The sequence below is a fragment of the Taudactylus pleione genome, unplaced genomic scaffold, assembly GCF_031769625.1.
Source record: "Taudactylus pleione unplaced genomic scaffold, aTauple2 ptg000226l, whole genome shotgun sequence".
Lineage (NCBI taxonomy): Eukaryota > Metazoa > Chordata > Amphibia > Anura > Myobatrachidae > Taudactylus > Taudactylus pleione.
The window spans coordinates 2,626,537-2,698,625 of record NW_028284628.1 but is presented as its reverse complement, the minus strand read 5'-3'; the positions used below and the strand labels follow the sequence as shown (position 1 = coordinate 2,698,625).

The 72,089-nt window shown below is 44.2% G+C and overlaps 7 non-coding genes across 7 annotated transcripts; 5 read left to right on the top strand and 2 right to left on the bottom strand.

Annotated features, from left to right (window-relative positions):
- Positions 1–102: 102 nt before the first annotated feature.
- Positions 103–243, top strand: LOC148517189 (U4 spliceosomal RNA). The gene has a single exon (XR_015879323.1). It is a non-coding gene; the product is annotated as a U4 spliceosomal RNA (small nuclear RNA).
- A 9,190-nt stretch (positions 244–9,433) lies between these two features.
- Positions 9,434–9,574, top strand: LOC148517188 (U4 spliceosomal RNA). Its single transcript, XR_015879322.1, has one exon. It is a non-coding gene; the product is annotated as a U4 spliceosomal RNA (small nuclear RNA).
- Positions 9,575–30,018: 20,444 nt separating this feature from the next.
- On the top strand, positions 30,019–30,159 carry LOC148517187 (U4 spliceosomal RNA). The gene has a single exon (XR_015879319.1). It is a non-coding gene; the product is annotated as a U4 spliceosomal RNA (small nuclear RNA).
- Positions 30,160–35,432: 5,273 nt separating this feature from the next.
- Positions 35,433–35,573, top strand: LOC148517186 (U4 spliceosomal RNA). Its single transcript, XR_015879318.1, has one exon. It is a non-coding gene; the product is annotated as a U4 spliceosomal RNA (small nuclear RNA).
- Positions 35,574–52,654: 17,081 nt separating this feature from the next.
- Positions 52,655–52,727, bottom strand: TRNAK-UUU (transfer RNA lysine (anticodon UUU)). The gene has a single exon. It is a non-coding gene; the product is annotated as a tRNA-Lys (tRNA).
- Positions 52,728–55,108: 2,381 nt separating this feature from the next.
- LOC148517184 (U4 spliceosomal RNA) lies at positions 55,109–55,249 on the top strand. The gene has a single exon (XR_015879325.1). It is a non-coding gene; the product is annotated as a U4 spliceosomal RNA (small nuclear RNA).
- Positions 55,250–59,364: 4,115 nt separating this feature from the next.
- TRNAK-UUU (transfer RNA lysine (anticodon UUU)) lies at positions 59,365–59,437 on the bottom strand. Its single transcript has one exon. It is a non-coding gene; the product is annotated as a tRNA-Lys (tRNA).
- Between the last annotated feature and the right edge of the window lie 12,652 nt (positions 59,438–72,089).

The following is a 72,089-nucleotide window of genomic DNA, read 5'->3' as shown; positions in this document are numbered from 1 at the left end:
ACTCCCACAATCCTCTGCTCCTCATGTACGAATGATGATGTGTCTCCACAACCTGAGCCAGCATCCCATGTAAGGTGATCCTTGCTTGACGAGATCCTAGTTAGCTTTGCGCAGTGGCAGTATCATAGCCAATGAGGTTTATCTGAGGCGTGATTATTGCTTATTGAAAACTTTTCCCAATACCCCGCCATGATGACTTGAAATATAGTCAGCAACGGCAATTTTTGACAGTCTCCCTGGAGACTGAAAAATGTGTTTAATAATAGAATATGAGATAGGGATGAACATCGGAAGACCACCATCAAATGATGGTTGGGCTTCTGTCATTGAAACTTTAGATGCAATAGTAACTAACCATCGCATTAAAAGGGTTAGATGGAAAAATCTATTCGTATGACTTGCACATGCGCAAAATGACTTGAAATATAGTCAGCATCGGCAATTTTTGACAGTCACCCTGGACAACGTAATAAATAACTTGAAGGCTGATGCCATTAAATTCAGTAATGTACAGAGGGCCTGATTCAGAGCCGGACGCTATTTGCGGACTGTTCTGAATAGGGGCCGGATATTTAAATTGAGCGCTCGCTCTTTGCGGTCTGTTGACGCCTCTATGTCTGAACGAGCGAACGAAACACGTGCTCGCTATTTTGTAAAGACACCCCCTGGCCGCTCGCATCATACGTCATCTCCGCTATTTACTAGATTAATCGAGTACATCGAAAGGCGTATGAACTGCTCGCTATTCTTGTGGTAGCATTTTCCTACCGCAATCATGCGAGCAGTTCAGGCTAAAAGACAACCAAGTGACGTGGTCGATGACGCTGCTTTGATAATTATGCACACCCTTAAAACGCCTGTTTTGACCGTTTGGCACGCCTGTGTTCGGATCTCCACTCCCCGTTTTCAAGCACCTTCCCCTGTTACCACCCACAAACGCCTCATCCTGTCAATCAAATTAGCAGGCATTCGCTATTTTGCGAGCACACGATTTCCGACCACACTGACTGGTTGGCACATGCGTATTACAACCCATACGCATGCGCAGATGTGCGAACATCACTCGGGGCGAACGAGCGGCCGCTTACGAGCGGCTCTGAATCAGACCCAGAGGGCCTGATTCAGCAACAATGCAAATGCAGCAGGAGGTGTATGACACTCCCTGCTGCATTTGCGATCCCAGCACTGCAACGGAGGTCTCAGGCTGGGATCACCATCGTGACCATCGGTGGTCGATTGTCGCGATGATAGACAGCGCCGGGCGGCCGGACAGCTGAGTAAGCCTCAGCTTACTCAGGCTGGCTGCTTGCGAGCCCAGAAGACTACGTACGTCCACGCAGTCTCTGGGCTGACCACTCCCAGAAAACGGGGCGGACAAGCCCCGTTTCCGGGAACGCTGGCCGCCCCTTAAATCCCTCTGCCTGTCCATCAGGCAGAGGCTGAATGCTTGCATGCGATTGAGCAGGACTCATTCTGCACACTCGCAGAATAGGTTCTGGACACGCGCAGATTCCCGATAATCGGGAATCTTGCGTGCACTGCTGAATCAAGCCCAGAATGTCTAGTTTTTAACAGTTCTGCTGTACTGATAAAAAGTTGTATTGTAGATGTAGGGATGGTTTTCAGTGCGCCCTCCCGTGATGGTAGATGGTATTAAACTATGCAATGCCGTGCCATTCTTGGTTTTTACCACTGAAAGTTTATGCATGCGCAGAGGAGAGAATGAACAGGACAGGTAAATTTCCTCTGCGCATGTGTGGCGGTGGCTGGCGCTGCTGCTTCACGTTCGTTCTCTGATAAGCTGGTGTCCTCTCATCGCACTAGCACAGCTGAGAGGAGAGACAGACTGACTGACACTCATCGACCCCTCCCAGAGGCTGACCACAAGCCTACAGAGGTGGGGCAAGGTGCAAGTAGCTTCCTTGCCCTCCTATGATGATAGAGTGGGCGAGGCTAATAACTGACAGCTGAGCCTGTCAATTCAGTTAGAGGGCGGGCCATCCAATTCCATCCATCCTGGCACACTCATTGCTGTATGTGAGGGAGCCAGGGGCGGAGCTGAGCTGCTGACTGACAGCTGATCTCAGCCTGTGAAGTCAGTGAGGCGGGCCAGCCCATTCCCGGCACACCCACATTGACTGACTGTGTAGCATTGTATGTGTGTAATCCGCTGGAATCAGAGCGGCGCAGGGTTGCTAGCTGACAGCCTAGTAGTAGCTCTGCGCTGCAGTACAGCTGCAGCAGAGCAGTCAGGGCCTGATTCAGAGCTGAACGCTGTGACCAGAGCGCTCACTCTGAATCAGTGTCCTCCTACCTGAAAATGGAGCGGCCTCCTGGCCGCTCGCATAGCTGTGGGTGACCACCCACAGCATATGCGAGCGGCCAAAAAGATGGTCGCGATGGTCTTTGACCATCGCGGCCATCAGGCTTGCGACGAGACCCTGCGGTAGGGTCTCGCTGCCGCAAGCCCAGGAGTGATTTTGGCTCTATCAGAGCCAAAATCACTCCCACTGACATCACTAGTCACTAGTGATGTCAGTGGGGCCGGCTTCAGACGGTAGGCGTTCCCATGGGAACGCCTCCGTCTGGCAGCCACGCCCCCGGCACGCCCACCAAAGGGGGCGTGCTGTCAATCAACATCGACAGCACGCCCCCTTTGGTGCGAGACCCGGAGCGCCGGAGAGCCCGTCGCTATCCGGGTCTCACGCATGCGCACGGCGGAGCTCCCTCCATCGTGCGCATGCGCAGTGGGGCAACATCGACCCGCTTGCCAGCGTCCTTTGCTCGCGAGCGGGTCTGAATGACCCCCTCAGTCTGCAGTGCAAGCGTGAAAAGAAAATCAGGCCCATGGCTACCATCGATGGTGGAAACATCTGCATCTCCACTATCGATGGTTTCTAATCATTGTTGGATGGTGGCCATCCCTATGTAGAAGTTTGTTTTGGTAGACACCAGTGTATAAGAGGTAGTGATGCACAATTGTAGCTTCTTAATCAATGACCTGATTTGATATGGGATCCGCACTTACAGATCGAATAAGGGCAATAATTGTGAGAAATATTTGTGCTATTGCTTTTTATTGTAGATACAAAGCTTTGCAAGTATCTGACCTGTCAGGATTTTTATCAAAATGATTCCGCAAAGTTGGTGCCATTTTTTTTTCTCCACACAAGTGATGTCTATCAATGGCTCTGCCATTGATTGTCGATGGTTCTAAACTATTGGACAGAAAACCATTGATGGTTTGAGTTTTGCACAAGCGCAGCAGGAGCCCACACAAAATGCATTTGTGTTTCACCATCGGGCTCGGCCATCTATATTATACCGAGTGGCTGGCTATCAATGGCTGCTGCTCTGTCTTAAGGTGCATACACACACACCGATTTTTTAACGATTATCGATAACTATATCGTTTATCGTTCAATCGTTGAAAAAAACGTTCTCTTTCTGAGTTAAAACGATGAACGATTATCGTTCATGCGCGTTCAGTTTGTAGTTTGTAGTTCAGTCAGTCAGACTGACCAACTCAACGATTTTCAGTAAGGGAATATGCAAAAATCGTTTGTAGTTCAAAAAAATCGTTAATTACATTTAGTAAATGAACGATTTTAGTAAACGATTTTCGATCATTTTTTCCTTGAAAAAATTTACGAAAATCGTTTACTAAAATCGTTAATTTACTAAATCTTTGTGTGTGTGTATGCAGCTTTATTCTCTGAGAGAGCCTATCAGAAGACACCAGGAAGTTCTTGCTCTTTCAGCTCTCCGAAAATCTCATCTCGCTGCTAGGAAAACCTCCAACGAGTTGAGGAGAGAAGTGGGAAAAGCAGCTTACTCTGGCTGGGAAAGTTCATGATGGCAGGACGGATTCACGCAATATATTATGCTCGCCGTGAATCAATATCAGACCGTGAGTTAGATCAATCTAAGTTTTGACTGTCTAAATAATGAACCCAACCATTCTCGCCCTTTTGGCTAAGCCCAGGTGTAGATACCTATGGGCCTAATTCAGATGTGGATGCAAGTGCGATAGCAGCTGTCACCTCTCACAATTGCGAAAATATGCTAATGACTCACTCGCAGTCCTGTGCTTAGAGACACCTACTGAAAGCATCTCACATCCGCCGAACACGCACAAAACCCGAAACATTGACCGCAGATCAGACGGCCATCAGCCTCCAGACACAGAGGGCCTGATTTCTGACCAGCTCGCGAGCGCTGAGCGCTCGCAAGCGGGTCGATGGTGCCCAAGTGTGCATGCGCACGACGGAGGCGGCTCCATTGTGCGCATGCGCGAGACCCGAATAACGATGGCCAAGCCATCATTATGGGTCTCGCACCAAAGGGGGCGTGCTGTCGATGGTGATTGACAGCACGCCACCTTTGGTGGGCGTGCCGAGGGCGTGGCTGCCCAGACTGAGGCGTTCCCATGAGAACACCTACCGTCTGGGTCCAGCCCCACTGACATCACTAGTGATGTCAGTGGGAGTGCTTTTGGCTCTGATAGAGCCAAAAGCACTCCTGGGCTTGCGGCAGCGAGACCCTACCGCAGGGTCTCGTCGCAAGCCCGATGGTCGCGATGGTCTTGATCATCGCGACCATCTTTTTGGCCGCTCGCATAAGCTGTGGGTGGTCACCCACAGCTATGCGAACGGCCAGGAGGCCGCTCCAATATTAGGTAGGACGGCCCTGATTCAGAGCGAGCGCTCTTGTCAGAGCGTCCGGCTCTGAATCAGGCCCAGAGTCTCCAGACCCAGAGACAGCTCTCCTGCTGCGAGCAACAGCGCAGTTGCCTGAAAAGTCACTGGTGATGGACCACACCTCTGCACTGAGGGCCTAATTCAGCAGCGTACGCCAATGCAATTATGCACGCAGATCGAGTTATTGTTTACTATCTTGCCTGCGTATAAACTGCACTGCGCGTGCAAAGTGAATGACAGGTTGTCAGAGTTTGGGGGTGGTGACAAGGGGGTGGTCATAAAAAGGCAGGCGTGTCCATTTCAACGCCCTTTCATGGGCGTGCATAATTTAGCCACTGTGATTGCATACGCTGCATGAGAGCGCTCTGCGTGCAAGGAGACTTGCAATGTTTGCAACTGTTTAGATTTGTAAATGCAGCGGGCCAATGTGCGTCGATGGTACTGTTTACACAGAACAGCGACACTGGACGGATATGAGAAAGCAGTAGTAGGCTTCTTTATGTTATTTTCGCAGCTACGTTCTGTACAAAATCGCTGCTGCGATCGCATTTGCTAGTGCACTGTGGAACGCAGATTCCTGATGTTTGGGAATTTGCGCAAGACCCATTCTGCGAGTGTGTAGAATGGGTCCTGCTAACTCTCTTGCAGACTGTCAGGGATTGGCAGTCTGCTGCCATTTGTGGGTGGGGAGGGGGCGGCGATGCCCTCCATTTCCAGAAACAGAGGAGTGTCGTCGCTGTTGCGGGGGAAGGAAGAAGCCAGGATCTCCATCTGCTGAAGGATATTTCCTGGCCTCTTCCTCAAAACTGCGGCGGCCGGCTGCGGGACCCCATGGGTCACAGCAGCCGGTCGATGGCACGCAGATTATCCGATGCTGCGTTGGACAACGCAGCTCGGATAAGTAATGCACAGGGGGTGTGATGTCTCCTGCTGCATTACCATATCTGCAAGGATCGCAATTGCAAAGCTGCCTGCTTGCACTACACACTACAGTATATGCCTGCGTGCACTACACACTACAGTATATGCCTGCGCGCACTACAGACTACAGTATATGCCTGCGTGCCCTACACACTACAGTATATGCCTGCGTGCAGCTTTGCAATTACGATCCTTGCAGAATCAGGTCCTGAATACGGCACTTTGCACTTAATTTTTTTCAGGTAGCACCAGTTTTCTTTTGCACTAGCCTTATGGCTGGGGCAAGGATATTTTTTTTATATTCCTGGCTGAAAAGCTGGGGCTTATTAATTTATTTCATTTGCACTTTTTTTTGGCACTTCACAACACCTTTTTATGGGTGTGTGTTTTTTTCACGTTTGGTGGGCTTTGGGGTGTCATCTGAGGCTCTCTCCTTCTGGGGAGAGCTGAAGTATCAATTCCACAGCGTGAAGCTTCATCCAATCCTGGGAAGCCATGCTGTGTAGGGAAACCCGTAGACGATGTTTGCGTACATTTCCTATGTTAGAAGATCAGCACACGCACAGGATCTGTACTGCACATGTGCCAGTCTTCTACTGCAAGATCTTTCACAGTTCCCCAAATCCGCAGCCTGATTGACCTGCTGCAGTCGTTTGGGGGCAGGGAGTGGGTGGAGCCAGCCTGCGTTCCCGGATACTGGGGGGTGTCGTCTCCGTTTTCTCTGAATGCCAGGGCCAGGTTCGGTCTGCGTCTTCCAACGCAGACTTCCTGACGTGTCTGAGCAGTTCCATTGCCCATTTTATGTAAGCTTAATCTTTCTCAGATGGGCGAATACTGCGGCCATCGCGACCGGTGGTCATCTGATGCTGAGTCTTCTGATGCGGCACTTGGATTGCAGATGCTGGCAGGAGGTGTCTTTTTACTACAGATGCCTCCTGCTGCATTGCCATATGTTAGTATTGCGGCTCTGCCCAAATGCGCGGGAGCGATGTTAACTGCATCCATCTCTGAATCAGGCACAATGAGCCGGAATCACGAGCTAGAGCAATTGTATTTGTTTTCATGAGTTTAAAAAAAAACCCAGCAAATTAGAGACCTCTTTTCTGAAGACTACAACACGCCAAGTCTACTAATCTTATATATAAAATTCATTGGTCTGTTTGTTTGCTTATTTGTTTGTCTGTCTGGTCATGCATTCGGACATCCCTGCTCCAATTGGGATGAAATCAACGTGAGGTGGTCCAGTTGGATCCTGGCAGTTTTAGGGGTGTTAGGGTCCCGTTCGGTGTACGCTGGGCAGAACTTTGACCCGGGGAACCTGTTCTGGGCCTTCCACTGGATGGATCTGGATCTAAAAACTTCACAGAGGGGTGGCAATTGGTTGGGATGGTCGTACCTCACAGCGGAGTGCACTGGGATTTTGACTCAGGCCTTCCGCTGGATGGATTTAGATGACATTACGTAATTTGGATGAAAACTTCACACAGTGGTAATTTTGGATCCCAAAAGACATACGAGGTGGTTAGGGTCCCCAGTCGGATCTCCTGTTGGTGTACGTTGGGCAGAACTTTGACCCGGGGAGCCTGTTCTCAGCCTTCCAGTGGATGGATTTGGATGAAAACTTCACAGACTGGTAACTTGGATCCCAGAAGATATACTAGGGGGTTGAGGTCCCAGTTGGACCTCCCGTTGATTTACGCTGGGCAGAACTTTGACTCGGGGAGCCTGTTCTGGGCCTTGCACTGGATGGATTTGGCAACATCACATAATAAAACTTAATAACTTTAAGATTTAAACCAGGGCAACACCAGCTACTTCAGCTAGTGTTGTATAAACATGTTATTGGCGGTCCAACCAGCTGCCTTACAGATAGTCCAACATGGCAGAATCACTATATGCTGAAGTTTCTTAATTATTATCTTTCGTTACTCTCAGGATCTAGAGAATGCGATTGCAAACATGGGGCCTGATTCTTTACCGATCACAACTGCGATTACGCACGCAATCGGACGATTGTTGCGTTCTGCTCATGCGTATGCATTGCAGTGCGCGAAGACTCCACTGCGATCAGGACTGCGATCGCAGTGACTACATAGACCCATCGCAGATTGATTGACAGGAAATGGATGTCCCAGCGCTTTCTTAAACTTAACATGTCTAAGACTGAGCTGATCATCTTCCCACCCTCCCACATAACCTAACTTCCCACAATTTCATTATCTATTGATGGCACAACTATCTCCTCTAGCCCCAAAGTGCACTGTCTTGGAGTTATCCTAGACTCCTCCCTCTCCTTTAAACCACATATTAAGCACCTCAGGCAGTCCTGCCATTTCCACCTAAAAAATATCTCCAGGATTAGACCTTTCCTCACCCAGGACATCACTAAAACTCTCAACCACTCACTGGTCATCTCCAGATTGGACTACTGTAACCTTCTCCTAGCTGGCCTCCCAGTATCTCACCTCTCTCCACTACAGTCGGTTCTCAATGCTGATGCTCACCTCATCTTCCTCTCCAGACGTTCTACATCTGCTTCCCCTCTCCTACAAGCCCTACACTGGCTCCCCTTCCCCTTCAGATGCCAATTCAAGGTTCTTACACCCGCCTACAAAGCCCTCACCAAATCCTCTCCCACATACATTTCTGACCTTCTCTCCCTTCACACTCCCGTCTGCCCGCTTCGCTCAACAAATGCATGCCGCCTCTCCTGCCAACTGATTACTTCCTGCCACTCCCGCATCCAAGATTTTGCCCGTGCTGCTCACGACCTTTGGAACTCTCTCCCTCTCCCTATCAGACTCTCCACCTCTCTACAAATCTTCAAACGGGCTCTCAAGACCCACTACTTCATCAAGGCCTTCCAGCTATCATCCTAGCCCACTTCATGCTCATTCATTCTTATTCCCCTTCTGTGTCACGCCTGTCTTTCTGCCCCTCCCCTTTAGAATGTAAGCTCTCTCAAGCAGGGACCTCTTCCCTCATGTGCTTCTCCTTACACTTTCTTCTACTCCTTAGGTGCTCTTATGGGGCGTAACACTTAACTGCCAACTCCCTGCTGCTTATTGTGAGTGCTTTAATCGCTATTGCAGCAATGTATATAAGTCGTGTCCTTGTCCTGCACTGTAATGTACTGTAAGTTACTTGTTTCTTGTTAACTTACTAGTTTAATGTACTGTGTAAGGCGCTGCGGAACACTTGTGACACCATATAAATAAAGGATAATAATAAAGTGACCGTTTGGGGGTGGTGACAGGGGTGTTTGGCGAAGCGCAGGCGTTCCGATGCGTTTGAACGCCGTTGCAGGGGTGTGAATAAATTAGCCACTGCAATGCCATACGCAGCTTGGGCTTGCACTGCATGCGATGAGGTAAGCCATTCCTGTGTAAGGTCAGACCTTATGCAAGAGTGCGTAAGTTTCCGATTGTACTCGATGTTACGGATAGTTTTGCAGTCTTGCTAAGTATTACGGATGTGTATAAGGTAAAGGGGGCGTTCTTATGTTAGGCTGTGTATGGCATTGCGATTGTAATCATTAGTATATGTTCGCAATGAGACTGCGTGCTTAATCGCTATTGCCCACAAAGTAGAGAGAACACCCGTCTACCCTAGGCTAAATGTTATCACAAAATCCCCCTGCTGGGCTACTTTGTCTCAGTCACCCTCATGAATGGCCTGAGGTGGTAAATGCCATGAAAGGAAATGCAAATCACTCCCACAATCCTCTGCTCCACAAGACACTAGTGGCTGTGTCTCCACAACCAGAGCCAGCATCCTACGTAAGGTGATCCTTGCTTGACTAGGCACTAGTTAGCTTTGCGCAGTGGCAGTATCATAGCCAATGAGGTTTATCTGAGGCGTGATTATTGCTTATTGAAAACTTTTCCCAATACCCCGCCATGATGACTTGAAATATAGTCAGCACTGGCAATTTTTGACAGTCTCTCTGGAGACTGAAAAATGAGTTTAATAATAATAGAATATGAAATAGGGGTAAACAGTGGAAACACACCATCAAATGATGGCTGGCCTTCTGTTATTGAAACTTTTGATGGAATGGTAACTAACCATCGCATCAAAAGAATTACATGGAAAAAACTATTCATATTACATGCGCAAAATACCCTGATTGCCCATGTGTAATACACCTGCAGCGCGACTGGCCGGGGACGGGACTGATTTGCGAATGCACAATTTCCATCAGAGCAAGGCAAAAGTTGGTATAGTTGGACTGTCTGTCACTCACTGTAACTTGAGGTGAGGCAGGAGTGGGCGGAGTCAGATGGACTGGTGTGGTGTCTCACTCACTGGGACTTGAGGCGGGGCAGGAGTGGGCAGAGTCAGATGGACTGGTGTGGTGTCTGTCACTCACTGGGACTTGAGGTGGGGCAGGAGTGGGCGGAGTCAGATGGACTGGTGTGGTGTCTGTCACTCACTGGGACTGACACGAAGCAGGACAGAGAGAACAATAACAACACAGTAACACAGTGCCCGCTGGCACCTCCGCCAGAGTGACAGACAGATTTACTGCAGCACTGCTGACGGACTGTGACTGTGAGAGAGTGTGACACTGTGTGAAGCCACAGACGGACTCAATGAGGACGCATCAGATAGTGACAGACAGCCACAACTGTCACTACTTCTGCATAAATGAATCACAGCTATAAGTTTTAGCAGCAAAGTTAGTCATTATATTAAGACTGCAGGGGCGAGGGCTGCGTTCTGATTGGCTCTATGACAGTGAGAACCAAGCAGAGCTACCGATGTGCTCAGAGAGGAGTCACCAGAGCAGTCGTGTCTGAGACTCACAGAGACAGCCTCCAATGGACCCAAGATGTCCCTGATGCAGTGAGTAGCAGCCAGGAAGTAGCCAACGAAGGCACAGCTCTCATTATTGAAAAAAAACGTAAACCATCGGAACACCATGAAATCATTACAATTTGATGGTGCTAAACATTGAAAACAACACCATCGAATGGTAAAAACACTGCCATCAAAAGAAAAATATTGATGGTATGTAAACATCAACAATCGATGTCAATCCCTAATATGAAATAGCAATGTTAATTGAAGAATTTACTATCAATAATGCCATTGGGGTTTAACATTGATGTAGGGATGGCCATCGGTGTGGTTACCATCGATGGTGATATAGGAAGTGGCCATCTATGGTTACCAACATCGATGGTTTCACCAACTGATGGTCAATTCCTGTTCTTTGACTGGCTCATGGGTCAATCAGAACCTGGGGCTGGGGCTTTGCAGTGTTGGACACGGAGCTACACTTTGTGTCCCGGCAACTTGTAAAAAAAAAAACACATTCGGTTATGCTGTGCCATCGTGAAGGTAAACCATCTGGTTCTCCCTCATCGATGGAAAAAGCATTTGACATTGGACATAGACTATTGATGATTATGAATCATCGATGGACGATGGCCATTCCTACCTTTGATGACGTGAACCTTTCAAGGGTAGGGATGGACATCAAAAGCCCAGCATGGAATGGTTGCCGGGCTTCTGCCAACAACTAGTCATCGCATTGCAACAATTCAATAGCATAACCAGTGGTTGAAGTGGAAATTTTAAAGTGGGGGTATGGAAATATCAGGGGGGGGCTTTATTTAGGCAGTCCCAAATACTTAGCCCTCCTGATATTTCCATACCCCCACTTCTTCCCCTCACAGTACACACACATCTCAAAAGACAGCACAGCACACCCCACCTCACAGCACACCAGCACAAAAACGCTTCACACCTCACCTCAACGTACTGCACTCTGCTCAGCATTTTTAATTAAGTACTGGCCGCGAACCAATGGCAACTTGTGGACCTGCAGCTCAGCCAATTAGAGGTAGCCACGTGGCCGCCCCTGATTGGCTGCCGGTCCGCGAGCTGTGATTGGCTCATGGCCAGAGCCAAATTGAATAGCCTGCCAGCTGCCCTGATTGGGCGCCGGTCTGCAAGCATTGGCTCGCAGCCAGAGCCAAACTGTTGACTGGGACAGTGACTGTCCCAACACCGGTCAGGTGCCGAAGTGAAGTGCCGGTATGACATACCATTTCATACCGGCACACGTCGAGCAATGGTCATACTTGCTCGTAAAAAGGTGCAGAGCCTTGCGGCTCACCCATCCACGTCACTCCTCTGTCCATGTCCCCCAGGCTTCCACAACACTGTGAATAGATGGCGTGCACATGGCATCTATTCTGCTGCTCACCCGCTTTTCTGCGCCCACAGCCAGCCATCCCATGGACATCGGAAAGCTACTTAAATCAAATCAGAACCCTAACCAAGGGTTATCCTTGCTGTGGGACATGACAGTTTACCAATCACCCCAATACTCTACCCTGATTACTTGAAATATAATCAGCATTTTTGACAGTCTGGAGACTGAATAATTTATTTAATAATTAATTAAGGTATTGATAACGCGATATATTCTGGATTACTTACAAACCTTACTTATTATAAAAGATAATGAAATAATTCACACAAATACAGATTCTAAAATAAATTACAATGCTTTTACTTAAAGACAGCTTAATTATACATGTATTTTTCCAGTGCAGACTCACAACAAAAACATAGAATATATCAGCAGCAGTAGGGACTACTTGTAAAATAAATTTGTGACACCCAGTGCAGGATACCAGTCAGCCAATTTCATACATATGTATCAGCACCCCCGACTCTCGACCTGTGCCCTCTCCACGTTCTCCGACTGCCCCCCCCTCCCTCTCTCTCTGCTGAGTTTTACACTATCATTTTGGCTATACCTCCAGTTAACCCAATGGGGAATATTAATTTATTTAATATTCGTACGTGATAGGCCTTAATTGGTTATGGGTGTCTAATCCATAATATTGACACTATTCGGTGTTGTCTTTCTGTTCCCATGTAGGATTCTAACATAATTGCTCATCTAGCCTCCACCTCTGACTATTGCAGACAAATGCTATCTTGATTTAACTCTTTTTGTTATAAAAACTGAGACTTGCTTTCTGCCATACTGCACACACTAAAACTGACACATTTTAAACCCATAATTCTTATTGCTAAAATAATGGATATAGCAATTCAATCCATACATATCTCTGCAGTCAATCACACCTGTAAAGACATAAACACTAATCTCTATATACTTATTAATACATAATTTAATATACCTTTAGCTAAAATATGAAACAAGATGGCTGCTTCATCAGACACACACTTGTTAACTTTAGAGAGGAGGGGAAGGCCTTATCCTCTCTAGGCCTGAGGCCATTCGACAAATACGTCCTTCTGCAACTCACGCAATTATACAAATATAATCTAAATCATTTCTATATACTCTAAATTGCAGTGTAAGAAAAGAAAGTAACATAAGCATGCATATATTTGTGAATTGCTGAAGGAATATGAACATCCCCATATTCCTGCGTTATCAGCTCCATCCTCTGAACATTCTGAACATAACTCAGAAGAAAGTTCATATCTCTCATAAATTGCATCTTCTGATTTCTTCTTAATGCATTGGAAAATCTTCTTGAAGCATTCCACTAATTTATAGAAAATCAACAACATTATCATGACAAAAAATATTAACCTTCCCAATGTGTATAAAATATCGCTTAACCAATTTCCAACCCATGCGAACCAGGTACTGGGGTTCAACCAGGTGAACCAGCTGTTGCGAACCACACCCTCACATTTATTTGTTTAGCAAATTCATTTTGATTAAATTTCCCAAATAATTTAATTCATCCTTTCTTTTATTATTTCTTCAACATCAGAAGAATTTGTGATATATGTACAACACTTTAACCCATATACTGTTTGTAATGTGACACTATCCTGAAGTTGCAGCTGTAAGGTAGTGTGTGCTGCATTTAATTCAGTGTTTTATTGCTTGAAGCTCTCTTACCACAATGTCTTTGAAATTGTTTATTAATTCTCTTAATTCCTGTATCATTCTTTAATCTATAGTTATTCCTCATGTACCAAATGTTATTATGTTACCAAAAGCCAAACCAACTTTATAACACTTGGTCTTCCCTCATAAGAAAACCACTGATGATGCCAATTAACTTAGATTTGTAGGAGACTATTGCAGAGAATGTCAAGAAATCAAGCAAATTTTAAAACACATTGGCCAATTCTCCTCCAGGACCCAGATCTGAAACAACATCTTGGCACCCAAATCTCCATGAGCTGGAGATGAGCGAAAAATGTAAAAGATCAACTAGTTCACAGTCATTTCATAAACACTCCAAAGAGAGGACCCAAGCTGACAGGGACATATCCATGTGGAGAGTGCAAAGCATGTAGCTATATAAAAAAAACAACGTAGTAAGAGATAGGTTTGGTTGGGATATATCCATAAGAAGCTTCATGAATTGTAAAGCAATATAAGTTATTTATTGCTTGGAGTGTACTTGCGGGAGTAGATACGTTGGCATGACTACCAGAACCCTGAAAACAAGGGTTCTAGAACATGTGAGCAATATTAAAAATGCTAAAATGGATCTTGTAAAGATGAAGAAACTCACCTCAGTGGCGAGACACTTCTTGCACAACCATAATGGAGAATTGAACCATCTTAAAGCCTTTGGTCTTGAAAGGATAAACCTAGGTATTAGAGACCTTAACAATATACTATTGAAAGAGAAACACAATGGATTTTCAGATTGGGAACCCTGACACCACAGGGTCTTAATGAATATAATAGTTACAGTGCATTTTTGCAATAAAATATTTTACAGTCGGCTCAGCATCATGAATTTGTTTAATGATTTAGCATATGTATATATTATTAATTTATTTAAAAATATTGTTATGTCACTATCTTTTATATTTTTTGTCACATGTTAATAAGATTAATTTTAGTCTATTTAGCGATACATATATATAAAAATATAATATAAGTTTCTATAATATTTATCAAGGTTATAATGGAGGTCTTATTATAACCTATTAATATATACTATGAAATTGTTACATTCAACTTTACACTATTACATTTTCACTCAGGAACTTATTCCCATATTCATTCACAAAGCCATACAATATACCACTTCTAGCACTTCACTATAAAATTCTAAAATATATATTTTATAAATTTATAATTCACTATTATTTATAGTAACACTTGTCATTTCAGATATTTCATATTACAATTTTGATATAATATCACCATAGTTCACATTATTATTTTCACGTTCTATCATTTCACTTTCAGTGACCTATTTCATTTAATTTTATTTCTTTTTTTTAGATTTATTATACAATATTTAATATATATTGTTTAAGGGCGATACATATTTTCAGTATATGCAGATACTATTTATTAATATTTGTATGTATACTCGTCACTATTATAATTATATATATATATATATATAATTTGTAAATCTATTTGTAAGTTTCACTAATGAGAAATTTAATTAATTTTTTATTAATAATATTTATTTAGCATACAAATACTTTTTTATGCTTTGATTGATAATTTATATATAATAAAAATTATTTATAATAATGTATGGTAATTTTATAATAATTCTTTATGTATTTTTATATACTGTATATGATTTATTTAATCACAGCAGTTTAGTAATTAATGTAACCATTAAACAATTCTTTGTTTCATTATTCTCCTCACTGAAATAATAGAAATGGCTCTCCCTTTCAATCCGCTGTGCAATCCTCTCACAATGATATATGACACATTGTCACTAATGAAATCCACAAAATACTACTGATTGTTTTCAATCAAACACATGTTTCTCTAATTCGGGTCAGCCCTACTACTTATTCAGACTAAATACTATTGATCAGACTATATGCCACTCCGACGCAATGGCTGTCTCTGATTGGTTCCCGCTACTAGAAAGAGCAGGAGAACCAGGAAGCAGCACTTGCAGCTGATCTCCGTGATCAAGCTACATAGGCGAAACACGCGTCGGACACGAGTGCCCCATGACTGCGCAGTACGGGACACCCGAACACCAGGTTCAGTTGCACTGCCCATAAACTATTTACCCCATATATGGAGCGGTTACCATCCACAGAGACACTTTGTTTCTTTGTGATAGCAAGACATGTTATACTCGCTTATCTGTGGTCAGAAAAAATAGCATATATTTTTCATTTGTACAACCACATTTATGTTGTTATCAATAACTTCACAGCAATAAAATCATTGTTTTAGAACATCTGACCTGTATACTATATTGCTGGAATGTTACAAAATGATGTTTAATCTTTGTAATACAGTTTCCTTTTTCCACAATTTTTAATTGCCTCAAATAGAGGAATATAATATTATACTATTTACTTCACAAACGGAGCGGGTACCACTGACAGGGAATGTTATTTCCTACAAAAGCAAGACATGATACATGCATATATCAATTAATGTCCTGATCATTTTTTCTGTATATTATAATAATGTTATGAGATGTTTAAGTTGTGGAGTACAGTTTTCTTGTTCTACAGCAATTAATTGCCCCTAATAGAGGAATTCAGTATTGCACTGGCATGGACAATCAATGATTACCACTTTTAAATATATCTATAGAGTGGTCATATAATCTTTATTCATTACCTGTATTTATAATTTCTCGGTGGTCTCATACCAACCCTTTAACCCTCTCTTATATTGTCCTATACCATCTGGCAAGACGATATATAGCAGAAATTTGGGCTGATGAAGAAAACCACTGCTTAAAGTTGTGTTTTCTAAGGGATTACTGCGCACAGCAGATCTCTCACTCCCCCTCCTCTGTGTGTGTGTGTGTGTGTATATATATATATATATATATATATATATATATATATATATATATATATATATATATATATATATATATATATATATATATGAAGGAGCAGCAGAGCCTGTGATCAGAATCTTTATCCCAGACTTTTCTTTACACCCCCCTTGAGACCCGATTGTTCTAATATTCTTATTTCCTAGTGATTCTCATACCAACCTGAGCGAATCCTCTCATTGTTTGTCCAATACTTGTGGCAAGACAACCAAAAGCAGAGATTGGGGTTGACGAAGTGGATCACTGTTGACTTCTTTTCAAGGGGTGATTGCGCTAGCAGATCTCACATTCCCTCTCCTCCACATTGTATGAGAGGGAACAGCAGAGTTTAGCTGCATATCTGGATACACCCAACTTTCATTTCTTTATCTCAGGGTTTTTTTTGATGTAGATCAATCATTGACGGTGGTCATCTTATGTCCTATTTAGGGACCAACTATTGACATATTATTCCGTACCTGGTGTTTTTACATTTAGACTTTTTAACCTTTATATTAGTGATGTATTTATGTAACTTTTGTAATACTTCGCCTTAATATGACCACGTAACTAAAGTGATTTCACTTTGTCTTCAACAATCCAAATAAAGGTTAAGTTTTAGTCAGACAATAATGGGTGGTAATCTGCTACTTTGAGTGCTCTCTTTATAGAGTCTTCTGTGGCTGGCTTAGACCTCCCACATTTTCTTTTACAATGTTCAAATTACTCTGAGAAGCACCTCCACAATTCAACATATACCCTGAGGGGTACAATTGATTATATAGTGGATACAATAGCAACTCTTTCTATCCCATATAATTAATCACTTTATTATAAGGTGAATTGAAACCTGTGTGGTGACACTCCCCATTTCCCACTTTCCTTCCCTGAGGATGGTCTGCTCCAGTACACAACCTGTGTGTAGTAATCAGGCTGAGGATGGTCTGCTCCAGTACACAACCAGTGTGTAGTGATCATGCTGAGGGACACCAGCCCTGTCACACAACCTGTGTGTAGTAATTGTGCACAGAATTCATGCTAAGGGCTGCCAGCCCTGTCACACATACTGTGTGTAGTATATACATGGTTTCCCCTGACATGTAGTCTTTCCATAGATGATAGTATGTGCTCATGGGTGACTGCAGGCAGCTCTGGTATGTCACACAAACAGTACAGCAATAGTGTGTACTGACTCATAGGAGCATCCTACTTCCTACCAGTGTGCCACAGTGTAAGGAGCATCCCTGGAGAAGAGGCAGAATGACTCACCCCTCCCATACATGTTGTTACATAACATGGCACTAACTCCACATCACCTAACTCAGCCGTCACATATCACACCATACAGTGCGGCCCGGAACGTTACGTCTACAGCAGTGGTCGAAGTGGAAATTTTGAAGTGTGGGTATGGAAATATCAGTGGGGCTTTACTTAGGCAGGCCAAAATCCTGAGCCCCCCTGATATTTCCATACCCACACTTCAAAAATTCCACTTAGACCACTTCTGTAGACATAACATTTGGACAGAGACTTGGCCTAATGCCTAGGATCACTTACCAGGAGCACGGGCTCTTTGCCCGCTTACCAGTCACCACTAGCCTGACAACTGACCCACGGGCCCAGTATCCAATAATACTGGTGGTCTAGGGAGGGTTAAATAAGTTAAGGTGGCCAAAGCCGCCTACCATGGTGCTTGGAGAGTCTCTCTGGTTCCCAGCTTCTTGCATCATGGCCAGCGGTGCCTACGCTTCTTCTGTGGCTGGCTCTTCCTTCTTTTCTTCAGGAGGTCTTCTTTCCTCCCTCTCTGCTCCTCTCCCATCATATCAGCATACATTTCCTCATTTCAGCACTCACCTCTCCTCGCACCTCACCTCCCTGCAGAACTCACCTCTTCCCACATCTAACTGCAGCACTCACTTCTCCTTACAGCGGCACTCCTCTCCTCACACCTACCTCCCGTCACTGCAGCACTCACCTCTCCTCACACCTACCTCCCCTCACTGCAGCATTCACCTCTTCTCACACCTACCTCCCCTCACTGCAGCACTCACCTCTTCTCACACCTACCTCCCCTCACTGCAGCACTCACCTCTTCTCACACCTACCTCCCCTCACTGCAGCATTCACCTCTTCTCACACCTACCACCCCTCACTGTAGCACTCACCTCTTCTCACACCTACCTCCCTTCACTGCAGCACTCACCTCTCCTCACACCTACCTCCCCTCACTGCAGCACTCACCTCTTCTCACACCTACCTCCCCTCACTGCAGCACTCACCTCTCTTCACACCTACCTCCCCTCACTGCAGCATTCACCTCTTCTCACACCTACCTCCCCTCACTGCAGCACTCACCTCTCATCACACCTACCTCCCCTCACTGCAGCATTCACCTCTTCTCACACCTACCACCCCTCACTGTAGCACTCACCTCTTCTCACACCTACCTCCCCTCACTGCAGCACTCACTTCTTCTCACACGACCACTCACCTCCCCTCACACCACTCACGTTACTGTAGCACTCACCTCTCCTTATCCTCCCTCACTGTAGCACTAACCCCCCTTCACCACCTGTACGCACAGACAGCCACCTCACCTGTACACACTCACACAGCTCCTTCACCACCTGTACGCACACAGCCCCTTCACCACCTGTACGCACACACAGCCCCTTCACTACCTGTACGCGCACACACAGCCCCTTCACCACCTGTCGCACACACAGCCCCTTCACCACCTGTACGCACACACAGCCCCTTCACCACCTGTACGCACACACAACCCCTTCACCACCTGTACGCACACACAGCCCCTTCACCACCTGTACGCACACACAGCCCCTTCACCATCTGTACACACACACAGCCCCTTCACCATCTGTACACAGTAGCCCCTTCGTCGGTATGTATACACACATAGTCCTGCCCCTCATCACTCATTCAGCATGACAGCATGGGGCATGCTGAGCAACGCTCCCCTCCCATCTGGGTCCCCGCAGATTCGGAGTATATGGTGCCGGCTGCGCGTACCGATCTTTTTTAAAAAAAGCTCTGGGAGACTGGGACAGTATGAGATAGTTGCAGCGCCAGCTGCAAAAGTGCCCGCACGTGACTCGACTGAGCCTGATGAGTCATGCTGGTCCCATGGCCAGCCAGCCGACAGCACTGCAGCAGCCACTACGCTGTGTTTCCAGTGCCCGGCTTCCACTTAGTCCAACGCCGCCGCCCACCGGAATCCGAGACTGCGTGGGCAGGGATGGCGTGTGACGTCACACATCCGCCCAGCCCAGCACCACTGCCCTATCTTGGAGCACCGTGGTGGGAGTGTCCAAAAGCACTGCGCGGCCACTGTGTGGGTGGGTGGGCATCCCGGCACACAGTGACAGGCAGCACAGCCAGACAGTGACAGCCAGGGTAAAATGGATGCAGAAAATCGGTGCGCTCCCTGCAGGTGGCGCCCTTGTGCGGCCGCTCAGGTGGAACATGCCTAGAGCCGGCCCTGCAAGGAACATTACAATGGGCACCCTTTTCATCCACGCTTTCTTCTTGTCACATTCTGCAGTACGATGACTGTATGTTTTATTGTACCCTTACATTCCTTCTGTCATTACACAGTTTATTAATGCACTCATGCTTTCTTCATTATTAGGTTTTGTGCATTTAATAACTTCTAAAAGATCCCCAAACAAGTTTAATTCTGAAAGGTCCTTTTTGTAAGATTGTGTTACAAATACTGGTTCCCAAATAAGTACATTCAGCTCCTGTACCGTTTGATTAACACACATGATGTTGTCCTGATCATACCCTGGATACCTTGTTAATTGTAAACGTAGGGAACCTTATAAGGTTCAAGTGTGTGAGTTCCACATAGTGAGTGAAGTGTCTGATTTGAGTGCAATGAGATATACATTAACAACATTCCCTGAATTACATGGTGACTACATACCCAACAATCAGCCTTATTGTTTTTCCTATGAGCTTATTATAAGTGTCCAGGGAAGAAGTGTTAGTTTGCATAGAGGTGCTGTCTTTGCACCATTGTATACCCCTTCTCTGAATTTAAACCACAATATTCACATACTGTATACATTTTTCAATTGTGAGGCAAACCTGCACACCTTTTCCTTACTGTAATGGCTCTTCTGTTCCCGATACTTCACTAGATGTATCTTATACTCAGTACCAGTTTGAGTCCCTATTTACCTGTATTTTGTTACGTTTATATATTTCATTCAAACATTTTAGTTATTTTTATATATGGGTCATTAAGCATTTTTCACCTTGGTCTTCTGACCATCCTCTGATCCGTACCTATACCTGGGAGTATCAGTAGAAAAAATGTGTGTGTGTGTGTCTTTTATAGCTCTTAATGTGGTTAATACCCTATCCCTTATGATCATGAGTTTCAAAACAGAAGTGGAATCCACCATTATGACCCCGGCAGTACCCCTAGGATAACTCTCCACACCGTCCTCGTCAGCCATCAGTCCTTGACAGCCCTCATTCACTAGAAAAAAAAAATTAAAAATGCAACAAAAATAACTGCCTCAATCAATGGATACACAGAGACTTGATCACACAAAGCCATCTTTCTTTTTCTTTATCCACAGAACACTACTAATAATGTCTCTGATTCTGTGGACCTTATTTTGGTCTGAACTGTGACTTTGATCAGGCCCATCATCAAATAAGTTTGTTAAATTTAAGTCAAAGTCAATGTCTTTATCTGCGTCTTCTCTTGCTTCAACTGACCTCACCGCCGGGTCGGAAACCTTCTTGCAATGAGATGCGTGAATCCAATTGTCCTTTTCAGCCACGTCAAAGTTGTTAGCAGGACCTGGAATGGGCCTTGCCATCAATCTATGAGACAACCAGAACATAAGAAATTTCTCACATCACATAGTCTCCAGGCTGGACTCCATGACAAGGTCCCTCTGGGAGTCCTTTCATAAGCTTTCCTTGCTTTTCTTGTAACGTCTTCAGATGCTGTGAGAATTGTATAACATAGTCCGTAGTTAAATCATATGACAATGACAAGTCTACTGCTTGACTTACAATAATGTTAGGCAGTTTTCCAAAACGTATCTCATAAGGTGACAGGTTATGTGGCCGCTTTGGAGTGGTGCGAATGCTAATACAAAACCAGAGGTAAAGCCTCCAGCCAACTCATGGCAGTCTCCACACCCATTTTAGCTAACTTTGTACTTAATGTTAGTGTTTACACGTTCAATTTAACTTTTTTTTTATACCCATATATTGACACATTGCTTGGAATACCTTCCCTGTAAAATCTGTACCTCTGTCACCTTCAACAACACATGGGATACTATATCTGGACACAAATTCCTGCACTGCGAATGATGCTGCACATGATGCAGGATTTCTGTGACAACATCCGGGTGCTCACAAACAATAAATGGTTAGATAAATGCAAGGTATCCAGGACACATTGAACCTGCTAATGATAGTGAGATTAGTTGCAGGAAGGACACGGATATCAGTTATGGTCATCAATTGAATCAGCTGAATCAGATCTAACAGTTCACTTCCTGGGAATGGTCATAAACAAATTGTTGATTAGAATAAGCAGGCATAGCTATAACAGTAAGCTTAGACATTAAGTCAGCTTCATCAGAGACCACAGTCTCTGAGGTACAAATCTTAAATAAAATAGAATAAAGAGACAAAACGGGGAGATGAAATAACATTTCTATAGGAAGGAGGTAAGAGGGTTTGGGGAAGGAGGGCAGGGGGAGGAAGAAAGAGGAGAGAGCTGTGAGGCAGGGGTGCCGTTGGCTGACTGCCATTCCGCATTGTAGGTGTCATTGTGTAGCTTCTTAATGCTACACTGTAAAAAATTACAATTGTTTGATAAAATAAATTTGGCCAATTTGGATAAAATAATTGTTGCTTAAAAACTTCTTAAACAAACAGATTAAATGTGCTAAACACTGGTTCTGGTGACCATTCTGGATATTTTCATATCATTCAGAAACAAAATTTCACACTCTCATCATCATACAAGTCTTTCATAATTGCATACATACTTGTCATTCCTAATCACATATGCATTTTTTATTATTATCCCTCATTCCCCATCCTCTGCTGCCAAGCTCTAAAAAATTTTTTTAAATGACTACCCCCTTAACTCTTGGCAACTCACTCGATGCCATACACAAGAAATGTCTTTCTCTTTTTTTTTTTCCTCTGCTGCAAAAATAAAAAATTAAAATTTTCCCCTCAAATAGCTAATCTCTTGACCTTGAAATGGGAACACTGTCTTTCCTTCATCTCAAGGACGTTTTACACTTGCAATGAGAAACATACCATTTTTTTCCTAAGTACAAGCTTGTTAGTGGGATACAATACAATTTGTGGTAAACTACCCGTGTATAATTTTTTCTATTTCACCAAACCAACTCCTTCACCAGATTCACATCTCTATACACACCTTTCATAAAAGACAATAAAGAAAATCCAAAAAACACCTATGTCACCAATGCCTATCACATCAATCACTAAATAATTACTTAATAACAACAACAAACCCTAAACATTTATCTGACACAAAACAAATCTTAAATATTTCAAATTCTGGAATAAACACTTCAAGTTTACAATATATCATAACACATCAGCAGAAACTGATCTATGTTAATCAAACTATCTACTAAATCTAACAGAGCAAAATACAAACAATTAAAAGACATCTACCTTAACCACCTAATCAGGGTTTTTTTTTATCTCAGAGTGAGCAGAAAAAGAAATAGAGTATATCAATGCAATTCCTTGATACTTACAAGTTCAAGACATTCTATTCTCAAGAAATTATTATAGCATAAAAATCTGTCCCATATATGACAGATAATGCAATCCCTTAAAAAAAAACAGCAATCTAATAATGATTTCAGAAATCAATATACTGTACCAACAAAAAGAATAATGCAAAGACAATCACTCCGACAAATTTAAAGAATACCAACATTTTACACTATAACATATTTCAGTGGAAGGAAAGAAAAAAAACACAGCAGACACCATTAACTTTTCTTATTTACTCGGCACACTGCCCAAACTAAGAAGGGGGAGAGAAGAGAAAAAAAAACACACACAGCTCACAGCGCCATTTTCTGACAGGCTGCAAAACTACACTTATAATCACACTTTTAAAAATAAAGGGGAAAAACTTATCAAACTTCTAACAAGACTGAACAAATCCAGAACATTCAATTAATACAGCACAGTTTAATTTACCACTACATTAGAGACCGAAGGAGAAGGGGGAGAGAAAAAACAATACCACACTTAAAAAATAAATTTATGAGCAACACAACTTACTGCCCATTCCCTGTCTCTTTGCTTCCCTCAATCACTGACCCATAGCGGGCGTTAACTGGGTGTATCCCGCTGCCTCCATAATTAATAACGCAATATATTCTGGATTACTTACAAACCTTACTTATTATAAAAGATAATGAAATAATTTACACAACTACAGATTCTAAAATAAATGTCAATGCTTTTACTTAAAGACAGCTTAATTATACATGTATTTTTCCAGTGCAGACTCACAACAAAAACATAGATTATATCAGCAGCAGTAAGGAATACTTGTAAAATAAATTTGTGACACCCAGTGCAGAATACCAGTCAGCCAATTTCATACATATGTATCAGCACCCCCAAATCTCGACCTGCGCCCTCTCTACGTTCTACGACTGCCCCCCCCCTCTCTGCTGAGTTTTATACTATCATTTTGGCTATACCTCCAGTTAACCCAATGGGGAATATTAATTTATTTAATATTCATACGTGCTAGGCCTTAATTGGTTATGGGTGTCTAAACCATAATATTGACACTATTCGGTGTTGTCTTTCTGTTCCCATGTAGGATTCTAACATAATTGCTCATCTAGCCTCCACCTCTGACTATTGCAGACAAATGCTATCTTGATTTAACTCTTTTTGTTTATAAAAACTGAGACTTGCTTTCTGCCATACTGCACACACTAAAACTGGCACATTTTAAACCCATAATTGTTATTGCTAAACCAATGGATATAGCAATTAAATCCATACATATCTCTGCAGTCAATTATTTATTTATTTTATTTATTAACAGTTTCTTATATAGCGCAGCATATTCTGTTGCACTTTACAATTGTCAATCACACTTGCAAAGACATAAACACTAATCTCTATATACTTATTAATACATCATTTAATATACCTTTCCCTAAAATATTAAACAAGATGGCTGCAGCATCAGACACACACTTGTTTACTTTAGAGAGGAAAGGAAGGCCTTATTCTCTCTAGGCCTGAGGCCATTCGACAAATGCGGCCTTCTGCAACTCACACAACTATACAAATATAATCTCAATCATTTCTATATACTCTGAATTGCAGTGTAAGAAAAGAAAGTAACATAAGCATGCATATATTTGTGAATTGCTGAAGGAATATGTACATTCACATATTCCTGCATTATCAGTATTTACAGTCAATGGTACAAATGTAACTTATATTATGGTTACATTGTTTTTGTGAACTTTTTATTACCACAGACTGAGGTTCTAGTAGACTGCTGAGAAAAAGAGACAACCCACCTCTAGATTAATTTTCTGAGAGTGAAACATATTGTGGCAGGAGCGAATGGTCCTTAACCACTTTACTGGCTAATATGTTTATTAAAATTTCCCCCAAAATTGTCTATTATTTTTATATTATCAAAATATGTAAATAGTAGCTATTTAAACCTGATGGCGTATATTTTTTTAACAAATAAACAGATTACTAGAAACGTGAGAAAACTGCGCCATCTAGTGTAGCATATTAATTCTTAAATGGTGATTTAAAAAGATACAAAAAATACAAACGTACAAAAGAGTCTGTGGGCCATATTCAATTAGAGGCGAAAAGCCTTTTTCATCTGTTTTTTGGCGAAAATATTGCCTAAAAACTTTTCGCCTAATGCAATTCCATGACGATTTCGCCTAAGCGGAACTCGATGCATTGAATTCGGCAAAAAAGATTCTCCAATGAACAGCAGGTGAAAAGAAGTGCAAAATCTTTATTTTGGGGTGCAAACGTGGGGAAAAGACTCAGAACCCTTGGGACAGCCCCTCAAAGGACAAATCTGCAAAAAAAAACAACACGTAAGAACACCCAAAAAAAACATGCAATTTTTGGGGTGAAAATGTAAAAAGTGGGGAGACAAGCATAAAAACTAGTGAACTAGGTTTCTTGGGGTCAGATGTTTTTGGGATTGCAGGTGGATTTTTCACGTTTTTAAAAAGTTCACTTTAGAGACATAAAAATATGCTTGCACCCATTTTCAGGTACCCCAAATTTGACTGGACTCCTTATTTTCACCAAAAAATACTGCTTTATGCCATTCTTCACCACTTTTACAAAGACGCTAGTAGCAAGCACTTTACACAACTTAAGTACCCAAAATAGCTTTATTATGGCTATTAGTACACATCTATATTGATTTTCTATGTTAGTGCATCTTTTTCTGGGGTACAGACTGATTTCCCCAATTCTTTCAGTACTTTTCCCCTGTTCCGCATTCACCTATTTCCGTTTGACTGTTTTACAATTCAATTAGGCAAAAAGCAGGGACACGCACATAATGAATTCGCCTCTGAAACAGACGAATGAGGTGGAAAGTCGGACAGGCAAAAACTTTCCGACTTTTCACCTCTAATTGAATACGGTCTCTGTGTATTTGTTGAGATCTTTTTCTGCAGGTCTCATCCTAGGGGATCACGATTATCTCAATGTGAAACAACATCCAGGAAACAAAATATAAATATATATATATATATATATTAGAAAAAAATAACTGTGCTTAGAGTCCCACACCATATAATGTATTAGTGTGTGAGCTAAATGCACTGCACTCTTGTGTAACACAAATAAAAACCACTCAAGGTGATAAGTAAAGTGCAGCGTGCTTGTGCAAACTTTCAGTGTTCAATAGAGAACCATAGTCCCAGAAATAAAGTGCACGTGCTCGTACAAAGGACGTAATTCACTTTGTCCTGTCATCCACAATGCCAATCAGATTCGGGTTATAAAACACATGGAGAAAGCGACCATGAAGTAGTATATAAATAAATAACATTTAATAAATAATAATAAAACATACATGTAAGATCAGAAAATAGAGCTTACCTGCTGTAACCCAAATGCAGCTTCCAGGTAGCAAAGGGTGTAGGTCATCACAGAACCACCTCAACGCGTTTCATCACGGGCCCACTGGCTGGACTTCATCAGGAGGATAGGTTGTATGTGCCATTGGGTGCCCTATATATACCCCTACTGATTAACACAATTAACAATCAAATATGCATATTTGTCAATAAAATTATACTTAATCAAGTTTATTATTTACATAATTTCATAATACAAAAATAATCAACAATTTTGGGGACATATTTTGAAAAAAAAAAAAAGCTTTATACAGTTTAAAAAAAACAACTACTTTACGGTGTTAACTTATATATATATATATATATATATATATATATATAAGTTATGTTATCTCACACATATATGTATATTTCTAATATGTTTGTTAATACAAAACTGTTGTTTTTCTTACTGTCAAAACTACTACTTACAGTCCTGATGTAAGAACAGCCAGCAGGTAGGTATTCCTGTGGATTGCCCATCACTGCTGCAGCTGCCTGGGAGAAGGAATGGGGGACACTGGCAGAGGTACGGCTACAGCAGGGAGCTCAGCCTCAGACTGTGATCACTGATCACAGTCTGAGTTGGTGTGACAGGCCTGGTGGCCGCTGCTGCAGCTGCCTCAAGCACTTCGAGCCTAGGTCTGGCTGGAGGTTTGGCTGGGCGATTGCTCATTCACTATGTCTGTGGAGGGAGGATGGAACTGGGAAGGAAGCAGAAGGGCCGGTACGGACTTCTGAGCCTAACGACTGCCGGAAGACTAGCTTCCAACAGCTGCCGGTGGGCATTTCTGATACGACCACACCAGGCAAGTGGTTAATGTGCCATCTATGGTAATTACCAATGGGATGAACATCGATCTCCGATATAAAAAAAGATGCTCGATTAGGGATGGCCATCGGTGGTTTCCATTGATGGCCCATCAATGGAAACCACCGATGGCCACCACTAATCGAGCATCTTTTTTTATATCGGAGATCGATGTCCATCCCATTGGTAATTACCATAGATGGCACATAAACCATCTATTGCGAACCATCGATGGTTTACACCCCCTCGATGGTCACGTCTGCTGCAGGCCGCCGGGGCGGGGCTAAGCTCTGTCCTGCCACTAAAAAAAAATAAAAATAATTGGCTCCTGCTCATCTATAGATGGCAGAGAACCATCGATTCTCTGCCATAAAAGGCAAAAGTAGTTGACATCGGCCAGTAACCATTGATGTTTTCAAAACAAAACCGATGGCCATCCCTATGCCCGATATATCAGAGATGGGTTTTTTTTTTTTTTTTGTGGGGGGGAGGTTCAATTCTAGAGATGTGATATATTGATAAATTTGATCCAAAAATCATGATGTGGAAGCAGCGATAAACATATCTTTTCCCCAGTGTCTCCCTCTCCACTTCACGTGTCAGCTTTTATTTGTTTCCTCTTTTTAAACTGTGCATGTGTCAATCTCAGGAAAAATCTATAATTTTTTCCAGTTTAATTTCCATATTAAATACAAACATGGCGATATCGTATCATTCCAAAATATTGATACTGGAATGGCGATTGGCCTTCCCTACATTGAACTTTTATTGCTTTGAACAAATTGTAAACAAATGATGGATGACCATGATGTTAAAAAAACTGCAAAGTTTGTTTGTCATGGTGTGGTAAGTGGAATTCCAAATTATTTTTACTACCTGAAGACAGAGGGTTTAACACCTTCAGTAATGGGATCATTTTCACATTGTTACTGTAGAAGACAGTTTGACTGGGAATACCTGTATTATTTCCCAGACTACTACAGCGTATTTCATAGTACTTTATTTAGTATGCTGCAAAATACAATTGTATGTTTTTTATTATGGAAAAATATGAGAAAGTTCAGAAGTTTTTATTTTATTTCACATGATACAATTTTATTACTTATTAATTCAGCCGTTTATGGGTATACTGCTGGTTAAAATTATTTGAAGCAATATAGTTTATTTTCTATCTATGGATGTGGGAATATCGGCTTTTATTTTGTAACATTATTTTTTTTTTTGACAATACATATTATTTACAGGTTCTTTTGACTACAATGGGGACCAGGTATGCTCCTAGGCCCTGATTCAGAGCCGGACGCTCTGACAGAGTGCTTGCTCTGAATTCAGGGCCATCCTTCTTAATTTTAGAGCGGCCTCCTGGCCGCTCGTATAGCTGTGGGTGACCACCCACAGCTATAGCGAGCGGCCAGGAAGATGCTCGCGATGGTCAAGTCCATCGCGACCATTGGGCTTGCGACGAGACCCTTGTGGTAGGGTCTCGTTGCCGCAAGCCCTGGAGTGCTGTCGGCTCTATCAGAGCTGAAAGCACTCACACTGACATCACTTGTAATGTCAGTGGGGCCGGCCCCAGACGGTAGGCGTTCCCATGGGAATGCCTCCGTCTGGCCAGCCACGCCCCCAGCACGCCCACCAAAGGGGGCGTGTTGTCACTCACCATCGACAGCACGCCCCCTTTGTAGCGAGACCCGTAGCGACGGCTTGCCCGTCGCTATACGGGTCTCGCACATGCGCACGACGGAGCTGGGTCCGTCGTGCGCATGCGCACTGGGCCAACATCAACCCGCTTGCGAGCGGGTCTGAATTAGGCCCCTAGTTTTGCAAATACACTTTAATTGAAGTATATGAGAAATTAATCCTATACAACGTGTTATCAGAGGTCCAAACAGCTGCCTTAAGCTGGGTAGTACTGTATATCAGCCATTCAATCGAACGGCCGATATATATCGTGAGTGCTTCAGTGTGTGTGTGTACCCCTGATATGTCTTAACAACGTGGTTCACAGACATATCGCATCTGCTCTGCAGCACAGTTGATGGCCGATATATCTACAGATATATTGGTGCATCTTGCTGTGTGTACGGGTGGTCAGCTGACTGCCCGTACACTTACTGCAGGGACCGCCGGTGACTGACAGCTCAACTGGGCAGCCAAATTCAGTTGTGATGTCAGGGAACACACATCGAGCGGCCGATCGGTAAGTCTGTATAGCTTACCCGATCAGCCGCTGTATCGGCGGATCCGTCGGCACAGTGTGTCCTCAGCTTTACAGTTCGTCCAAAATGGCAGAATCACTATATGCTGAACTGTTTTTTAATAATTATCCTTAGTAACTCGCAGGATCAAGGGAATGTGAGTGTAAACATAGAGTAGAGAGAACACCCGTCTACCCTAGGCTAAATGTGATCACAAAATCCTCCTGCTGGGCTACTTTGTCTCAGTCACCCTCATGAATGTCCAGAGGTGGTAAATGCCATGAAAGGAATGCAAATCACTCCCACAATCCTCTGCTCCACATGACACTAATGGCTGTGTCTCCACAACCCAAGCCAGCATTCTATGTAAGGTGATCCTTGCTTGACGAGATTCTAGTTAGCTTTGCGCAGTGGCAGTATCATAGCCAATGAGGTTTATCCGAGGCGTGATTATTGCTTATTGAAAACTTTTCCCAATACCCCGCCATGATGACTTGAAATATAGTCAGCATCGGCAATTTTTGACAGTCTCTCTGGAGACTGAAAAATGTGTTTAATATTAGATTATGAAATAGAGATGATTTTTGAAAGATTACTCTTCAATAATGCCATTGGGGGCTTAACACTGATGTCATGAACCCATCAATGGTTATTCCAGCTGTGGTACACGACAGCTGGCCAATCACCCCAATACTCTGCCCTGATTACTTGAAATATAATCAGTATCAGCAATTTTTGACAGAATTAAAGATTTATTTAATAATAAATGAAAGTATTTACAGTCAATGGTACAGATGTAACTTATGTTATGGTTACATTGTTTTCGTTAACTTTTTATTACCACAGACTGAGGTTCCAGTAGACTGCTGAGAAAAAAAGAGACAACCCATCCCTAGATTTATTTTTTGAGAGCGAAATTTATATTGTGGCAGGAGCAAATGGTCCTTAACCACTAATGTTGTTTTTATCAAAAATGCCCCCAAAACTCAATTATTTCTATATTATCAAATTATGTAAACAATTGCTATTTAAACCTGATCGAGTATATATTTTGTAAAAATATGCAGATTTGTCAATAAAATTATACTTAATCAAGTTTACATTATTTACATAATTTCATAATAAAAAAATATTCAACAATTTTGGGGCATAGTTTAAAAAAAAAAATATCTATACAGTTTAAAAATGCAACAACATTAATATATATCTATATATATATATATATATATATATATATATATATATATATATATATATATATATATATATATATATATAACCCAGTCTTGTTCTATTAATGTTGTTTCAAATTGTAAAGCGCAATGGAATTTGCTGCGCTATATAAGAAACTGATAATAAATAATAAGTAAATATGTATTTTGTTTATATAACGCTTTTCTCCCATAGAACTCAAAGTCGCTTTACAGACATCAGAAAAAATGGTACATTGTACAAGGATTTGGTATTGCAGAAAATAGAAACTTTCACAGAGATAATTAAAAACAACCGAAATCTAGAGAGCACAATAAGCATATGTTATGAATCTCTGGGAAGATTCACTGTAAGAATGATTATTCAGAAATAGAAAGCTCATAATTTTAGGTGTGAATCGATTGATAAGAAGCTTTGAGGAGTCAATTGATAAAGAAGCTTTGAAGAGTCAATTGATGAGATGTTAATTAATAAAGAAACTTTGAGGACTGTAGCATACTTGACTGGAATGTGGCCTGATAGCCAAGTTGCAGCCTTGAGGGCTGATATGTACTTGGCTGGGATGTGGCCAAGTTGCAGCCTTGAGGGCTGATATGTACTTGGCAGGGATGTGGCCTTGAGGCCAGGTTGCAGCCTTGAGGGCTGATATGTACTTGGCAGGGATGTGGCCTTATTGTCAAGTTGCAGCCTTGAGGGCTGATATGTACTTGCAGGGATGTGGCCTTGTGGCCAAGTTGCAGCCTTGAGGGCTGATATGTACTTGGCAGGGTTGTGGCCTTGTGGCCAAGTTGCAGCCTTGAGGGCTGAGGAGTACTTGGCAGGGATGTGGCTTTGTGGCCAAGTTGCAGCCTTGAGGGCTGAGGTGTACTTGGCAGAGAAGCGGCTGAGACAGCCATGAAGTAATAACTAAAGTCCACTCAGCTGCAGCAGTGTGATTGAGACAGCAGTAAAGTTGGTAACAAAGGGTCTACTCAGACGCAGCGGTGCAACTGAAACAGCTGTATGTTTGAAAACAAGTAGTCCACCTGAACACTGCAGTGAAGCTGAGACTGTCGTGAGGAATTGATATTAGTTCCTGCAGATGCCCCGGTACGGTAGTGACTGGCAGGATACACTCTAGACAGGAGAGACTGGAACACACAATGAGGATGATACCACAAATGGAACCAGAAGCCACATAATGAAAGCTATAGCCAGCATCCGAGCAGATACTCAGCAGAGGTAAAAGGGGAGAGGGATCCAATCAGGACAGGATGGAAATGACAGCCTGGCGTCCCAGGGTCTTAGCACTATTGTCAGACAAGACGCAGCTGCGGCTTGTAACAGCATATTGCAGGGTTGGTGCAGTCATTTTGGGAAATAACTTCTATGAGTTATATAGGTTATATATTCCACCCACGAAAGGTACCAGATGAGGCAGCTATCTTTGGTGCACTACGTAAGATTACCCTGGGTGGAATAGGTTACGCCTAGAAAAGATGACAAAAAATGTGTGCAAGGATTAGGGTCCTACCATAATAGTCAGGTCCATGTATTTTTCATCCCATCCAGGAGTGTACCAGGTGAGGCAGCCATGTTGGGCGCATTATGAAGGTTACACTATGGTAGATAAGCCGTATATAGGAAGACCGAAACGTGTGTCACAGTATGATATACCCTGTATGAATACTGTAGATCCACGTAAAGTACTTCTACCCATGGAGGATGCACTTCAGCGGAGGTATAGCACATCGGCATAGCATAGAGTGGGGCGGAAATACATTGTACAAAACAGGGAACAGCAAATACAGCAAACAGTGATGCAGATCGGGCATAACATACTGTATATGGGTGACTGAAACTTATGTACTATGATACGTACTGAATAAATAGATCCATGTGTTTGTTCATCCTGCCCAAGAAAGAACCATCCGAGGCAGCCATCTGGGGCGCACTGCGTAAGTTACATCTGGCAGGGAGTGCAAGTATAATTTGAATGAGAGCCTGAATACAAAAGTATAAAAGCCGTATTTAAAGAATGGTGACAGCATTAAAAGTTAAAAAACATGATAAAGTTGATCAGAAATAATGGTGTAAACTGCAACAAGCTATATGACTCGCCTAGCGTCTCCCTCGCTCCAGTCTGCAGTCTTGTCGCATCCAGCAGTTTAATTGCGATTGGGCTACAGCATGAGACTGCCTCCGAGCCCAGTCTCAGGGGAGTTGGATGGAAGGTGGGGTAGTAGCATTCCTGAGCTGCAGTGTTTGAGAAATTGTGTAGTTTGGGATTAGAAAGAGGTCCAAAGTCCAAATCAAGTTCAAACTCCGGTTCTAACTCCATGCTTACATACACATATATATACATTAACTAGTCTGAGTTAGTGTGACCAGCCTGGTGGCCGCTGCTGCTGCTACCTCAATTACTTTGAGCCTAGGTCTGGCTGCAGCTGGGCAATTGCCCATTCACAGTGGCTGGAGAGGGAGGAGGGAACTGGGGAGGAAGCAGAGGGACCAGAAAGGACTCCTGAGCCCGGCAGCTGCCGGTGGGCGTTACGATGTGACCATGCCAGGCATGTGGTTACACTAGGAAAATAGGGATGGATATTGATCGCCGATATAAAAGACTGACGTTCAGACCCGATACTTCAGAGTTGTTTTTTTGTGGGGAGGGGGATGGGTGTTGGTTCTGAAGACATGATAAATTAATAAAATTGATCCAAAAATTATAATGTTTCCAGCTCCACTTCACATGTGTCAGCTTTTACTTCTTTCCTCTTTTTAAACTGCATGTGTCAATTTCTGGAAAAATCGACATTATTTTCCAATTTCATATAAAAATCTTAATATAAACAGAAAATAAAAATATTCAAATCTCATACATATTGTCAACAGATGAGTAATCTCACTTAAGTTCCATATAGAAATACCTGAATTATAATAAGACTAGCTGATGTACCTGTTTTACCAGCAGCTGTTTGTGTGGTTAAGTGTGACATAAATGGCAGGATGCATTTATATATATGTATATAATATACATATATATGTGTGTGTGTGTATAATATATATATATATATATATGTGTGTATATATAATACATGTGTGTGTGTGCTCACTCAAAGAAGCCAAAAAGAGACCAGCACACCACCATATAAAAGTTTCAAAAAGTGCTTATATTGAAAAAGATAGCAGCATATTGTTCACAGCAAGTATGGTAACAAAACAGTGGATTATCATGATACTCATCAAGTCCAAGGGGAGGCTTGGTATAGAAGCAGACAGTGTCGGATTGGGGCATGAAGGGCCCACCGGGGGTATGCAGTGCTAGGGGCCCATGCTTAAGGGGTGTGGCCAGCCACCAGAGGGGGTGTGGTCAGCCACTACAGCTGCTTAGCTAACCATTAGTCAAATCTTGTAGTTTCTTTAGAAGTGCACCAAGCACCCATGTTTATCCATGGTCCTGCTCCACCAGTTGACCGACCCTCCAATAGAGTAACAATGTCCAGTATAATTTGAGTGTGCAGTCTGGAACCTGACACCTAGATGAGGGGCTGGGGCCCCCAGACAGTGGGGCCCACCGGGGAATTCCCCTGTACCCCTGTGAGCCAGTCCAACCCTGGAAGCAGATACCCACTTCTGCCCGACAGCTATTTTGGTGGAATCTCACCTTCCTCAAGGGCTTTCAGACTATGGGTTGTAAGCTTGCGAGCAGGGCCCTCTTACCCTTATGTATGTCTTTTATGTATGTATGTATGTATGTATGTATGTATATCTTTTACAACCCAGTATAATGTTAATGTTGATTCAAATTGTAAAGTGCAACGGAATTTGCTGCGCTATATAAGAAACTGTTAATAAATAAATAAAATATAGTCCCACGTAACTGTTTTTCTCATTGATATTTGGCTGAACTATTTTTCATTCCTGTAGATAGTAAACTTGCATGCACGGCCCTCTTTAAGGTGGGTACACACCTGACAGATATATCTGCAGATGATGGTCGTTCATACACACTAAATGGCCATCATCTGCTTGTGCCCTCGGATCCCGGTGGCTGGGGGGCGGGACCTGGCAGCCGGGGGGCGTGTCCCGCCCCCCCCTCCCCGTCTGCCGCTGTGTATGTACGGGTGGTCTGCAGACCGCCAATACACACTTGCCGATGGACAGATAGGTCTGCAGACATATCTGTCCATCGGCTGTGCAGCACAGCCAATGCGATATGTCAGTGAACGGTGACGTTCACCAACATATCGCGGGTACGCAGTGGCTGGCGGGCAGCAGATATATTGGCTGATCAATTGATCAGCCAATGTATCTGTCAGTGTGTACCCAGCATAACATCAGGTTGGCCTGCATGTAGGGAAGACCTGACAATGCGGCTGAGGACCCCATGCAGCAGGATGTGGCACAGGCCAACATATCGAGGCTAAATGTGATCACAAAACCCCCCTGCTGGACTACTTTGTCTCAGTCACCCTCATGAATGTCCTGAGGTGGTAAATGCCATGAAAGGAAATGCAAATCACTCCCACAATCCTCTGCTCCACATGACACTAGTGGCTGTGTCTCCACAACCCAAACCAGCATCCTATGTAAGGTGATCCTTGCTTGACGAGATTCTAGTTAGCTTTGCGCAGTGGCAGTATCATAGCCAATGAGGTTTATCCGAGGCGTGATTATTGCTTATTGAAAACTTTTCCCAATACCCCGCCATGATGACTTGAAATATAGTCAGCATCGGCAATTTTTGACAGTCTCTCTGGAGACTGAATAATGTGTTTAATAATAGATTATGAAATAAAGATGATTCTTGAAAGATTAATCATCAATAATGTCATTGGGGTTTAACATTGATGACATGAACCCATCAATAGTTTCCCAGCTGAGGTACATAACAGCCGGCCAATCATTTACTTACGGTCTGTAGACTATTTATTTAATAATAAATTATTTAAGGTATTTACAGTTAATGGTACAAATGTAATTTATTATGTTGTGGTTGCATTGTTTATGTGAACTTTTTATTACCACAGACTAAGTAGACTCTAGTACAGCGGTGAGGAACCTTTTTTTTGCCAAGGGCCATTTTGATATATATAACATTATTTGCGGGCCCGGTGCATGCCACGCCCCCTCTGTGTGATGTCACACTGGGGTGGGGCAACAATCGCCAGTGATTACAGCAATGCTGTAAGGGCAGTGGTGTGACTGTCTGAAGCGTCCTAAGGACACTCCAGGCGGTGCTGCTGCATAGATTCTGTCTGCAGGGTGCCATTCTAGGCTAGGCCAGATGAGGCTAGCAGAAAAAAGCTCTGAGGGCCAGACCAAATGATTCTGCTGGACTTATACGGCCCCCGTGCCTGAGGTTCCCCATCCATGCTCTAGCAGATTACTGAGAAAAAGAGACAACCCACCTCTAGATTCATTTTCTGGGAGAGAAAATTATATTGTGGCAGGAGCGAATGGTCCTTAAGCACTTTACTGGCTACAATGTTTTTCCAAAAATGCCCCCAAAAATGACAATTATTTTTATATTAGCAAATAATGTAAAAGGTTATTTAAACCTGATAAAGTATAGATTTGTCAATAAAGTTATACATTATCAAGTTTACATAGCTATTTTCATAATAGAAAAGATAATGGACAATATTGGGAACATACAGTATTTTGAAAAAAAAAGGGATTTATACAGTTTAAAAAGCAACAACTGTATTGTGTTAACTAGTGAGATATATATATATATATATATATATATATATACATATACATATACATACAGTCAGGTGAATAAATATTGGGACATTGACATAATTTTCATATTTTGGCCTCTATTCACCACCACAATGGCTTTGAAATGAAACAAACAAGATGTGCTTTAACTGCAGACTTTCAGATTTACTTTGAGGGTAATTACATCCAAATCAGGTGAACGGTGTAAGAATTACAACGGTTTCTATATGTGCCTCCCACTTTTTAAGGGGCCAAAAGTAATGGGACAAACTAAACAATCCTAAATCTAACTTTCACTTTTTAATTCTTTGTTGCAAATCCTTTGCAGGCAATTACAGCCTGAAGTCTGGAACACATAGACATCACCAGACGCTGGGTTTAATCCCTGGTGATGCTCTGCCAGGCCTCTACTGCAAATGTCTTCAGTTCCTGCTTGTTCTTGGGGCATTTTCCCTTCAGTTTTGTCTTCATCAAGTGAAATGCATGCTCAATCGGATTCAGGTCAGGGGATTGACTTGGCCATTGCATAACATTCCACTTTTTAGCCTTAAAAAACTCTTTGGTTGCTTTTGCAGTATGCTTCGGGTCATTGTCCATCTGCACTGTGAAGTGCCGTCCAATGAGTTCTGAAGCATTTGACTGAATATGAGCATATAATATTGCCCAAAACACTTCAGAATTCATTCTGCTGCTTTTGTCAGCAGTCACATCATCAATAAATACAAGGGAACCAGTTCCATTGGCAGCCACACATGCCCACACCATGATACTACCACCACCATGCTTCACTGATGAGGTGGTATGTTTTGGATCATGAGCAGTTCCTTTCCTTCTCCATACTCTTCTCTTCCCATCACTCTGGTACAAGTTGATCTTTGTCTCATCTGTCCATAGGATGTTGTTCCAGAACTGTAATGGCTTTTTTAGATGTTGTTTGGCAAACTCTAATCTGGTCTTTCTGTTTTTGAGTTTCACCAATGGTTTACATCTTGTTGTGAACCCTCTATATTCACTCTTGTGAAGTCTTCTCTTGATTGTTGACTTTGATACATATACACCTACCTCCTGGAGAGTGTTCTTGATTTGGCCAACTGTTGTGAAGGGGTTTTTCTTCACCAGGGAAATAATTCTTCTGTCATCCACCACAGTTGTTTTCTGTGGTCTTCCGGGTCTTTTGGTGTTGCTGAGCTCTCCGGATGCGTTCTTTCTTTTTAAGAATGTTCCAAATAGTTGATTTGGCCACACCTAATGTTTTTGCTATCTCTCTGATGGGTTTGTTTTGATTTTTCAGCCTAATGATGGCTTGCTTCACTGATCGAGACAGCTCTTTGGATCTCATATTGAGAGTCGACAGCAACTGATTCCAAATGCAAATGTCACACCTAGAATCAACTCCAGACCTTTTACCTGCTTAATTGATAATGAAATAATGAGGGAATAGCTCACACCTGTCCATGAAATAGCATTTGAGTTGATAGTCTCATTACTTTTGGCCCCTTAAAAAGTGGGAGGCACATATAGAAACCGTTGTAATTCCTACACTGTTCACCTGATTTGGATGTAATTACCCTCAAATTAAATCTGAAAGTCTGCAGTTAAAGCACATCTAGTGTGTTTCATGTAAAAGCCATAGTGGTGGTGAATAGAGGCTAAAATATGAAAATTCTGTCAATGTCCCAATATTTATGCACCTGACTAATATATATATATATATATATATATATATATATATATATATATATATACACAAAACACCTAGAGGGCACTTTACTACATGCAAATGTCCTCCTTTTGTAGAAGAGAATTGTCCATTGATTATGAAAAAAGCGTAATCAAAATCTTTGATGTCATCTTATCTTCATAAGTCACAAAAGGTCTCGAAAGAATTGAAAGTCCAAAAGATTTCTGGAATAAACTGACTCAACAAAAAAAATCACCCAAAAAGAGGCCCAATGGCCACTTATTAGTATTAATCAGAATATTTTATTCTGGAAAAATGACAGACATAATAATATTTTGCTTATACATCACAATTTACAAAAGTGTCGTGTTATCGCCAATTTTAAGGGAAGGAATTACTTCCTGTCAACACCTTTCCTGGTGTTAGATCATTGACAGGGATCTTGGTATAGCTGGTACCCTATGCGTTTCGTCCCTCAGGAGTATTGATCAAAATCAAAGTGACATTTACTGGATCTGAATGTCACACCCATCAGACAAGTTGAAGCTTAGTGTTTTTTAAATCAAACTGTCTGTCCTTATGTTCATAAAGTTTTTTGTTTTTTTTTACTATACAAAACTACTATTTGCAGGACTCTACAGTCCTGCAAAAAGAGCAGCCAGCAGGTTGGTGTTCCTGAAGATTGCCCATCACTGCTGCAGCTGCCTGGGATAAGGAGGGGGGGGAGGTTGTGGCTGCTCTGATCACAGTTTGAGTTATTGTGACCGGCCTGGCGGCCCGACTGCAAATGCCTCAAGCACTCTGAGCCTAGGTCTGGCTGCAGCTGTGGATGGGCGATTGCTCATTCACTGTGGCTGGGGAAGGAGGAGGAGGGAACTAGGGAAGAGGCAGACTGGTCGGGAAGGACTTCTGAGCCCAGCAGCTGGCTCAAGATTAGCTTTCAACAGCTGCCGGTGGGTGTTTCTGATGCGACCACGCTAGGCAAGTGGTTAAACTAGGGATGGACATCGATCTCCAATATAAAAGAAATGATGATCATGTCCGATACTTCAGAGGTTATTTTTGTTTTTTTGGGGGGGAGGAGAGAGAGTTTATTCTGGAAACATGATAAATTGGTAAAATTGATCCAAAAATCATGATCTGTTCCCCAATGTCTCCCTCAGCTTTTGTTTCCTCTTTTTAAACTGTGCATGTGTCAATCTCGAGAAAAATCTATATTATTTTCCAATTTAATAAAAAAATCTTAATATAATCACAATATAAAAAAATATTCAAATCTCATAGATATTGGCAACATATGCTTAATCTCACTTAAATTCCATATAGAAATACCTGCATTATAATAAGATCATTTTAAATTATAAATCGCAGCTTCAAATAAATTATAAATCGCAGCTTCAAATATTTTGCAAGTAAAAGTATAGAAATTGCAATTCCAAGTTTAGCTGCTTCTTAAATCCAACTTCCCATATATTTTAATGATCTAAAGATCTGTTAATTGGGGATGCGGTCAATATCCCGACTGCGGGAATTCCGGCGCTGTAATCCAGACACTTCTCAGAATCCCGGTGCCAGCATCCCAACCACCGGAATCCTGAAGGTAAGTGCTGGGGTTTGGGAGAGGGTTAGCGTTATGAGTTAGGCACTGAGGGGGGAGGGTTAGGTTTAGGGTCGGGGAGGGGAGGTTAGGTTTAAGCACTATTGGAAGAAATTAGGGTCAGGCACCGTGGAGGGGGTGTTAGAGTAGGGAGAGGGGGAGGGTTAGGATACTGACTGACAAGTGTTGGTATTCTAACCCTGTCGGGGTGCTGGCATCGGGATTCTGACCGCCAGGATCCTGAGCGCCGGCATTCCGTACCCATACTGTTCCTTGGAATTAACTCACCGGCACTGTGTATAGGATCCAAACCATCATATTGATATCATCCACAGGTGTGCACTCATGCGGTGATATTAGGATACAAGTAGGTCACGGCTGCAAATGTCCGGTTCACAGACAGTTACCTTTTAGTAAAATCCGTTCCCCTTTATTCCAGGTAATATTGCCAAATGAATTGTAATAGTATAATCCTACTACTGCCTGTATAATAGGCTCTTCATTATTATTGGGACTGCATCATAATTTCGGATGTGCTGGACAAGAGCCTTTGTGCTAGCTATAGGTCCTGTTCATGCTTTTATTCTGTGCGATGATTCTGTGACACATTCAGTTATTTATTTATCTGTTTTCAATATATTTTTTATTATATGATTACATCTAGTTTTATAAGACATTTGCATTGTTTTATAATATATTCAATATACTTATGCAAAGGAAGAGATAACCACGGCTCACAATTGCCCAATAGCGCAGTCACTTGCTGGGTTCATGGCAGGGTCCAGAAATATTGGAAGTTATTACATAGCTAATTTTCTGGCTCTGTGCAGAAACTCTGGCAGAACATTATACTGGTTCTCACCTTAGCTATTGAACCACCCTTTCAGTGTTAATTTCTCTGAATCCCCCTTCTCTAAGCATCCAGCTTTAAAAAAACTGGGCTAATCATCTTTTCGACAGTCAACAGGAGCTACTTAACTGACAACACGACAATAACTCCTACTCCCTGAAGCTCACTTCCTAGGCTTCACCTGGACTCAGATCTGTCCTTTGATCCCAACATTCAATATGTATCCCTGTCCTGTTACATGCAGGCTCATTCTCTTCATGAAACCTTCTGCTGCTGCTCAACTAGACTCTGGCAGCCCCTATCTTCATTGTTGTTAGTATACAGAATCCATTGTAAAATACAGTACTTGTACTAACATACAGAACCATTAACACATCTCTACTCAACCTTTTACCTCCACCCAAGATCTGCACCTCTCATCCTCATTCATTACTTACTCTTATTCCCAGTTATCTTTGGCTTGCACCCACTCTGGGGAATTTCCAACGTTATACAAGGCTTATCCTCCAAACCTGCAAGCATACAGCTCTTTAGTAGAAATGTAGTCACTATGTCGACAAAGATAATGTTGAGACCACCACGTCAACAATTGGAGCGGAAGGTTAGGGTTAGGCTGCAGGAGTAGACTATTAGGGTTAGGCACCAGGATTAGGGTTACTTACCACTGGAACCACTCCATGACAGTCTGAAGTCAGGATCAGCTGACCGCCGGACCCAGGGGACATCGCCAGCAGGTAAATCAGCGCTGCATCGGGATAAACTGTTTTGTCATCATTCTAATCAAGTCAACATTTCATCAATGTAGACATGATTAATGTTGGTATGGTCAATGCTGTGCATGTTAGCATTCTCAATGTCAACAAAGTATATTGAACTCCTTTAGAGAAACTCATTCAATTCCATCTGACTGACCTCCATAGGCTTGTCTGCCCCTTTCCCACTCTTCTGCTCAGTTCACACAAAACTTACATTACTTCTCTATATAAACTCAAAAAATCTATGAAATCCCAAAGCAACATTGCTGTGGTCCTGGATCATATAGTCCAATTAAGTCATTTTTCTCATTGATATTTGGCTGAACTGTTAATCATTCCTGTAGATAGTAAACTTGCAAGTACGGTGCTCTAAACTCTTTGTCTGTTTGTTAATACCCCTTTGTCTCGTTATATTACTGTGTTTGTATCTGTCAGGGACTCTGTTTCTGGGTCCCGACGTAGAGCCCAGCCAGCAGCCTTACTTACCTCCGGTCTTCAGTTCGTTGGCCTGGGCAACCACAGATCATCTTCACAGCGACGCTCCAGCCGCAGGTCTTCCTCTCCACACTGACAGGCATCCCTCATGCAGTCTGACATCATCCTCCAGGGTTGCTGGCGGTGTCTTCAGTTCATGGGCGTGGCCATCTTGCTGTAGCCAGGGTCCATCAGTATTTCCTGGTTCTCTAGTCAGCTGAGAGTCAGCCACCAATCAGCAACAGGCACTGCATATTTAAACCCTTCCTGGATGCTCATTCAGTGCCTGTACAACATTTTCTCAAGTCCTAGTATTTGGCTCCTGATATCATTTGGTCTTTGACTTCCTGTTATCTACGTGTCCTGCTCCGTGTCAACAGACGCTACTTTGGGTACAAAGCCCGCAGCACCTAAAAGACAACACTTTGAGTACAAAACCTGCAACGCCAATTGACACACATCTGTGCACTTTGTCCATATCAACGTGACACATCTCAGCGTACTATATCTGGAGTTTGACGCAACATTGTATACGCAAGACTCACACTCATCACAAGCCTAAGACGTCACAGTCTAGCTGGATTTACCTCTACACTTTTGACCAGGGTTCCCATCTCGTCTTACTGGGTGAACCCCGGTGACTCGGACTCAGGATTCCCTCATCTGTCTATCGAGGAAAACTCACCATCATCTGACTAGTGTCCCACTTGTTGTGGAGTTCATGCACTAACACCAGTCATTCCACTCCTACCACGCTGCTGCATTCTTGTCACAGATTCATGTTCTTATCGTTCTGGACTTTTTAGTTCCGATTCTACCCATCGTTCCCAACACCCCTCTGCTTGTTCAAATAAAGCCTTGTATTCATTCAAAATCTACTAGGATTCAAGTTGTTTCTCTCCTATGAGGAAAAGTTATCTGAAACCTCCTCCGTTCTTGCTACCACGGGCTCAGCCCGCAGAGTCTGATACGTCACAGGAGGCCAATGTTCCCAGAGTCATGACCGTATCCAATTATTGTTACAGCTGAAGTGAGTGTGTGTCACGTGGATACTCTAGTTCAGTGGCTGAAGTGAGTATGTAAAGTTCCAGAAGAGAGAAAGAAGGGAATCCATTTCAATCGGCGCACTCATATTCCCAAAACACATTTATAATTCTATTTAAAATCCTTTCTTTATTTGATATGCATTAAAAACAGGTATCTTAATTCCCATGCGATAATGAAAATGCTCATTATTGCTTAATATTCCAGGTATTTAAATTAGTAATATCTGTAAACCCTCAAATAGGGTCACATGTAGCTAAATACAGAAACAATAAGTGGTAAGAAAAATAAAAGGTGATAAAGAAAAAAAAGGAAAATAGTGTCAAAATAAAGAAATATAAAGACTATGGGCCTGATTCAGAGCCGGACGCTCTTTAAGAGCGCTCGCTCTGAATCATGGCGTTTTTTATTTTTCTTGTTGCGGCCTCCTGGCCGCTCGCTAAACTGTGGGTGACCACCCACAGCTTTTGCGAGCGGCCAGGTGATGGTCGCGACCATCGGGGTTTGCGACGAGACCCTTGTGGTAGAATCTCGTCCGTCGCAAGCCCCAGAGAGCTTCCTGCTCTAACAGAGCAGGAAACTCTCCACTGACATCACCAGTGATGACATCACCACTGACATCACTGGTGATGTCAGTGGTGCCTCCCACAAACGGCAGGCGTTTCTAAAGGAACGCCTTCATTTGACCAGCCACCCCCCCCTGCCCGCCTACAAAACGGGGCGAGCTGTCGATAAACATCGCAGCCGTCCCTTTTGTATTGAGTCCCGGAGCAAGAGAATTTCTCTCTCGCTCCGGGGTTTGCACATGCACGCGGCGCGCGGTACCCCACCATCGACCCGCTTGCGAGCGTTATGTGCTCACTGAGTGGGTCTGAATCAGGCCCTGTGTTCTGTCTCTATTTTCAGTCTATAATGAATGTCATTTGTGGTGTGTTTTTTTTTCTTCCAGACAAATCTGCAGTTGTAGTGGCTACATGAAGTAGCTTTTCAGCTATACTTGTATATATACAGTATCCATTAATTGATACTTATTAATGTTGCAATGTCTAGCTGTAACAATCTTCCAATTTATTGTTGAGGTCCATGCAGGTATACCCTGTGTCAGTATTTCCTGTTTAAATTCCACCTCATATAGAGGGGAATTCAATTAGGCCAGATTCGCCTGTTTTTTGTGAAAAATTTGCCTAAAAAAAAATTCCCCAAATTCAATTCCAGGACAATTTCGCCTAAGTGGAAACAATTCTCCAAAAATGATTCTCCAATCAATAGCTGGTGAAAAGAAATACAAAATCTTTATTTTGGGGTGCAAACGTGGGGAAACAACTCAGACCCCTTGGAACAGCCCCCCAAAGGACAAATCTGCAAAAAAACAGAAACAAAAACCTAAGAACACCCCAAAAAAGAAATGTAATTTTTGGGGTGAAAATTTAAAAAGTGGGGGGATAAACATAAAAGTAGCGAAATAGACTTCTTGGGGGTCCCCAAGTATGGGTCAGGTGTTTTTGGGATTGCAGGTGCATGCAGCAGGTGGATTTTTCAAATTTTTTAAAAGTTCACTTTAGAGACATAAAAATATGCTAACACCCATTTTCAAGCACCCCAAATTTGACAGGAATACTTATTTTCACCAAAAAATACAGCTTTATGCCATTCTTCGCCACTTTTACAAAGACGCTAATAGCAAGCAATTTACACAACTTAAGAACCCCAAATAGTCTTATTAGGGCTATTAGTACACATCTATATTGATTCCCTAGGTTAATATATCTTTTTCTGGGGTACAGACTGATTTCCCCACTTCTTTCAGTACTTTTTGCCTGTTCCGCATTCGCCTATTTCCGTCTTCGCCTGTTTTGCAATTGAATTAGGTGAAAAGCGGGGACGAGCATGGAATAAATTCGCCTCTGAAACAGGCGAATGAAGTGAACAGTCGGACAGGCGAAAACTTCGCCTCTAATTGAATATGGCTCATAGTTCTCCTGCTTTAAAGTCTATATATATATATTATGCTTGTTCAGTAAGTACATCTCCTAGAACAATTCCAGCTCCCACGCAGTGAATTGTTCTTATACCAATAAAACCAGGAGTATCTGTTATTATAAATATATTATTATGCGACACCCTGTTAATCAACATTCACACTTAAAATACACTTCTCATGTCATTCCTTTAATAGATATTGTCAGTGATCTCTTTCCCTCTCTAAACAGTCATATTTCAAGAACCTCATCTCCTCCCAGTCCTCTAACCCCAGGCGTCTCTTCGCCACTTTTGACTCCCTCCTCTGTCCACCCCCCCCTCCACACTCTCTGCTCTTGACTTTGCCACCTACTTTACATCTAAAATTGAATCCATACATCAGGACATCATGTCCCACCAATCCCCCAGTACTCCACCACCTCCAATCCCTGATCATTTCTCCCCTTCCATCTCACCTACTCTAACATCTTTCTCCCCTGCTTCAAGAGAGGAAGTCATGGCCCTCATCCGGTCCTCACCCCCTTCCACCTCCCCCCTTGACCCTATCCACTCCCGCCTCATCCGCTACCTCTCTCCTTCTGCCTGCTCCCATCTTGCCTACCTCCTTAATCTCTCCCTCTCCTCAGGCACTATCCCGTCTGCATTCAAGCTTGCCGATGTCTCCCCCATTCTTAAAAAACCTACCATTGATCCTAACACTCTCTCTAACTACTGACCCATCTCTCTCCTCCCATTAGCCTCCAAGCGCCTTGAACGTATTGTCCACATCTGCCTTACCACCTTTCTTTCCTCCCTCCCACTCCCTGCTTGACCCACTTCAGTCTGGCCTCCATTCTCTCCACTCAACTGAAACTGCCCTTACAAAAGTCAGCTATGACCTCCTTGCTGCCAAATCCAAGGGCCACTACTCTCTGCTCATTCTCCTGGACCTCTCTGCTGCTTTTGACACTGTGGACCACCCTCTACTGCTGCATATCCTTTACTCACTGGTCTATGTGATACTGCCCTCTCCTGGCTGTCCTCCTACCTCTCTCTGACCACTCTTTCTCTGTCTCCTCTTTCCACCAGTTTCCACTAACTGTAAGTGGTTCCCAAGGTTCTGTTTTTGGACCTCTCCTATTTTCCCTCTATACATCTTCTTTAGGTGAAATCATCAGCTTTTTTGGCCTCCAATATCATCTCTATGCTGATGATACTCAGATCTACCTTTCCTCCCCTGACCTCTTCCCCTCTCTCCTCACCCGTATCTCCAACTGTCTCTCTGCTATCTGCTCCTGGATGTCCCATCGCTTTCTTAAACTTAACATGTCTAAGACTGAGCTGATCATCTTCCCACCCTCCAACATAACCTAACTTCCCTCAATTTCATTATCTATTGACGGCACAACTATCTCCTTTAGCCCCCAAAGTGCGCTGTTTTGGGCATTATCCTAGACTCCTCCCTCTCCTTTAAACCATACATTCAGCACCTCTCACAGTCCTGCCACTTCCATCTCAAAAATATTTTCAGGATCAGACCCTTTCTCACCCTGCAGGCAACTAAGGCCCTCATACACTCACTGGTCATCTCCAGACTGGACTTTTGTAACCTCCTCTTATCTGGCCTCCCTGAATCCCTCTTCTCTCCACTCCAATATGTCCTCAATGCTGTTGCTCGATTCATCTTCCTCTCCAAACGTTCTACGTCTGCTTCCCCTCTCCTACAAACCCTACACTGGCTCCCCTTCCCCTTCAGAACTCAATTCAAGGTTCTTACACTTGCTTACAAAGCCCTTACCCAATCCTCTCCCATCTACATCTCTGATCTTATCTCACTTCACTCTCCTGGCCGCCCACTTCGCTCAACAAATGCATGTCAACTCTCTTGCCAACTGATTACTTTCTCCCACTCCCACCTCCAAGATTTTACCCATGCTGCTCCCTACCTCTGGAACTCTCTCCCTCTCATACTCTCCGCCTCTCTACAAATCTTCAAATGGGCTCTCAAAACTCACTACTTCATCATAGCCTTCCAGCTCTCATCCTAACCGGCTGTTCCATGCTTCTTCCCATCTACTCTGTCTGTCTGCCCCTCCCCTTTAGAATGTAAGCTCTATTGAGCAGGGCCCTCTTCCCTCATGTGCTTCTCCTTCCCTTACTCATACGATCATCTACTCCAAACTCCCCACAGGGGCACCTAACACTTGATAGCTGACACCCTGCTGCTTATTTTTGTGTGTTATGATCGCTATTGCAGCAATGTATATAAACTATATCCTTGTCCTGCATGGTTTTGTACTGTAAGTTGCTGTTCTTGTGTTTGCTCATTTGTTTATGTACTTTGTGAGGTGCTGTGGAACCCTTGTGATGCCATATAAATAAATGATAATAATAATAATATCCTGTGTCAATACTCGTCCTTAAGTTTTGGTCAGCACAGTGTTGATTAAATTAAACATCTTTTACTATAGCATACATGGAACTGTACTGCTTAGGTACTTATAATTTATAACACTGATAAGGAGTTTCCAGCTACATCAGATGTATGTGATGCACACACTGTATAGCCTGTGTGACAGTCTGTGTAAATCAGAGCTCATTTGTTCTGTTCTTGCTTGGGAGTGTCACGAATGCTAATCCCGCATTCACTGAACTACTTCCCTCTTGGTTATACAGTATGTGCTCTGGATCTTATCGCTGTAGTTTTGGAATGTTATGCTAGTACTGTGATCACATTAGCTAGGCAGGGTCCTGTCTATAGGTAGCAGGGTTATACATGCAGGTGATACTTTTTCATAGTCTCCGTGTTTTGGATCTATTGATCAGGATGTGAGAGTATAATACTGGGGCTATTGCCGCTATGTTGATGGAATCACCTCTCTCTTTTTTTAGAAGATGGTATTTACCAGGGCCGTAGCTAGGGTAGTGCGGCCGGTGCCATCACACAGGGCACCACAGGTCAGGGGGCGCTGTTTGGGCCTGTCATATTTCTGTTTATTATCATTCTTGCTTGTAGCTTCCTCTTATTTCATCCACAGCATATCCTGGCCTCTCCTATCTCTTCAGCAAAAAGGAGAGGGGGGGGGGGGGGTAGGAGCAGGTGCACACTATAAGCACTAAGAATACAAATGATCAAAATATCTATAATAGACTGCAATAATTAACATGGTTTTAAATGTAAGGTTTCTTAGTACATGTTTGGCCAAAGATGTTTGCCCACCTACCACGTCACGGTGAACCTTATACAGGTGGGTCCCTAACATCTCTAATACTAACACACTAATTAATTTATCTAGGACTTACCTATCATAGAGCCCATTAGATGTGTGTACTGCAATGCAAGGACCCATACCAGTTAAAATCACCTGGGGCAGGAAGGAAGAGTGCTAGCCCAAAGAAGGGGTCTCAGCTTCAGAATGTACCTTAAATACACACACACAGGAAATGGGAGGGGCTGGGCTGCACATCCTAATATTAAACATGATAATAGGTGCTACCATGCTGAGACCAGTAGTTCTACAGCAAAAAGGAGAGAGGGGGGAGGAGCAGGTGCACACTATAAGCACTAAGAATACAAATGATCAAAATATCTATAATAGACTGCAATAATTAACATCTCTTCCCTGGCCCTTCCCCATGAAGCCATGGCCCTTTTTTGGGTGCATTATGTCCCTTTGAAAAATGAGGGAGGCGTCAATGCTCTCTCTGGCACAGGGCACCAAAAAGTCTAGTTACGGCTCTAGCATTTACATATATCAGCACATGCTTTAATAACCACAATTTAACATGTCCTATATTAAGGCAGCACATTACAGCCGTCGAATGCCAGCATGCAGCCCTCGTGCTGTGATTGCTTTTTATAACAGGATCATACACGTAAATATAAAAATTCTCATATATACTGTAGGTGTCAGCTTTCCACAAACTATACTCTGGAACTAATTATCAGGACATTTGAAAGTACTACTCGTTCTGAGATTTACTTTATTATCAGAGTCTTATCTCTTTCTTAATCATTGATGGCATTTCCCTTATAGGCATGACAGTAAGGCCCATGATCGCATTGCAAAATGCGATCATAGCGGCCGGTTGTATTATCCGGGACAGGGGCTCCGAAAGGAGCCCGTCCCTGCGATGTCTTCGCAGAGTTGCCGGCCAGTGCTGGAGCTACTGCACATGCGCAGCCGCTATAGCCGGGAGGATTCCAGTGGATCCCTCAGTCGGCTAATTATGCGTGGTGTAGCATATAGGCTACAGTGGTTAGCTCCATCTTCAGATGGCGTTAGCTAATATCGGGAATGCAATGCATTCTGGATATTGGTAAATTTGGCAGTATCGCATCCCCCATAGAAATCTATGGGGGATGCGGCTTCCAGCGGCAATGGAGGGATCACAGCAGATATTGGAGATACCTGCTGCGGTCCCTCCTTAATACATATGGGGGATAATTTGGAGCGAAAAGTCCATTGCCAAACTTTTCGCAGTCATCGCTGGATTCCAAGTCGAAAAAGTATCGTGCTCGTCCCAGCGATTTCCCATATTCAATTTCAAATCGGCAAAAACGGGACCCGGCGAATAGGAAATTTGCGATAAGTTCTGTAATTTTTGGGGAAATCAGCCTGACACCCCCCAAAAGATGCTCTGATATGAGGTAAAGGTATTTGGGGTCTTTAAACGGTCTCAATAGGTATTTTTTTGCGCATTTTAAAAATAAGTAGTCCCATCAAATTTGGGGTACATGAAAATGGGCGCAAGCATATTTTGAAGTGGCTAATGTGAACTTTAAAAAAATATGAAAAATCCACTTGCCGCAACCACCTGCAATTCAAAAAACACCTGGGGCATACTTGGGGACCCCCCCCTGAGTCTATTTTGCTAGTTTTTGTTTTTTTCAACCCCCAAAACGAAAGTACTGTGTTTGGGGTGTCCTGTGGAACTTTTTTATTTTGACACAGATTACCTTTGGTATAGAAATATAAGTACCTTGATAGCGCTGATCGTGAATACACCTTTGATAGTCGGGATAGTCAAATAATCACCTCGTTGTTCTAAAGGAAGTCGGAGTAAGGTGGAACGCATGACACCTCCGGCGAATACCGGAAGTGACGCGACCGCCACATCCATCGGAAGCACGCGGGAACTCCGGGACCAATTAGAGTTTCTTCCAGGGTATAAAAAGGGCCATCTATGGAGTGTAAGTCACCTTTGCTTGAAGAAGGATCCCTGAAGTGATCCGAAACGCGTTGCAACGAGGTGATTATTTGAAGAACAGAAGGGACGCTTATTTGGGAACCCTATCACGCTTTTTGGACCAAATACACTATCTGCGGTGGTGCCGAGCTATTGAGGCCCGGGACCCATTGCTAAATTAGCATTTGCCCACCGCAGCACCATGTTTGGGTGAGAAGCTTATTGTGGGACCCTTTTCTCTTCTATGAAATATTGTGTGTTTATTTTATGTTTATTGTGTACAATATGAATAAATTGGTATAATTTTACACTGTGGGGTAAGTTATTAATATATCCCGACTATCAAAGGTGTATTCACAATCAGCGCTATCAAGGTACTTATATTTCTATATCAGTCTATATGTGGAGCTGGTATTACTCCATTTTTTAGTATCCTTGAAGCAGCAAGATTGTTTTTGTGCACCAAAGCTTAACTTATTCTTCAATTGTTAACAGATTACCTTTGGGGAACTGTCCAAGGGTTGCAGGGTGGTTTTTAGAAGTTTGTACCCCAAAACCCCAATTCTGCACTTCTTTTCGCCACCTATTCACATGTGATACTCTTTTGTTGGGTCTGATGCATTGACTTTTCGATCCAGCGAAAAAAGGTGGGAAAACTGAATACAGGGCTAAGTCAAACCTGTGAAAATTACATTATCGGCGATAAAGTATAGTTGAAAACAGCTTTTCACAGCCTTATTGAATATGGCCCTTAATATATGAAGTAAACCCCCGAAAACGGGTGTTTTTGGGAATTATACTTCAAATATACTTTGACAAATGGGCTTCCGTTAGGGTTTCTCCAATCACTGCAGCTGCCTGATTGGAGAAACCCTACTGGAAGCCTGTGAGTCCCAGAGCAAATCCGTTTTTTACGAGCTACGTAGAAACAAGTCCGGTGATATCGTCAGATTGAGGTCTACAGATGAATATCCAAAAAGATACATTTATAGGTGGAATACATACTCAACAAGTGTGAGTATGGTACACAATATTTATACTAGGGATGTGCAGGCTCGGTTAGGTTTGAATTTTCCCACCAAGTTCGGATTTTTCCACCAAAAATCCGGTCTCAGAGAGAGGCCAAATGTCATCTTTCATGGACAAACATCATCATTCCTGGACAAAAGTGCATGGAAGATGATTTGTCCATGAAAGATGACGTTTTGCCTCTTTCTGAGACCCGATTTTTGGTGGGAAACAATCAGAACTTGGCGGGAAAATTTGAACCTATCCGAGCCTGCACATCCCTAATTTATACCTATCTACTTGTATATTAATAAAGCTGGTGATTATTCAGTCCCACGTCAGACTACTCTTTGTGAGGATATATTACCATCTCAGAAAATAAGTTTTTTATATCTCCATTCTTTTCATCCAGAAAACTCTGTGTGAGGACGTATTTCAGTAGAAAATAATTATTATTATCACTGGTTTACATTCTACGACGAAGGGATAACATCTTAAAGGATTTATGAACAATTTGGACTGTTGAAGTCGGTCTTCTGGGAGCGCAAGTGAGGACATTGTTTCCCCTTTTTTTCATTTTCTATATTTGATATATGTGGGTTGGTGACCCACATCTTACATTGTCCACCTGCAGCTTCCAGCAGTGGCAAACGCAGGATTTCTAGAGGGGGGTTTCCAAATGCTTGATTTTAGAGCGAGTGTGGCCAGTCCATGAAGAGGCCATAATTAGCAGTTATCAAGCTTTAACATTCATCATACAAAGTGTATTGTGTTGGATAATTCCAGCATATACAGGACCAGCGATCACAGTAAGCCATTAGGTGCGGCATAAGGTCCACCCTGTGTGAGCAGAATGTTTTTTTTTCAGATGTGGGCATCATTCCTGAGCATGGGAGTAAGTACGGGAGTGTGAGGGAGCAGTAGAAGAACCTAGCACTGCCCTGGACATATATGTACATATTGGTCTCCTTATGTACTGGATAGTGTATTATTATACAGTAATAATAATTAACCCTATTGATGGTCTACAGCAGTGCACCCCTAACAGTGCATGTTTTCCACATCTCCTAGTTGGTGCACAGATATATTTATTACTGGCTGACACATTTGAAAAGATCCACAGGTGGTGCTAATTATTTCATTTGTGATACTGAGAAGAACATGCAGCGCTAGTAACATTCTATTATATTACTATTTCTATTGTGGTCATGATGTGTGCTGGGGAGGGGGGTTTCCAGGTAGACGGAAACTCCCCCTGCGTTTGCCTATGTCCAGGGAGCACATTGACCAGGTTCTATGCATTTGTTTATTTGTTACATATTATGTTCAATGTCAGGATTTTTGTACATCATCCACGTGCTGCAAATGGTGCCTTCAATAAAAGTTGTTTTTAAAAAAAAAAGGCAAAAACAAAGTATGTAACCAGTTTTTTTGCCCTCTTAAAAATACTGTAAGTGTTTAATAACCTCCAGGAGTGTGTAATAAAATCAGGTATCAGCTAGGTGCACTATAATTTCTAGATTTATATATTTTCCTTATAAATATGAATTTAAAACTAACGCCCGAACAGGGACTTGAACCCTGGACCCTCAGATTAAAAGTCTGATGCTCTACCGACTGAGCTATCCGGGCCTCATGTCTGTGCTTCCAAGTAGCAGCTTTTGGAAGTTGACCATACAAATCCTTCTGCATTTGGTTCGTGTTTAGCCACAATTTAATGTTTATGTACATCCATGTGCTGAGGTATACACATGGCAGGGTGTGTGCAGGTCGGCACCATTAGCCAACGTGCCAGCTTTATGCAAGGCATACGTCACATACACTTACTCCCATGTTTTTAACCGTTTGTTTCACTTGCAAAATACGAATTTGCTATTAGCATAAAAAACTTTACAATGCAGCAGAAACAACCATCCGGCTTGTTTGCAAAAGCAAAAAAATGCCCATAGAATCCTACCATGTATTGTCAGCAGTCCTTTCACAATCAGCCGGACAAAGACAGCTTATTTCTGCTGACGACTGTTATCAGCCAGTATTTGCACATGTCCCAATCACACACATACTGTATAATACGGCTTATATGTGTCTGTGTTCTAGTCTGCATCTGTTAGCCCTGATTGTATTAGAGCGTTATGTGTCTGATTTCATTTTCTGTGTAATCTCATAAGAAGTCCTTAATGATAAAAGTGGATCTTTATAGTGATAGGACCATGATTATACACATTTAAGCAGCATTACTAAAGCTGGGTACACAATGACAGATACTTTGGCCGTTCAACTGATTGGCCAATATATCTGCTGGACGTCGGCCAGTGTGTACCCCCGATATGTTGGTGAACATCGGTGTTCACAGACATATCGCATTGGCTGTGCTGCACAGCCGATGGACAGATATGCCTGCAGACATATCTGTCCATTGGCAAGTGTGTATGGGTGGTCTGCAGACCACCCGTACATACACAGCGGCAGCCGCGTGGAGAGGGGCGGGACCCGGCCCACCCACCGGGACACGCCCCCTGGCCACCGGGACCTGCGGGCAGACACAGATGATGGCCATTCAGTGTGTATGAACGACCATCATCTGCAGATATATCTGTATAGTGTGTACCCACCATTAAACAATATTCATTTACTTAATGTTTAATAGGGTGGCACTCTATGGAATTGGCAGGGCGGCACTTGTTGTGTTTTTGACTGTCTGGGAAGTTTTCTGTCTAATAGAAATTAGCAGCAGATCCAAGTATCCCAAAATATCTGTCACATAATCGCTTGGGGTACTGTGTACTGTGTTAGTGGTGTAATTGTACCTGCATTTCTGGCACTAATTCTATGTAGGGCCTGTGCAGAAATCATTAGCCCAGAACCTAAAACAACCACCTTTGTTTCTAGACCATATATTGTTAAAATATTTTGATTGATAGTTGGTACGTTTATGGGCAGATCCAGTACAGTGCGAGGAACTACAGGATCCTCCCGGAATGTTACAGGTAATAAACAATACTTATTTTTGCAAAAATAAAGGGGCCTATCCATTACGTAATCTGAAAAACTGAACGTCACTCAGTGCAGGAGACCAACCTCCCTGTCTGCTAACATGTGGAAGCTGAGGGTCGTCAGATTGACCAGCATGATAGTCGGAGTCGGCAAGGACCCAGCATACACGCGCATCGCTGGTCCTTGCCGGCTATATCCATTACACGACTTTGTGAACAATGCAACCAAAACCTCCTGGGTAATCGTGTAATGGATAGGCCCCTTAAAAGATGTTTTACTTACTGTAATACCCAGGATCACTCGGAGCCACACATCATGTGAGGCTCCTACCAGACCTCTCGCTAAATTAAAATGGCCTCTTAATGTCCCTGTAAACTGGATAAAAAGAAAAGAGCCGTTTGGATATATTTATACAGTAACAATTGTTCATTTAAAATAATGTGTGTAATCAAGGAAAAAAACATAAATGCTGCTATTTTGCACCTATAGCCTTACGTAGTATGTACTATAATAAAGCCGTACTTATTAGTATGTACTACCAAAGGACTGCCCTATTTGAAAAATAAAACAATATGAAAGATCTTTAATAAACCAACAAGTAAAAAGTGTTTCCCAGTGAGACTGGCACATGAAAATTGGTCTGGCCATGAAGGGGAAGGAGCTGCCATCATTAGGTGGTTATAAGATAGGATTATAACTTTCTGTACCTCTGACAATATTCATAATAAGTTAAGAGAAAAGACAACATTTTCATTAAATTAGTTTCAAAAGCTACACTAGGAAATGAGTTCTGGTTCATACATAAAAAGTTCCCCTGATGGGCTGTTGTGTCATAGTAATTCTAGTCAATGGCCTGAGGCACAAAGTTCTTTAGAAGGTAATTACAGCGCTTGGGGGAGTGGCTTATTAGCATATTCCCTCCCACATTACCCATCTCCACATAAACTGGTGATTTCTTGTCTCCACAACCCAAGCCAGCATCCTATGTAAGGTGATCCTTGCTTGACGAGATTCTAGTTAGCTTTGCGCAGTGGCAGTATCATAGCCAATGAGGTTTATCCGAGGCGTGATTATTGCTTATTGAAAACTTTTCCCAATACCCCGCCATGATGACTTGAAATATAGTCAGCATCGGCAATTTTTGACAGTCTCTCTGGAGACTGAAAAATTGGTCAAATAATAGAATTTGAAACAGGGATGGCTATAGAAGGGTTAAACATTTGTGTCATGAATCCTTTAATGTAGAAGTTCAAAATGTGATCCTTAAGGTATGTAACTAGGGTAAGGATGGACATTGGAAGCTCACCATTGAATCTTTCGATGTGATGGTAACGAATCATCCATCGCATCAAAAGAATTTGATGACAAAAACTATTAATATGAATAGTTAGTGGGTGGGGCTTAGAGCCCTAGCAAAAAAAAACAGCTGAGGCCAGCCAGGCAAGAGCTGAGGAGAGAGAAACACTGTCATTTCCCCTGCTGATGCTATGTCACAGCTGACACTGGGAGTCTGCATCTGTGTGTTTGTGAGTGACTGTTGCTGCTGCAGGACCAGGGCTGATCACTGATTGGCTCTCACTGTCTCGGGGAGCCAATCAGAGCTAGCAGAGAGGGGAGGGACTGAGGGTCACGTCTGAGGCAGTGAAAAACAGCCATCAACGATCCCAGCCAACATGAGCCATGGAGACCATCATATGCAGAGAAACAGCACACAGCAGCCATGGGAGGCATATCTTTTAGTATTTAAAGAAAAGAAGCCACCATCGGAACACCATTAAATGATTACCATTCGATGGCAGCAAACATTGGAATGCTGCCATTAAATGGTGCAAACATTAACATCGGGAAAAAACATTGATGGTCATCAAGCATCGACCGGCGATATCCATCTCTAGGACATCGGAAACCCACCATCAAATGATGGCTAGGCTTGTAACCATCGCATCTAAAGTATTAGATGAAAAAACTAGGAATGGGACAACGAAAGAAAACATTGGAAGTATCAATGTTTTTAACATTGAGTACAAACATTATTTAGACATAACCGGAACTGGAACCAATGTTTCGGGGTTTTTTTTAAGCAAACTCTGTACTTAAATATATAATACACTAATAAACTTTTAAAGTAATTCTTATACTATGTATGATAAAAATGGCCATCGGTGGGGCCAATCGATTGCAACATTGGTGATCAACATCCATGGTGTGTAATCATTATCTGCTCTATTGTAAGGATGGACATCAGCAGCCTGTCATTGAATGGTGGGATGGGCTTCCATCATTAAATATTGCGATATCCCGGCTCCATGGAGAAAAAAACAAAATGGGGGTCTGTGCTTCGATGGCAGAGAACCATTGGATTTCTGCCATCTATGGCAAAACCATCGACCATTGGTGGTTAGCCATCAATGGTAAGCAACGATGGGCGATGACTATCCCTAGCGCATGTGCAGTCCTCCACCATTGGACCGGCACCACCAATGTTTTTGAAACATCTGATGCCGCCATCGATGGTGTGGAATTGGTGCTGCACCATTAATGGAAAACCACTTGGTAACAGTCATAGGCCACTGATGGTTGCAAACTATCGATGGTCAGTGGCCATCCCTAGGTAGGGGGCTGTGGCAGTTAAGGAGCTGATTAGTTGGTACTTTATTTTTTCTCCACGGAATTCCGCCCCCCCCCCCCCTCTTCATGCAAGCTCATGTAAGAGTTGGGTGTCAGGGTGCGCGCCTGCTGCCGTGCAGGTGTAGTTGGGCACTTACCTCACACCCCACCGGCTCTCACCTCCAGGCTGTCGAGGACGCTCTCACAGACAGTCGTGGAACTCAGGTCAGATGCAGCTGGTGGAGGATCTACCCTGTAAAGGAAGTCACAAGCGCTGAGTCACTGTAAGGAAAAGGCACACCATGAGATGGGTTGACCTCCACTGGGATCAGTGGATGGTTATCATTGGCATTCAAGGCCTCAAACTGACTGCCCCCTTAGTGCGAGGCACTGGGGTACAACCGAGACAAAAATGCTCAAAAGGGGAACGAGTGACATGCACAACATAGATACAATAACAACGCGTATTACAACCAATCTGGTCCTGGTCCCCGCACCTGCGAGTAAACACAATGACAATAGCCCACCCACAAGGCTGCAACACTCTCTATTGTGTGCCACCCACAACATCCTGGCTACGCATTCATATATCAGGGCCTTGACTCTTGCTGTCCCAGTGGGATGTAGTCTGGAACCCGACGGTCTAAATGCCGACCGCCGGCTTCCAGACTGCTTCATCCCGACTAGGGACGAATGACAGGCATCTAAATGTAGATGCCTGTAATTTGCCTGACGTCTGGAGACCAGCGCCCGGCATCCCGATCGAGCGGATGCCGGGCGCCGCAGCGGACAGCCGCGCGGGGGAGGGTTAGGTTTAGGGCTCCGGGGGGGACTTAGGGTTAGACACCCCCCGGGAGGTTAGGGTTAGGCTAGGGGGAGGGAGGGTGGTTAGGGTTAGGCACCCCCGGGGGGAGGTTAGGGTTAGGCACCCCTAAGGAGGTTTAGGACGATCGGGATTTCCTCCGTTGTCGGGCAGCCGCTGTCGGGAATTGAACCATGCGCCCGGTGGTAATACATAGCACACCCGTCCCAGTGAGTAACAACAACCACAGGGTGTAGTGGGCTCCCTAACCTATGTCCCTAACGGTTCCTATAATACATTTACACAACTAAAGACATATTGGCTACAGAACAACGCAATGATCACAATACACAAACAAGAATATAATTACCTAAGTGGTCCCCATACCTGCAGCCTACCTTTCATAGGGGCCTGACTGTGACGGATGGGGCCTAGCCAGAGACCGGTGCCACAGACAGGGATGGATGTGGCCTACTGTCCCAGGTCAGGAGAGCCACCTCCAGGTCTTCTGCAGCTCAGGCCTGATGCCTGCCTGGCAGTGGGTAAAATCCTGTAGAGCCTAGTGACCGGCATTAGCAATACACACGGCCTAGTGCCGAACAATATGATACACATGTATTTGTATTTTCTGCTGTTACATGCTAATAGCAAATAGATTTATATATATTTCTAAATTGAGAGCTAACTTTTCTGCAGGCACCCCAATATCCTCCAACATGGCACTACATGGAGGAGCACACCAACTACTGATCCCAGGCCTCTCAGATTAGTAATACTCAGAGCATTATGGGGACTGCAATCATTTGCTGAACAATGCCGACATCGGAGATATCTTCCGCATTTTGCCTTTGTTCTATTGGTCCAATATTACAAAGATGCCTTATACTGGGTACACACTGGCAGATATATTGGCCGATCAATTGATCGTGTGTGCGTCGGCCAGAGCAATACGTCTGTGAACGACGTCGTTCGTAGACATATCGCGTCGCCTGTGCAGCACAGCAGATGGCAGATATATCTGATCACCGTGCTGTGTGTACGGGTGGTCAGACAACTGCCTGTACGCCTGCTGCACGGGCCCGTGGTGATTGACAGATCAACTGGGCGGGTACATGTAAATGCCTGCCCAGCTGTGACGTCAGTCATGACGAATTGGCCAGTCTGTATGCAGAACATATGTTTTGCACAGTCTGCAGATATATCGGTTAGGTGTGTACCCACCTTTTATCATGCTAGAGCAGCAGTTTCAGCATGATTTTATCTTATCAAATAGACCCCTGAATACAAACTAAAATCTATTACCAAAACACGTGTATGAGTTCTGGCTTTGCAGACTAAAGGGCAAATGTGATCCCAAATGTGTTATCTAGGCTGTTTTATCTCTGTAAAGGTGCCCACACACTAGGCAATATTTTACACGATCAGCCCGATTCCGACGCATCGGGACGACAGATCGTGTAAAACATGTCCTAATGTGAGTCTCTACTCACGATTACGATGCGCGTACCCGCTGGTCGTACATCGCATCTGCAGATCTTGCCTGCTGCAGGCAAGATCTGAAAATCTCAGTCATGATGCACTGGAATAGTATTGGATGCACGATAGATCGTGGGTCAAATTGGATTGTTTTTAACACAAAATCATGCCCACGACTGCAGGGGGAGAAATCGGACAGGATATCGGATCGTGACCTGAACGCCTAGTGTGTGGGCACGTTTAGAATGACATAGGTGTTTTTTGTTTTTTAAACCTGGCACTCTCTTCTATATGTGTCAGCTATTAACCCTATATTCTAGTCTCTGGATTTATTTAGTTTAATAAAGGGAAATGTTTTCCTGTTCCCTATAAACGTGACCTAAAAGTTGACGCCCGAACAGTGACTTGAACCCTGGACCCTCAGATTAAAAGTCTGATGCTCTACCGACTGAGCTATCCGGGCTCTGACTGTGCACACACAGGTAACCCACAGGTCAGCAACCTGAGCTTCATTTGTTTCTTATTATCCACGGTTCTGTCATTTAAGTTTTCAATAGGAGGTTTTGATTGAACAGCTGTTAGATTAGCATTGTGCCTGCACAGAAGAGCAAGAGGCGCTGGGAACCAGCAGCTGCAGGGTTTTTGGACTGATTTTATGACAAGATCATGGGAGTGATTCGGAGTTGGACTTAGTCCCCTCCGTGTATGCACCTTTTGCTGGTTGCACGTCTGTGACGTTATGCAAATGTCGCTAAAAAGCCCTTCCCCGGTGTACATCTGTGCGTCTGTGTGCAAGGACTGAGACTCTGACCATCCAGACGCTGTAATACATCCTGGTGAGTCTTTAGATGCCACCATCAGTCCTATGGAAGGTGCAGTTTCTGTTTCAGCAATACGCCCGTGGCAGACCCATAAGACAGTCTGAATAACCGCCTCTCAGGGATGTGCTTCTCCGTGTGTGCATACTGCACTATTCACTCATTACTTAAACAATACAAGAGTCAACAAGGTGAATGGGTGTGGTGTGGAGAAGGGTGAGGGAGGGGATCACGTGCTCAAAGCTTTGTTGAAGGACAGACACATAATGGAAGGGTGCAAAAATAAAAAGCCATATCAACAAAACATCAAGCACAGAAAAAGGGGGGTGAGGTGGGAGTCACAGGCCCAGGCCTTAGTTGAACACAGTCACTTATAGGGAGCAGGGAAGAAGGGGGGTTAATCCTCTTCCTTCCTCAGGACTGTCCTTGATGGAATAATCTCTCAACAGTTCTAGATTGACATCTCCCTTTCCAGAATGAGGCAGTGCAGTTGCGAAGTGCAACTAGGACGCTTGCACAGACTAGAAATATCGGCCACTTGCCTGCGGCATCCACATTACATATACCTCTGACCAGGGGCGTATCTATAAGGGTGTGCGGGGCACATAGGCACCTGGGTCCAGGGGGGCCCCGCACCGCACATCCGGCACCCATAGTATTACTTACCTCTCCGGAGTCCTACGTCGGCGCGGGGGTCCGGCGCTGTAAAAACAACTGGAAACGCAGCAGCCATTTTCCCGTCATTTGCGCATACTCTATAGACTGTGGGCGCACTCTAGTGCCCAGAGTCTATAACTCCAGTGCTGGCCGCACACAGCTCAATGCGCTGCCGGCCGCCAGACAGAGAGGGGGCCCGTGTCGGAGACTGCACACGGGCCCCCTCCTCTCTAGAAATGCCCCTGCCTCTGACTCAGGCCCAAAATGCTTTCATTCCGCTCAAAATCACGTTCCAAACTGCTCCAGTACTGTTATTCGGATCCACAAGACTCATTTGTTCCAGACGTGGATGCTCAGAACCAGCTGTGGGCACTGAGCTTTCTCAAAGTATAAGTCCAAACCAGCTTTACACCCATGCGCTTCTCCAAAAGACTGTTCCGCAGCATAATTGCATCGGTGACAGGGCACTCCATGTGAAGATTATGACATTCGAGAAGTGGCGTCAGTATTTCGCGGGCACTGACTACATGTACGGATCACTGTAGTTTTGAGTATTTAAGATCTGCTAAAAGACTAAGGGGTCCTATTTATCAACAAGTTTTGTCATACGCAATGCAGTGATGTGCGATCAGGTGAGGCAGAGCCTTTCCTGTCATACTTAGACTCCAGAGTTTTGACTACAAAAATTAGAAAAATGTTAAGAAAATATTATAAATATCTTCTTTGTATTATCTAATCATTTTTATAGCCAAAACCCTGGAGTAAAAAGTGTATGGTAGGTGAGGCACTGCCTCCCCTGTCTAACTTTTCCGTACATCCCTGATCAAAACACACTAAATTTCCAGTACAATATACTGCTGCACCTTTGTATAATGCCCACATGTACCCTTGGATTCATATATGTATCTGTAAAGGGGGGCATCCACTACACAATTTTTGCAGGCGATTGAACGATAACGACGTCGTTATCGTTCAATCGTTTAAAAATCGTTTATAAATCGTGCAGTTTGGTCGTTAACGATCAACGATGCGCGCTCCAGCTGGTCGTTTGATCATCTCATCAGTCGACCAAACATGCAGGTCAATTTGACTTGATCTATTAAAGATAGTTTGCAAATCGTTCAGACTGAAAGATAAAATTTCAAGGGAAAAAATCAAGGGAAAATCGTTTAGAGATTGGACAGGGAGTAGATCGTCTAGTGGATGTGCCCCTTAAATCTGGCTCTGATACTAGCCCAGAGGCGGAACTACCGGCAGCGCAGCCGGTGCACTGCACCTGGGCCCACTGCAATATAGGGGTCCACACTTCCTGTATGGCAGGTGCAGTGCAACTGCTTGCCGGGCAGTCATCAAGGCTGTGACTGACCTGGCCAGCAGCTACACACAGGGGACCGGAGCACAGTGCAGTTAGGCTCAGCACTGCAGTGCACTACTGGGTAATAAATCCCAGTAGTCTCTGCAGTGGGGTCAGAGGAGCATGTGCTGAGCTTTGATTGAAGGATCCCATCACATGCTCCTCTGACCCAGCAGCAGTGCAGCCTCATGGGTGTGACTCATTGTGTGAGGCTGTGACTGCTGCTCTGCAAGCTGCATGAGGATGCTGCTGGTGAGTACACTGTGTGGGCACTATAGGTGGCATAATGTGTGGGTACTACAGTGTAGTATAATGAGTGGGCATTACAGGTGGCATAATGTGTGGGGACTACAGTGTAGCATAATGTGTGGGCACTAGAGCTGGCATAATGTGTGTGGGGTGTGGGGGGTACTACAGTGTAGCATAATGGGTGGGGCACTACAGTGTGACATAATGTGGGGGTTCTACAGTGTGGTATAATGTGTCGGGCACCCACTGCATCTCCCTGTCACCCACTGCTTCTCCCTCTCCCTGTCACACACTGCCTGTGACCCTCTCCCTATCACCCTCTCCCCCACTGCATTTCCCTGTCACTACTGCCTGTTACCTCTACCTATCACTCTCTACCTGTCACCCACTCCCTATCTCCTCTCCCTTTCACCCATTGCCTATCAACTATCCCTGTCACCCTCTCCCCCTCTCTGTCACCCACTGCTTCTCCCTGTCACCTCCCACCCTCTCCCTCTTCCCTCTCCCTGTCACCTCTGATGACTGATCGGCTGGTGCACCATTTTATCACTGAATAATAAAACTTGTTGATAAATGAAGCTCTAAAGCTGGGTACACACCCGAAAGATATATCTGCAGATGATGGTTGTTCATACACACTGAACAACCATCACTGCCATCTGGCAGGGGGTCCTGCTGGCTGGGGGTCGCGTCACGCCCCCCTCCTGTCGACCTGTGCAGCACAGCACAATGTGCAGATATATCGGCCATTGGCTGTGATGCACAGCCGACGCAATATGTCTGAACAACGTAGTTCACAGACCTATCGTCTGTACACACTGGTCGACGCACACACGATATATCGGCCAGTGTGTACCTAGTATTAATGCCAGACAAGCTCGGTGGGCCTTGTTCCTGATTCATTTCATTTTGTTCACAGAAAAAAAGGGATTTGCCCTACAGCACACTGCAGCAAAATCAACAAAAAATACTCAAATCCTACATCATAATAGAAATTCAGAGGTATTAATTACATACATTTGCAAATATATGAATAAGCGCCAGGCCATCGTCAAGGCTCCTCTATACTGGCGTCCCTAACATTAAGGGGTTCAAGTCCGAGAAGCAAGGTACCCCAAAAAAATTCCAGCTAAGGACCATCCCCAGGGCATCACACGAAAAGGGGAAAAAAGGTGATAGTGAAATGTAAAGAATAGATGTGTAAAGATAAATCAATAAGTGTTAATGAAATGAGAAAGAATTAAAATGGCATAAATAATAAACAAACAATTAGAAAAGTGATAAAAAAATATCTATGTGAATTACCTGTGCTATGTCATTAAGCTGACATGAGCGACCACCATACTTTTTGTTTTCATTTCATTTGGTTACCTATTGACCAGGGACAAAGAATGTGAAGGCTGACGCCTTATCACTACAATTTGAAGAAAATCCACAATCCACGGAGAAAAGATTATTGCCTCTATTACTCCTTTGGCTTTAAGGAAACATTGCTTTGGATACTTGTTGTCAGAGAAAATCGATCCAGGTCAGGTTAATAATATCTGTCGTTGACAGTTGTTTGGCAGTTAAATCACAAATTGTTGCACTAACTCCTCAATTACAGAGGCAAGTCCTGAAACTTTATCATGATTCTCCCACAGCTGGGTACCCAGGTATTAATAAATCCAATGAATTGATTGGTGGCCACAGTTTTCCAAATCAATCCAACATTATGTAATTAATTATATACTAGGAAGACAGTTCAGGACACACCTCCTATTGGACAGCTACAACCACTTCCTATACCTCCAGGTCCTTTGGGAGATGTCTAAGTTGACTTAATTCCAGATCAGCCTGATAGCTCATTTTATACCTTTGTCCAAGTTGATTACAGCTCATTTGTTTACCAAGAACATTGATAGACTTCATAGGTGTCCTGATTCTATTGTTTCTAATTAGTTCCTCATTTCTAGTGTAGTTCCTGGAAGGCCTTTTGTGAAGCTTTGCAAATTAAACTTAAATTATCATCTGGTTATCACCCACATGCAAATGTCCAAACAGAGCAGATAAATCAATCTTTAGAACAGTAGCTAAACAATTCAGTGGCGTACCCAACATATTTGGCACTTTGGGCCGGTCCTTCATTTGGCACCCCTCCAGTACATACTCCCTACATCCAGGAGTTTTAAGTTGGAACCCCTTGTGCGAGCGTTCCAAAAGAGGGGTTTGACCTCATGGGAAAGGTGACAGAGATTGATATGGGACCACTGATTGGTCACCCCTGAGTTGTCTTCCCTACCTTTTTTATGTAAATGTAAAATTTTTAGGAAATCGATGGTTATCAATCATCAATGTTCCCGAATCGATGGAAGTACTTTTTCCCTTCAAATAGTGGGTTTGCAGTGGTTGCCAGCCATTGCATACTGCATCCAGTGCCCATCCGATGGCTGACTGTTTAAATTCAGCTGCGGACACGTGGAAGTGGTGTCCAGAGCTCAGTTCATGTGTGCATAGTATAACCATTGATGGCTAGAGATGGCTAGTGAGTGAGTGTCTCGACACAATGACTGTTCAAATGATTCGAGTCACTCAAAGTTTGATGTGTCGAGACAGCCACCTCTCTAGCCTCTGTCAGATAGAGAGGGATCCGCTACCGCCGGGGCCTGGGGTGTGGGCACTGACTCTCCCACAGTAGCCAGTAGGATGTTCAGCAGTGAGTGTGGGTCTGGCGGGGGGGCATAGCTGGCAGTAAGGATGAATCATTGATGGTTTATGGCCGATGTCAAATGTTTTTCAAATTGATGGGAGAGAACCAGATGGTTTCCCTCCATCAATGGAAGAATATAACTGAATAGTTTTTTTTTTCAAGGTGCCGGGACACTGAGCATAGCTACGCCCCCGAAACCCACAAAGCCACACCTCTGGTTCTGACTGGCCCATGGGCCAATCAGTCATAGCACAGGGATGACTGTTGGTGAAGCCACCGATGTTCATCCATTGCATAGTTGGTTCCCATCGATGGCCACTTTCTATTTTGCCATCGATTGTAACCATCAATGGTAACCATACCGATGGCCATCCCTAGCTGGCTGCGACTCACTCGGAGTCGCGCTGCTACTGTCAGGGATCGGGGTCTGTGATTGTACACTGACTCAGGAGAGTCAGTGCAGAAGTATGATCTGCAGTGGATTGGAGCTGTCAGTAACTCACTTCGAGTAGGCGGCTCCCCTGCTTCCTAATGCTCTACTGTATCTAAAAGAGCCGTGTCCTGAGACACTTCACTGAGCTGAGCCATGTGGCTCAACTCAGTACACTGAATCACTCTGGCCATGACTATTGATGGCTATAAAGCAGTGGCAAAACTATACATTTTGCTCCCCCCTGCCAAAAAAGTTTCTGGCGCCCATCCCCCCCCCCCATGGCATTTTGGAAAAATTAAAAACGAAAAAGCATTTCTTGTGAATGTTACTAGTAATGTTACTTCGAACTACAATGCTTTGATTTGCTATTCAAGCTTTTGACACATAAAATATGAAAGCAAGCTGTTGGTTTACAAGCTACAGCATGAAACTATACTGCGTTGTGTATTATGGAGGGCAGGACCGGACATTTTGTTAGTTTACTTTTTAAAATGTATTTTACAGCTACATTTGCTAATTAGTTCACATTAACATTACTATATCAGTGTTTGGCAATAAGCAGCACTGGGGAAATATACCACCCTTAGAGCGGTCACATGCATCACTCCTTATAGGCTCCAGTCTAGGGCCCAGTGGTATATGGTGCTGCTGGCAGGGCTCACACAAATATCATGATCCTGTAAATTAAGTTCTAGGTTTTATGTACTGCTAATTGATTTTCCCACATGAAGTCAGAAGTTCCCAGTACTTTCTTTACCACCAGCCAATCAAAAGCAACCAGTCTGGGAAAGTCACTTGTGATTGGTTAGCACTAAAGGAGAGTCCCATGGATGCCATGCTTAATCATTTAGGAGTAGACAGCAGCCATTTTGTATATGGATTTCTCATGTGAGTTTCTATTTAATTTGGTTTTCTTCCCGACACTTGAACTACTATATATTAAGGGACAAGAGTAAGAGATTTAATTTCCCTTTGGACTATGATGGCTCAAGAATAAAGAAATAGGAAAATAAGTTTTTACCACGAACCAAAAGTGAAGATTTTTTTAATACTTAATAAAGTGGGAAAAAAGGGTTAGCAGCCTGCCCAGCCCTGTATCACCGCAGCCTGCCCAGCCCTGTATCACCGCAGCCTGCCCAGCCCTGTATCACCGCGGCCTGCCCAGCCCTGTATCACCGCAGCCTGCCCAGCCCTGTATCACCGCAGCATGCCCAGCCCTGTATCACCGCGGCCTGCCCAGCCCTGTATCACCGCGGCCTGCCCAGCCCTGTATCACCGCCGCCTGCCCAGCCCTGTATCACCTCAGCCTGCCCGGCCCTGTATCACCGCAGCCTGCCCAGCCCTGTATCACCGCGGCCTGCCCAGCCCTGTATCACCGCCGCTGCCCAGCCCTGTATCACCGCCGCCTGCCCAGCCCTGTATCACCTCAGCCTGCCCGGCCCTGTATCACTGCAGCCTGCCCAGCCCTGTATCACCGCGGCCTGCCCAGCCCTGTATCACCGCCGCTGCCCAGCCCTGTATCACCGCCGCTGCCCAGCCCTGTATCACCGCCGCTGCCCAGCCCTGTATCACCGCCGCTGCCCAGCCCTGTATCACCGCAGCCTGCCCAGCCCTGTATCACCGCAGCCTGCCCAGCCCTGTATCAACGCAGCCTGCCCAGCCCTGTATCAACGCAGCCTGCGCAGCCCTGTATCAACGCAGCCTGCCCAGCCCAGTATCACCGCAGCCTGCCCAGCCCAGTATCACCGCAGCCTGCCCAGCCCTGTATCACCACCGCCTGCCCAGCCCTGTATCACCGCAGCCTGCCCGGCCCTGTATCACCGCAGCCTGCCCGGCCCTGTATCACGGCAGCCTGCCCGGCCCTGTATCACGGCAGCCTGCCCGGCCCTGTATCACCGCAGCCTGCCCGGCCCTGTATCACCGCCGCCTGCCCGGCCCTGTATCACCGCCGCCTGCCCGGCCCTGTATCACCGCAGCCTGCCCGGCCCTGTATCACCGCAGCCTGCCCAGCAGGCACAAGGCATATACATAACTAACTATATATAGCAGGCACATGGCATATACATAACTAACATACATAGCAGGCACATGGCATATACATAACTAACTATATATAGCAGGCACATGGCTTATACATAACTAACTATATAGCAGGCACATGGCATATACATAACTAACTGTACATAGCAGGCACAAGGCATATACATAACTAACTATACATAGCAGGCACATGGCATATACATAACTAACTATACATAGCAGGCACAAGGCATATACATAACTAACTATATATAGCAGGCACATGGCATATACATAACTAACTATACAAAGCAGGCACAAGGCATATACATAACTAACTATACATAGCAGGCACAAGGCATATACATAACTAACTATACATAGCAGGCACATGGCATATACATAACTAACTATACATAGCAGGCACAAGGCATATACATAACTAACTATACATAGCAGGCACAAGGCATATACATAACTAACTATACATAGCAGGCACATGGCCTATACATAACTAACTCAGGCTTGCCGACTATCTGGCTGCCCCTTCCGGGAGGGAGCAGCCAGATCGGCATGACAGGGGGGCGTGGCCAGCACAAAGAGGCGGGGCCAGCCAGACTACGAGTATTTGTGGGCTTCACAATGCCGATATTACAGGCATTGTGAAGCAGGGGGCAGGACAAAATTATGCGATTCAGCGAGAATTCGCGTCACTGCCCCCACCCCGTGCTGTGGGGGTTTCAAAGGTAATTGCAGGTGGGATAGGAGGGGTGGGCGGCAGCCAGGAGGATTGCCTGCCTTCCTGGGAGGTTGGGAGCGGCACCCGATTTTTGGGAGGCTCCCGACCAAATCGGGAGGGTAGGCAAGTATGAACTAACTATACATAGCAGGCACATGGCATATACATACCTAACTATACATAGCAGGCACATGGCCTATACATACCTAACTATACATAGCAGGCACATGGCCTATACATAACTAACTATACATAGCAGGCACATGGCCTATACATAACTAAACTATACATAGCAGGCACATGGCCTATACATAACTAACTATACATTGCAGGCACATGGCCTATACATACCTAACTATACATAGCATGCACATAACCAACTATACATAGCAGGCACATGGCATTCACATAACTAACTACACATTGCAGGCACATGGCCTATACATACCAGGCACATGGCCTATACATACCAGGCACACATAGCATGCACGTAACCAACTATACATAGCAGGCACATGACACATACATACCTAACTATACATAGCAGGCACATGGCCTATACATACCTAACTATACATAGCATGCACATAACCAACTATACATAGCAGGCACATGGCATATACATAGTTACATACCTAACTATACATAGCAGGCACATGGCATATACATAACTAACTATACATAGTAGGCACATGGCCTATAGATACCTAATTATACATAGCATGCACGTAACCAACTATGCATAGCAGGCACATGACATATACATACCTAACTATACATAGCAGGCACATGACATATACATACCTAACTATACATAGCAGGCACATGACATATACATACCTAACTATACATAGCTGGTATACACAGTCCTGAGTCCCCAGGCAGGGGGCTCCCTGGGAACTGCGCTTCCACTTACCCCCTGGGACAGCGGGCCATGGCGGTGTAGAAAACGCTCCGGCGTCCTAGGGGTAATTGCAGGCCAGGGGAGCACGCCTTCCCTGCACAGCAGCCGGCGCCTCCCCCGCTGCACACGGCCTCTCCACAGCGGTCTGAGCCAGTGCAGCTGCTCCACCCCCGGGCCGGCCTCCTTCTGCTCCTTGGCGGCCATTATATTTTACATGTGGCAAGCGCTGCTGGACACGGTGAGCGGTGGCAAGTGGTCCTGGTCCCCCCTGCATACCTCTCCCCCTGGTCAAGGTCTGTGTATGCGGCGTACCCCAGAGTCTCCCGTACCCCAGAGTCTCCCACTCTCGCCCCCTCACCTCCCGCCAGAGCCTGCGTGGGTTAGCTCTCTGTCCACTACAGCGCAACACCTGTCGGACGTTTTACAGGGGGAGTCTTCATTGCGACCGCATAAGCAACCTTTGCCATCTCAGGACACACAGTATGATCAAGATGATGTGTCCACTGATGACGGTGAAATGTTAGACCTTTCTGACAAGGAGATTTTCCGTACAAGAGAGGCGGAGTCTAAGTCTAAGGTCTATATACCAGGCCTTATACGCGCAGTCCGTAAGGTTTTGGTTATTGAGGAGGACGATCATCCCGTGACTAAATCTAAATATGCCTTCTTTAAGGATATTAAGGGGGATGCCACTGTGTTTCCCCTATCTGGTCAATTAGTGGGGCATTTAGAGGAGGCGTGGAAAAATCCGGGTAAGCAGTACCAGCCTCAGAGACGGTTGGCAGTCGCGTACCCTTTTGCGGATAATTATTTCTCAAAGTGGGAAACCCCTCCACAAGTGGACTCTCATGTCACACGCCTTGTGCTACATTGCCCATGCCCTCCATGTCCCCCTTAAAGGATGCCACGGATCGTAAGGTGGAAATATGCCTGAAGTCCATTTATTCCCTTGCTGGGGGGCGTCCAGACTGGCTATGGCTGTGTGCTGGGTGGCTAGAGCCATGGAACGCTGGGCTGATAACTTAGAGGCGTCTCTGGACACTGACTCATCACCTGACCAGGTGGAGTTGGTGGGTAACCTAAAAGATTCAGCCACATACATTAATGAAGCAGCCTTGGATATCGGTCTCCCTGCTTCCAGGATCTCCTTGGCAGCAGTGGCGGCTCGCCGCACCTTATGGTTGCGGTCTTGGAAGGCGGATGCAGATTCAAAGCGGACTTTTGGAATGCTTGCCTTTTAATGGACAAGTCCTATTTGGGCCTGATCTGGACAAAATTGTGGATACTCTGGCGGCAGCTAAGTCAGCGTGTCTACCATCGGCTTCGGTTCCATCAGGGTCGGGTCCTTCGTCCTTACAGAACCCAGGGTAAGTCCAAGGTACAGTTCTTTCCGAGGCAGGCAGGAGCCAAGAGACCTGCAAAGCCAAAGAAACAGGCTTGGAGTACCAGATGTCCCGCTCCCAAGTCCGACGACAAGCCTTCAGCCTGACGGGACGGGCCTCTCTTTGGGGGACCCAAAAGTGGGAGTCCTACTTCTTCAATTCGTCTAATGCTGTCGTATGACTACTTGAGACACTTGGGTAAGAGAAGTAGTTTCTCAGGGGTACGCCCTCTCCTTCTGGAGAAGGCCTCCCAGACGGTGTTTCACCACGGGTCTTCAGTCCAATCAGGACAAGGCCCTGAAGTTCAAAAGGTATTGCACTCTATGCTCCAGGCTGGGGTCATAGTGCCGGTTCCTTTGTCTCAGAGGGGATTGGGGTATTACTCCAATCTTTTTCTGGAACGGAAACCCAATGGGTCCTTCCGGCCAATACTCAATCTCAAATCCCTCAACAAATTTTTGAGGGTTCCTCGGTTCAGGATGGAGACCCTGCGTTCCATCATTTTGGCGATGGAGCCTGGGGATTTCATGGTGTCGCTGGATATTCAGGATGCTTACCTGCATATCCCTATCCCACCAGCGATTCCTCAGGTTTGCAGTGGTCAACGACCACTTCCAGTTTCAGGCTCTGCCCTTTGGTCTGGCCACAGCTCCTCGTGTGTTTACCAAAGTTATGGCAGTTATGGCAGCTCACCTGCGGATGCAGGGGGTTCGCTTGTTACCCTATCTGGACGACCTCCTGTTGGCGGAGTCTCCAGAGATACTTCAGCGCCATCTGCAACTAACAGTCTCGGTGTTACAGACTCACGGCTGGCTGATAAATTGGAAGAAGTCCTCCCTGGTTCCATCGCAGAGGATGCTCCATCTCAGAGCTCGGTTGGACTCCCAACATCAGAGGATCTTTGTAACAGAGGACAAGATCTCTGCGTTGTAGACAAAGATTCGCATTTGCCTACAGAGTCGCCCTGTGTCTATTCACTCGGCGATGAGGTTACTGGGTTCCGTGGTGTCAATGTTCAACATGGTGGAGTTCGCCCAGTTCCACTGCAGACCTCTGCAGAGGTTAATCCTTTCCAGATGGAATGGGTTGCCCCACCGAATAAAGTCACAGACAATGGTGCTGTCACCGGAGGTTCGTCGGTCTCTGGCCTGATGGCTGCAGACTGCTCACCTGAACCAAGGGTGCCCCTTTTGGGTTGCAAACTGGGTCCTTCTGACGATGGATGCCAGTCTCCGAGGCTGAGGAGCAGTGACGGGTCCACACTACTTCCAGGGAAGGTGGACGCCAGCGGAGGCTGCTCTTCCAATAAACATATTGGAACTTCAGGCAGTGTTCATGGCTCTCCAGCAAGCAAGACAGGTCCTGCACGGAAGACTGGTGCAGGTACAGTCAGACAACGCCACCACGGTGGCTTTAATAAACCACCAAGGAGGGACCCGCAGTCAGGCGGCTCTGACGGAGGTGTCCCGCATTTTAACTTGGGCGAAGTCAATCTCCCTGCAGTATCGGCAGTGTTGACACCAGGAGTCCTCAACTGGGAAGCAGACTTTCTCAGCCATCAAGACGTGCATCCAGGAGAGTGGTCTCTTCACCAGGAGGTGTTTCAGCTACTGGTGAACAGGTGGGGCCTTCCAGAAATAGATCTCATGGCCTCCCGACACAACAACAAACTGCCGGTGTTTGGGTCAAGAACAAGAGACGCAGAGGCTTTTCTAGTGGACACCCTGTCAGTCAGGTGGACCTTCCAGTATGCGTACCTCTTCCCTCCGTTCTGCCTTCTTCCTCGAGTCCTACGAAAATTCAAGCAAGAAAGCGGCACGCTCCTGCTGATAGCTCTAGTGTGGCCCAGACGGCACTGGTACTCAGACCTT